A 72,089-nucleotide genomic window follows, 5' to 3' on the forward strand; every position below is an offset into this window, starting at 1 on the left:
ACCCCGAGAAGCTTAATCTCAGTGACAGACACCTGAACCAGTGTATTGGTATTAGGGAGAGCAGGTAAAGCAATAAACTTCGCCATTTTACTAAACCTATCCACCACAACTAAGATAACCGTTTTGCCAGAGGACGAAGGGAGATCGGTGATGAAATCCTTGGATAAATGAGTCCATGGTCAGTCAGGAATGGTGAATGGTAAAAGAGCCCCAAACAGATGAGTATGCGTGGTCTTAAAATGCGCACAAACTTCAAAAAACTGACTGTCACATCTAAACACAGACTAAGTGTGAACAGGTGCTGAACCTAGAGTCACCAACTTATATACTCTCAAACAAAAAGGCAGCACACTGTAGCGCCATAGCATGCAAATATGAAAATTGAATTGCATTACTGCATTAGAAATATGAAAAATATGAAAAATGAAATATGAACAATTGAGAATGTTTAGCGCATAAATTGGCCAATTCATGTGTACCTGGAAGCCACGATCCGGCATTCCTCATTTCCAGGGCATAAACAATGCCTTTCCTCTCTGAGAATAAAGTCTACGTCTGAATGGGAGCCTAATGTGTGTCCTCTCTTAGACTAAAATATCTCTCTCTCTGTGGAGGGGTAGTGGCCCTGCTAGGATTAAAAACACCTGTGGCTAGAAGGCGGAGTGCTCAGTCAGAATGCTAATGAATACAAACTTCAAAAAACTAATGAATACAAACTTCAAAAAACTGACCGTCACATCCAAACATAGACTAAGAGTGAACTGGTGCTGAACCTAGAGTCACCAACTCATATACTCTCAAACAAAAAAGCAGCACACTGTAGCGCCATAGCATGCAAATATGAAAATTGAATTGCATTACTGCATTAGAAATATGAAAAATAAGAAAAATGAAATATGAACAATTGAGAAAGTTTAGCGCATAAATTGGCCAATTCATGTGTACCTGGAAGCCACGATCCGGCATTTCTCATTTCCAGGGCCTAAACAATGCCTTTCCTCTCTGAGAATAAAGTCTTCGTCTGAATGGGACCCTAATGTGTGTCCTCTCTTAGACTAAAATATCTCTCTCTCTGTGGAGGGGTAGTGGCCCTGAATGAATACAAACTTCAAAAAACTAATGGATACAAACTTCAAAAAACTGACCGCCACATCCAAACAGACTACGTGTGAACAGGTGCTGAACCTCATATACTCTCAAACAAAAAAGCAGCACACTGTAGCGCCATAGCATGCAAATATGAAAATTAAATTGCATTACTGAATTAGAAATATGAAAAATATGAAAAATTTGAAAAATATGAAAAATGAAATATGAAACATTTAGAAAGTTTAGTGCATAAAGTGGCCAATTCATTTGTGCATGGAAGCCATGATAAGGCGCTTCCAGGGCCTAAACAACGCCTTTCCTCTCTGAGAATAAAGTCTTCATCTGAATGGCAGCCTAATGTGTGTCCTCTCTTAGACTAAAATATCTCTCTCTCTCTGTGGAGGGGTAGTGGCCCTGCTGGGATTAAAAACACCTGTGGCTAGAAGGCTATGTTTGGATGTGATGGTCAGTTTTTTGAAGTTTGTATTCATTAGCCTTCTGACTGAGCACTCCGCCTTCTAGCCACAGGTGTTTTTAATCCCAGCAGGGCCACTACCCCTCCACAGAGAGAGACCACAGAGAGAGAGATATTTTAGTCTAAGAGAGGATGCACATTAGGTTCCCATTCAGATGAAGAGGTAAGGCATTGTTTAGGCCCTGGAAACGAGAAATGCCTTATCGTGGCTTCCAGGTACATGAATTGGCCAATTTATGAACTAAACTTGCTCAATTTTTCATATTTCATTTTTCAAATTATTCATATTTTTCATATTTCTAATGCAATAATGCAATTAAATTTTCATATTTGCAGGCTATGGTGCTACAGTGTTCTGCCTTTTTGGCTAAAATGCACACAGATACTACAAGAGGACACAAAGTAAACTACATCCTTACGCAATCGGATCCACCAGAAGCTATGAGAAAGGAGGTCCAAGGTTGCCTTACTACGTGGGTGACCAGCCAAGTTATGATGTGCCTCTAAAATTTTGAGATGCAGATGCACAGGTACAATTTACCTGAAGGACCAGCAGGGGCATCCCCCTGAGCCTTCAATACCTCACTTTCAAGATCAAAACACACTGCGGAGACGACACCCCTTTTTGTAAAATAGGGACAGCATCATCAGAACTCCCACCCTCAGGGCAACTGGGATGGTAAGTGACCACAAAATTAAAACTGGTGAAAAACAAAAGACCATCTAATTTGCCTGGGATTCAGATGTTTATCAGATTCTAGGTACATCAAGTTTTTATGATCAGTTATAATGGTGATGAGGTGAACTGCCCCCCGCCATTCCTCAAATGTCAACTCAATGGCCAAAAGTTCCCTATTGCCTACATCATAGTTTCTTTCAGGCGAAGACAACTTTTTAGAGATGAAGGCACAGGATACCATTTATTAGATGACCCTTCAAACAATACAGACCCAACCCCCACCACAAAACTGACTCCTAAGGGCGGGTGTCATTCCACAGGGTGTCAGTGGCCCATCTACGGAATATGAACAAAATGTCTCTGCTGGTTGGTGTCCCTGCTAGATCTTACGTAGTTTAGATTCCACAAAGGAGACCCGGTAAGGTAATTAAAATGAGGCCAAGAACTCCGAAAAATTCATCCACTGACTGAACTGACAATGAGTCGGATGGGAGTGAGAAGGCCCAGGATTGAGGGTCTCCTTGAAGGAGGGAGACAACAATCTCCAACCTCTGTACCTCACTCAAAGATGACCAAGGGCGAAGCCCGAAATAGAGCTTACAGGCTTCCTGAAACATGTCAAATTTGTCCAGATTTGTCCAGACCCCGCAAAACCTATCAAGGAGTTCCACTTTAGGTTCCAGTCTAGCTGTCTGGTATGAAGAAATCTTAGACCGTAGGTCTGATAGCTCACAAGACAAACCCTTCAGCTATCTCATAAGGCTAGCGAAGGGATCCATGTCCAAATCAAAAAATGTGGTTTGGTTTGTGGTCAAATGTTCTATTATCTTTGAGTAATGGGATCTGGGTGGTGTGTTCTTATTTCACAATTAGGCTAACATGGCTACCTTCGATGATATAGCTTCTCATATTAATATAGACTCAAACTTTTATCCTGGAATGTGGCTGGTCTTAATTCGCCGGTAAAGGTATTCAACCATATTACCGGCTTACACACACATATTGTCTTTTTATAAGAAACTCACTGGCTTTGCAGAGGTCACCCTGCGCTCCATAATAGACATTATTTGGAGTGCTTGGAGGCTTCCTTTTTCACGGAAGACGCATGGGGTGGCCATTTTGTTTCATAAGGACCTCGTATACTCTATACAAGATGTAGTGAGAGATAAGGCAGGATGATATTTACTAGTCAGAGTCCTTATTGAACAGTGGAAATATTGCCTCATTAATGTTTATGCGCCCATCACTGCCAATCTTTCCTTTTTTGCTAGACCCTTGGAAATTGTTCATGGCTGGCATCCCACTAATATATTATTAGGTCGAGATTTAAATACCCTTCGTGACATCTTCCTTGATAAATCTACACCTCTGCCTGTATTAGCACAAGGAAAGACTAGAAGCAATGGGATGAAACTGAATGGGAGGAGACACAGATTAGATATTAGAAAAAACTTTTGGACAATTAGGGTGATCAATGAGTGCAACAGGCTGCCACGAGAGGTGATGTTTTCTCCTTCCATGGAAGTTTTCAAGCAGAGGCTGGACAGACCTCTGGGATGATTTAGTGAATCCTGCTTTGAGCCGGGGGGTTGGACCAGATGACAAAGGAGATCCCTTCCAACTCTACCATTCTATGATTATTATTATTTATATAGCACCATTGATTCCATGGTGCTGTACATGAGAAGGGGTTACATACAAATTACACTAAACAGACTAACAATAAAAGAGTGATACAGAGGAGAGAGGATTCTGCCCTTGCAGGCTTACATTCTACATGATAGTGGGGAAGGAGACAGTAGGTTGGGGGATTGGGGCAGCTTTGGTGTTGGTGAGGTGGTACCTCGAGTAGAGGTAAGGAGGCAGTGGGTTTATTGCAGGCTGTAGGCTATCATGAAGAGGTGGGTTTTCAGGTTTTGCCTGAAGGATCCGAATGTGATTGATAGTCGGACGTGTTGGGACACAGAATTCCAGAGGATGGGGGATTTTCAAGAGAAGTCATGAAGGCGATTAGGTGAGGAGTGAATAAGTGTGGAGGAGAGAAGGTCTTGGGACGGCCAGAGATTACGTGAGGGAAGATATTGGGAGATTAGTTCAGATATATATGGAGGAGGCTGGTTATGTGTTGTGAATTGACCTTTTGGCTCCCTCTTGTGGTCACTAGTGATATGACACTTTGATATTCCTTCCCTTGCTTGGTATCCACCTGGCCTCGTTAGTCCAGGGTTGTCGCTATTTGAACTTCCTGGATTTTCAGTCTGGTGCCTGGCATCGTTGTAATCAGATCCTTCTGTTTGCTCCTATCTGCTGGTCCTGGTTCTATGCAAAATTAAGCTAAGTCCTGCTTTCGGTTATTTTCTGTGCTCTTATTTTTGTCCAGCTTGTACTAAATGTGATTCCTTATATTGCTGGAAGCTCTAGGGTGCGGATGTTCTCCCCCCGTGCCGTTAGACGGTTCGGGGGTTCTTGAATATTCCGCGTGGAGTTTTTGTGAGGGTTTTCGCTGACATTATAAGTCATCTTCCTATATTCTGCTATTAGTTAGCGGGCCTCTCTTTGCTAAAACCTAGTTCATTTCTTGCATTTGTCTTTTCTTCTTACCTCACCGTTATTATTTGTTGGGGGCTTGTATCCAACTTTTTGGGGTATTTCCTCTGGAGGCAAGAAAGGTCTTTCTTTTCCCTGCTAGGGTTAGTTAGTTCTCCGGCTGGCGCGAGACGTCTAGAATCAACGTAGGTACGTTCCCCGGCTGCTGTTATTTGTGTGCTAGGTTCAGGTATTTGGTCAGCCCAGTTACCACTGCCCTATGAGCTGGGTTTTATGTTTGCAGACTTCGCTATTGTCTCTGAGACCCCCTGCCATTGGGGTCATAACAGTTATGGATGGCTTTGTAGGTCAGTATTAGTAATTTGAACTGGATACGCTGAGGGAATGGGAGCCAGTAAAGAGATTTGCAGAGGGGAAAAGCGGCGGAATAGCAAAGAGAGAGATGAATTAGTTGGGCAGCAGAGTTAAGGATGGACTGGAGAGGTGCGAGTGTTAGCAGGGAGGCCACAGAAAATGATGTTGCAGTAGTCGAGGCGGGAGATGAGGGCATGCACAAGCATTTTAGTAGATTGAGGGTTGAGGAAAGGACAGATTCTGGAGATATTTTTGAGCTGGAGGTGACGGGGGTGGAAAAAGCTTGGATGTGCGGTTTGAAGGACATGGCAGAGTCAAGGGTTACGCTGTGTCAGCAGACTTCCAGTACGGGGGAAAGCGTGAGGCATTAATTGTGATAGATAGATCAGGTAAGGAAGATCTGTGACATGGAGGAAAGATGAGGAGTTCAGATTTGTCCACACTGAGTTTGAGGAAGCGTGAGGAGAAGAAGGAGGATATGGCTGATAGACACTCAGGGATTCTGGACAGCAGAGAGGTGATGTCTGGGCCAGAGAGTAGATCTGAGTGTCATCAGCATACAGGTGGTACTGGGATCCATGGGAATTTGAGTTGTCCCAGGCCAAGTGTATATAGATCTCATTCTTCAACTGGTGCGATTTCTACCTTACTAGATAGTCTTGATCTAGTTGATGCTTGAAGATGCTGCCACTCTACAGAGAGAGGATACACTTTTTATTCTAGAGTACATGACGTTCATACTCTTATTGAATATTGTAATCTCTGCCCATCTTCTTTCCTTCTTAAAAACAGTTGATATCCTCCCATCGATTTTTTCCGACCACTCTCCGGTTTTACTTACTTTGGAACTCCCCACTAGTAGAACTGTATCTTTTCATTGGCATTTTCCCTCATATCTTAACACTTCGGATGACTTCAAACGCTATATGACTGGTTGGTGGGAGACTTTCATGGAGGATAACATGGAACACCTAGACGATATCAACCTATTCTGGGCCACTGGTAAGACAGTGCTCAGAGGACATATTATCTCCTTTGTATCCCAGAAAAAAAAGGAATTGCTGTCCTCCCCTCCCTGCAGCCTTTCTTAGACCGGCTTACTCAATCATCTAGAGATTTTAAATTACATAATACTCCCTCCTTCAGAAAGGCTTACCTTACGGCTAAACAAACCTTAAACACCCTATTGCATGAACAGGCACACAATCAGTTAGCTCGTCAACGCAATAAATATTTTCAGTGGGGTAATAAAACAGGCCTTTTTTGGCATCCCTAATGAAGCCATTCAAAGTGGCTACTAGAGTCTCTAATATTGCATTACACGATGGTTTTATCACCCATGACCCGACTTAAATCTGTGCGTTTTTTAGAGATTTTTATGCAGACCTTTATGGCCCATCCCTAGACTTCCAGGAGGATGGATACAAATTTTTGCATAAGGTTGATCCACCAAAACTTTCCACTTCCCAAAGGGAAATTTTAATTCAGCCGATCTCTCCTGGGGAGGTGGGATCAGTCATCAAAGTTGCTTAAAGCACCTAGCCCGGATGGGTTTTCGGTTGAATTCTATAAAGTTACAACCTTTACTCACTCCCCACCTTACTTCTCTTTTTAGTCATATTATTGACTTGGGTTCTATGCCTGACTGATTCAACGAAGCTTGCTTATCTTTGTTGCTAAAGCCAGGCAAGGACCCACTTCTCTCGGCCTTGTACTGTCCCATCTCCCTCCTAAACGTTGATTTTAAATTGCTTACCAAAATCATGGCTAATAGACTTCAGTCTATACTTCCTGATATTCTCACCTCATCTCAAATGGGTTTTGTCCATGGTTGGTCTATCACTTACACAGTAATATTAGGATGGCATTGGCTACCTTTACATATAGTTACCAGGCTAAAGCCAAGCAGCATATACTTGTCAGCCTTGATGCTGATAAAGCATTTGATTGAGTGTCTTGGTCTCATAGTAACATAGTAACATAGTTAGTAAGGTCGAAAAAAAGACATTTGTCCATCCAGTTCAGCCTATATTCCATCATAATAAATCCCCAGATCTACGTCCTTCTACAGAACCTAATAATTGTATGATACAATATTGTTCTGCTCCAGGAAGACATCCAGGCCTCTCTTGAACCCCTCGACTGAGTTCGCCATCACCACCTCCTCTGGCAAGCAATTCCAGATTCTCACTGCTCTAACAGTAAAGAATCCTCTTCTATGTTGGTGGAAAAACCTTCTCTCCTCCAGACGCAAGTCTCACCTCATTCAAACCCTTAAGTATAGATTGTTTGGCTTCACCTTTTTCAACTTTGTAAGGACAATTTATGCCAATCCCCAATCTTCGATTTGGCTTAATGGTATTTAATAAACCTCTTTTTCCATGTTCGAGGGTACGAGGCAGGGATGTCTCCTGTCACCTCTGATATTTAATATTGCCCTAGACCCTTTGCTGAGATACCTGGAGCTGATCCCTTCCCTTTGGGGGCATTGGATCAGTCATCATATGCTTAAAACATTGGCATTTGCTGATGATATTTTACTCATGATAGCCAACCCTAATGAATCCATTCCTTCTATAATGGATGCAGTTTGAAGCAGCTTCGGGATTTCGCATAAATTACGACAAATCTCATGCTTTAGCTATCTTCAAAACTGCTCAGAAACGATGGCTATTCCTTTTCCCCCCTACAGTGGAGGAGGGACTCCCTGCGTTATCTTGGGGTCTACCTATCCTCAAACCCCCATGGTATTTATAAATTGAATGTTCGACCCCTCATTTCTATGGTTGCACAGGATATACAATCCTGAAAATCCCTTCAACTGTCCTTTGCGGGCAAGGCCAATCTAATTAAAATGATCTCTTTCCCTAAAATACTTTTTCCCTTACATATGCTGCCGGTTCTATTATCTAAAGCTGATGACAGGTTTTTAACAAAAGTCTTCCATCAATTTATTTGGGGCTCAACTTGGGGCTCTAGAATTAGTATTTTTAAGTTGCAACAAACTAAATCCTAGGGTGGCCTTAGGCCGGTTTCACACTTGCGTTCGGAGCAGCTGCGGACTTCCTCCGTGAAGCCACGCCCTCCGCCGCTAGCTCCGCCTACTTCTGCATGCGGCCGGCATGCGGCCTGTGTACCTATATTTAACATTAGGTACGCAGGTCGTGCGGCTGTATGCGGAGGCTGCCGCATGCGTCGTTTTGACGCTGCAGCGGCCAGCGTAGGACGCAGCCTGTAGCATTTTTTTTTTATCCGCAGCGTCAAAACGACGCATGCGGCAGCCTCCGCATACAGCCGCACGACCTGCGTACCTAATGTTAAATATAGGTACACAGGCCGCATGCAGAAGTAGGCGGAGCTAGCGGCGGAGGGCGGGGCTTCACAGAGGAAGTCCGCAGCCCTCCGCAACTGCTCCAAATGCAAGTGTGAAACCGGCCTTAATCTCCCTAATATATGTCTATACAATATAGCGGCTTGTCTTCCGCCACTCCCTGGACTGGATCTATGCCTTCACCCACTTCACGAATACTAAAATAGATGAGGCGATGTGTAGACCTTTTATAGTCTCCCTGCTCTGCTCCACCTACAATCTACAAGCCGAGGTCCCAGTGGAGGTTAGGGATAACCCCCTACTGTGGTCAGTAATCCTGAGATGGCGCCATGCTAGACGGATTAGTGGGCTTGACCACCATATTTTGGTGTTTCTTCCCTTCCGAGGCAATCCCTCCCTTCTGCAGGGCAGGCCACCTCCCATCTATCGTGTGCTTGAGAATAATGGATGTAGACTGGTTTGTGACAATAAATGTTCTCTTACTTTGGAAGACACTGTCTTTAAAGTACCCAATCCTGGCGGGAGATAACTGTACTATTACTCAAGCTAGACATTATGCAGGCTCGGTACTGCGGGATATACCGGACGACGTTAAAGTTCTAAACTTAATCTCCATTAAAGCCCATACGGGGAATTACTCTGAGTTTAATATACAAGTTATTGAAACTTTCCATACAGTGGTCAGACTCTTCACTGGGCCCAGGGAGATGGGTATCTCAACTAACTGTCAGGTAAAAGACCTCTTGAAAGCCACATTACGTATTAACTCTGTTACCATATGATAGTTACACAACCATGAATCATGATATTCCATAGAGCATATACAGTATCTCCCCAGAGGTTAAATCTAAAATGTCCCCCTCAGGTGATTTTCCCTGCCCTAAATGCTTACATTCTCCAGCTGATATTTTTCATTGTTTCTGGGACTCTCCAAAAATACAGGAGGTTTGGGATACACTCTTGCACCATCTCACTAATACTTTTGGTGTATCTATATCTTTCTCCGGAGTGGGCAATATTCAACATTTTCCCACAAGATCAGTTGGGGAGGCTTTCTGTTGAGCAGCGCCACATTTTATTCATCTGGGCGGCAGCTACCCGCAAAAGTATTCTTTATTTATGGGCAAAAAATAATACTCCTTTGAGCTTAATTACTACGAAGGTAGCCTATCTCTTCAAGATGGACTGGATAGAATCCATACTGAATAAAGAAAAATACACTGAACGGTTTTTCCTTACATGGTCTTTTTTTTTATTAATACCCAGAAATTATCTATACACCAGGTAATTCATGGTTCCTTCCAATTTACAAACTGGTACATGAGAGAGCAAATGGATGGCAGAACTACTGTTCGGCTTGATTGATATTATGCTATGAAGGTGTGTATGTGTGCCTGGGAGAGGGGAGAAGTTGGTTATAGTTATAATACACTGTCTAATGTTCAAAGTACTATAAAACTATTTGTCAAATATTTTCAAATGCTGCTGAATAATCTATGTACCCTTTGTTTATTGTTCAATAAAGACAGTTTTATAAAAAAAGAAAAATGTGGGGCCTGTGAAAATGTAATGCTATGATGCTGGGGAGAAACTGGATTATATCTTCATTACTCAGACGCCTATGCTTGGCAAACCAAGAAGAAAGAAGAATTTACTTTTTATCTGTATGTTGGCTTTTGGAATTGTGTAGATTTCTGGTTGGTCAAGAAAACAGGCTTTTGTTTATGTAAGCCTGGAACATTGACTTGTAAGCTGATATTTCATATAACATATTGTGCTCTTATCCTTGATGAACAGTGAGGTTTACTGATATGCTAATTATACATTGTCTAACCCAGATAGTTTGTTGATTTTTAAAACAGAGGTGGAAAATCTATGCAAATAGATTATACTCAAGGCGACTTGGTCACCATTTTTCCCTTATCTGTGAGGGTGGATTGCAGGACACAGGGTAAATCTAAAAATGTTACATGCCTCTGTATAAAGAGACTGAGAGACAGAGACAGCCAGAGATTCTGCCAAGACATTTACATCTAAGGGACCAGAGACTTGACTTCAGTTAATATCATGCTACAATCACTAGGGACACAAATCTATAATTCTACAGGAAACAACCTAGGGGTTTTCAGCTCCAGTTGGAAGAATACAGAGCTGCTCCATTGACCATCTCTGGAACATGGATACGTTAAGAGAAAGCCAGAATTGGAACCCGCTGTTGGCCTGGCTCCACGGAGATGTGTGGATAAGCCAGTTTGTGTCAACTGGCCTTGTACCTTGTATGGACTCAATGGACTGTCATCTTCCTACGCTTGTTGTTACCTCCTCTCTGCGTGTCCCACAGGTGGAGTAGTGTTGTGAATTCTGTCTGGGCTCCCTCTGGTGGCCTTTAGCGATACTGCGGGTCTGTAGCAGGGCTCAGTTGCCTCATTTCCTGCTATGACTGGTCCCTATTTAATTCCACCTGGACCTTCACTTGTTGCCTGCTGTCGGTGTATTCAGTCCTGTTTCTGAGAGCTCCAGAATATTCCTTGTGACCAGTCTCCTGCTGGAGAAGTTAAGTTTGTTTGTTCTTTTGGCTCATTATTTCCTTGAAAACGTTTCTCTGTATATGATTTCAGTCCAGCTTGCTTATATGTGATTTTTCGCTTGCTGGTTAGTTCTGGGGTGCAGAGTGCGCCCCTCACATCGTGAGTCGGTGTGGGGGTTCTTGTATTCTCTGCGTGGTTTATTTTTGATAGTTTTTGTACTGACCGCACAGACTCCTATCTATTTTCAGTCTATCTAGTGTTAGCGGGCCTCATTTGCTGAACCTGTTTCATTTCTACGTTTGTCTTTTCCCCTTAACTCACCGTTATTATTTGTGGGGGGCTACTATAACTTTGGGGTTATTTCTCTGAGGCAAGTGAGGTCTTTGCTTTCTCTCTAGGGGTAGTCAGTTTCTCAGGCTGTGAACGAGGCATCTAGGATTTTAGGAACGCTCCACAGCTGCCTTTAGTGTTTGTGGATAGGATCAGGATTGCGGTCAGTATAGCTTCCACATCCCCAGAACTTGTCCTATATTCTGGTCATATGTGTCAGGTCAGTTTTGAGATCCTACCACCGGATCATAACAGTACAGCAGGCCACAAAGTGTTAATGCAGCAGAAGAGGGAGAAGAGAAATCTTGGTCATTTTTTTTTTTCCTCTGCACTGTGTTTAGCTTCTCTCCTCCCCTTAATCTTTGGGTGGTTCTGAACTCAGCTGCAGATATGGACATTCAGAGTCTGTCTTCTAGTGTGGACCATCTCACTGCAAGGGTACAGGGCATTCAGGATTATGTAGTCCGCAGTCCTATGTCAGAGCCTAAAATACCAATTCCTGAGCTGTTCTCCGGAGATAGATCTAGGTTTTTGAACTTTAAGAATAATTGTAAGTTATTCCTTTCTGTAAGACCTCGCTCCTCTGGTGACTCTGTTCAGCAAGTTAAAATTGTTATTTCTTTGTTGCGTGGTGACCCCCAAGATTGGGCATTCTCTTTGGCGCCAGGAGATCCTTCATTACTAAATGTGGATACGTTTTTTCTGGCGCTTGGAGTGCTTTATGAGGAACCAAATTTGGTAGACCAAGCTGAGAAGGTTTTGCTGGCTCTCTCTCAGGGTCAGGATGAAGCAGAGATTTACTGTCAGAAGTTTAGGAAGTGGTCTGTGCTCACTCAATGGAATGAGTGCGCCCTGGCGGCGATTTTCAGAAAGGGTCTTTCTGAAGCCCTTAAAGATGTTATGGTGGGTTTCCCCACGCCTGCGGGTCTGAATGAGTCAATGTCTTTGGCCATTCAGATTGATCGGCGTTTGCGGGAGCGCAAACCTGTGCGCCATCTGGCGGTATTTTCTGAGCAAAAGCCTGAGCCTATGCAATGCGACAGGATTCTGACCAGAGTTGAACGGCAAAACCACAGACGTCAGAATGGGTTGTGCTTTTACTGTGGTGATTCTGCTCATGTTATCTCAGAGTGTTCTAAGCGCACAAAAAGATTCGCCAAGTCTGTCACCATTGGTACTGTACAACCTAAATTCATTTTGTCTGTTTGTTATGATCCCAGTGGTAGAGGATCTCTGATATTCCGGCAAGATAACCAAAAAACAAATACTGCTCTAGGGAGGTGGAAACTGGGCTAACCGCATACCTGATCCTAACACACAACTAGAAGCAGCCGGTGAACGTGCCTACGTTGGTTCTAGACGTCTCGAGCCAGCCGGAGAACTGACTACCCCTAGAGGGAAAATAAGACCTCACTTGCCTCCAGAGAAATTGAACCCCAAAGATATAGAAAGCCCCCAACAAATAATAACGGTGAGGCAAGAGGAAAACACAAACGTAGAGATGAACTAGATTCAGCAAAGTGAGGCCCACTAGTCTAGATAGGCAGAAAATAGATAGTAAACTATGCGGTCAGCAGAAAACCCTGCAAAAACATCCACGCTGAATATTCAAGAACCCCCACACCGACTGACGGTGCGGAGGGAGAATATCAGCCCCCTAGAGCTTCCAGCGAGCCAGAAAATCACATATTAAGCAAGCTGGACAAAAACACTGAAAAATGCAAATGATCCAAAGTATTCAAAACGGACTTAGCTTTTCTTGCATGAGACAGACTGAAAGGAATCCGGAGGAGACCATATAGGACTGGATACAACGATGCCAGGCAAGAGACTGAGTCCAAAGGAGACCTAAATAGGGAACACCCGCTGCTTAATGACACAGCTGGAGCTCAGGCCTGCAACAAGACATGCCTAACACAATACCGTTAGTGACCACTAGAGGGAGCCCAGAAACACAGTTCACAACAGTACCCCCCCTTGAGGAGGGGTCACCGAACCCTCACCAAGACCCCCAGGGCGATCAGGATGAGCAGCGTGAAAGGCACAAACCAAATCAGCCGCATGAACATCAGAGGCGACAACCCAGGAATTATCCTCCTGACCATAGCCTTTCCACTTAACTAAATACTGAAGTCTCCGTCTAGAGATACGAGAATCCAAAATCTTCTCCACCACGTACTCCAACTCGCCCTCAACCAAAACCGGGGCAGGAGGCTCAACAGCAGGAACCATAGGCACCACGTACCGCCGCAACAAGGACCTATGGAACACATTATGAATAGCAAATGACGCTGGAAGGTCCAAGCGAAAAGACACCGGGTTAAGGATTTCCAAAATCTTATAAGGACCGATAAAGCGAGGCTTGAACTTAGGAGAGGAGACCTTTAAAGGAACATGCCGAGAAGACAACCAAACCAAATCCCCAACACGAAGTCAGGGACCCAAACCGCGGCGGCGGTTGGCAAAACGCTGGGCCTTCTCTTGTGACAATTTCAAATTGTCCACCACATGGTTCCAAATCCGCTGCAACCTATTCACCACAGAATCAACCCCAGGACAGTCAGAAGGTTCAACCTGGCCCGAGGAGAAACGAGGATGAAAACCAGAGTTGCAGAAAAAGGGTGAAACCAAAGTGGCAGAACTAGCCCGATTATTAAGGGCAAACTCGGCCAGTGGCAAAAAGGTAACCCAGTCGTCCTGATCAGCAGAAACAAAACATCTTAAATAAGTCTCCAACGTCTGATTAGTTCGCTCGGTCTGGCCATTAGTCTGAGGATGAAAAGCCGACGAAAAAGACAAATCAATACCCATCTTAGCACAAAAGGATCACCAGAATCTGGACACAAACTGGGATCCTCTGTCAGACACAATATTCTCAGGGATGCCGTGCAAACGAACCACATTCTGAAAGAACAAAGGAACCAAATCAGAGGAGGAAGGCAACTTAGGCAAGGGCACCAAATGGACCATTTTAGAAAAACGATCGCACACCACCCAGATGACAGACATCTTCCGAGATACCGGAAGATCCGAAATGAAATCCATGGAAATGTGCGTCCAAGGCCTCTTCGGGATAGGCAAGGGCAAAAGCAACCCGCTGGCACGAGAACAGCAAGGCTTAGCCCGAGCACAAATCCCGCAGGACTGCACAAAAGAACGCACATCCCGCGACAAGGAAGGCCACCAAAAGGACCTAGCCACCAAATCTCTGGTACCGAAAATCCCAGGATGCCCCGCCAACACCGAAGAATGAACCTCAGAAATAACTCTGCTGGTCCATCTGTCAGGGACAAACAGTCTCTCTGGTGGGCAACGATCAGGCCTATCAGCCTGAAATTTCTGCAGCACTCGTCGCAAATCTGGGGAAATGGCAGACAAAATCACTCCCTCTCTGAGAATACCAGCCGGCTCCGAGACTCCCGGAGAGTCAGGCACAAAACTCCTAGAAAGTGCATCAGCCTTCACGTTCTTCGAACCAGGCAGGTACGAGACCACAAAGTAAAAACGGGAGAAAAACAACGACCAACGAGCCTGTCTAGGATTCAGGCGCTTGGCAGACTCGAGATAAATCAGATTTTTATGATCAGTCAAGACCACCACACGATGTCTAGCTCCCTCGAGCCAATGTCGCCACTCCTCAAATGCCCACTTCATAGCCAACAACTCCCGATTACCAACATCATAGTTCCGCTCAGCAGGCGAAAATTTTCTTGAAAAGAAGGCGCATGGCTTCATCACGGAGCCATCAGAACTTTTTTGCGACAAAACGGCCCCTGCACCAATCTCAGAAGCATCAACTTCAACCTGGAAGGGAAGAGAGACATCCGGCTGGCACAAGACTGGCGCTGAAGTAAACCGACGCTTCAGCTCCCGAAAGGCCTCCACGGCTGCAGGAGACCAATTAGCAACATCAGAACCCTTCTTGGTCATATCCGTCAAAGGTTTAACCACGCTAGAAAAATTAGCGATAAAACGACGGTAAAAATTAGCAAAGCCCAAGAACTTCTGCAGGCTCTTAACAGACGTGGGCTGAGTCCAGTCATGAATGGCACGGACCTTGACTGGGTCCAACTCCACAGTAGAAGGGGAAAAAATAAAACCCCAAAAAGAAACCTTCTGTACCCCAAAGATACATTTTGAGCCCTTCACCAATAGAGCATTCTCACGCAGAACCTGAAACACCATCCTGACCTGGTTCACATGGGACTCCCAATCATCAGAAAAAACCAAAATATCATCCAGATAAATAATCATAAATTTATCCAGATATTTCCGGAAGATGTCATGCATGAAGGACTGAAACACAGAAGGAGCATTAGAGAGTCCAAAAGGCATCACCAGGTACTCAAAATGACCCTCGGGCGTATTAAATGCTGTTTTCCATTCATCTCCCTGCTTTATGGGCACAAGGTTATACGCACCACGAAGATCTATCTTGGTGAACCAACTGGCACCCTTAATCCGAGCAAACAAATCAGACAACAATGGCAAAGGATACTGAAATTTAACCGTGATCTTATTCAGAAGACGATAATCTATACAAGGTCTCAAAGACCCATCTTTCTTGCCCACAAAAAAGAATCTTGCACCAAGAGGAGAAGAGGATGGGCGAATGTGTCCCTTCTCCAAAGACTCCTTTATATAACTCCGCATCGCGGCATGCTCTGGCACAGATAAATTAAAGAGTCGTCCCTTAGGAAATTTACTACCAGGAATCAAATCTATAGCACAATCACAGTCCCTATGAGGAGGAAGGGCACTGGACCTGGGCTCATTAAATACATCCTGAAAGTCTGACAAAAACTCAGGGATCTCAGAAGGAGTAGAAGAAGCAATAGACACCAATGGAGAATCGCCATGAATCCCCTGACACCCCCAACTAGACACAGTCATAGCTTTCCAATCTAAAACTGGATTATGGGCCTGTAACCATGGCAGACCCAAAACGACAACATCATGCATTTTATGCAATACCAGAAAACGAATCACCTCCTGATGTACAGGAGTCATGCACATGGTCACTTGCGTCCAATACTGGAGGTTTATTCTCTGCCAATGGCGTAGCATCAATTCCTCTAAGAGGAATAGGAATTTCCAAAGGCTCCAGGACAAAACCACAAATCCATCAGACTTAAAGCAGCACCAGAATCCACAAAAGCCATAACTGAGTAAGAAGATAATGAACAAATTAAAGTCACAGACAAAATAAACTTAGGCTGAAAAGTACCAATGGCGACAGGATTAACAATTTTTTTTAAGCGTTTAGAGCATGCTGAGATAACATGTGTTGAATCACCACAGTAGAAACACAACCCATTTTGACGTCTATGATTTTGTCGCTCGGCTCTCGTCAGAATTCTGTCACATTGCATAGAATCAGGTGACCGTTCAGACAGCACCGCCAAAGGATTAACAGATTTGCGCTCCCGCAAACGTCGATCAATTTGAATGGCCAGAGCCATTGAATCATTCAGACCTGTAGGGATAGGAAACCCCACCATCACATCTTTAATGGCTTCAGAAAGACCATTTCTGAAATTTGCTGCCAGTGCACACTCATTCCATTGAGTAAGCACGGACCATTTCCGAAATTTTTGACAATACACCTCAGCTTCGTCCTGACCCTGAGAGATAGCCAGCAAAATCTTTTCAGCCTGATTTTCAAGATTAGGCTCCTCATAAAGCAAACCAAGTGCCAGAAAAAACGCATCAACATTCACCAATGCAGGATCTCCTGGCGCCAGAGAGAAGGCCCAATCTTGAGGGTCGCCGCGCAAGAAGGAAATAACAATCTTAACTTGCTGAGCGGAATCACCAGAGGAACGAGGTTTCAGAGACAGAAACAATTTGCAATTATTCCTAAAATTCAGGAACTTAGATCTATCTCCAAAAAATGGCTCAGGAATAGGTATTTTTGGTTCAGACATAGGGCTATGGATAACAAAATCCTGAATGCTTTGCACCCTAGCAGCAAGCTGATCCACACTGTAAGTCAGAGTCTGGACATTCATATCTGCAGCAGAGCTCCAGCCACTCAGAGTAAAAGGGGATGGAAGAAGCTAGGCAAACTGAAGCAACACAAAAAAAACAAAAAAACTCAGAACTTCTTTTTAATCCCGCTTCTGCGATGCAATAAACATTTTCTTTTGGCCTGGCATACTGTTATGATCCCAGTGGTAGAGGATCTCTGATATTCCGGCAAGATAACCAAAAAACATAAATACTGCTCTAGGGAGGTGGAAACTGGGCTAACCGCATACCTGATCCTAACACACAACTAGAAGCAGCCGGTGAACGTGCCTACGTTGGTTCTAGACGTCTCGAGCCAGCCGGAGAACTGACTACCCCTAGAGGGAAAATAAGACCTCACTTGCCTCCAGAGAAATTGAACCCCAAAGATATAGAAAGCCCCCAACAAATAATAACGGTGAGGCAAGAGGAAAACACAAACGTAGAGATGAACTAGATTCAGCAAAGTGAGGCCCACTAGTCTAGATAGGCAGAAAATAGATAGTAAACTATGCGGTCAGCAGAAAACCCTGCAAAAACATCCACGCTGAATATTCAAGAACCCCCACACCGACTGACGGTGCGGAGGGAGAATATCAGCCCCCTAGAGCTTCCAGCGAGCCAGAAAATCACATATTAAGCAAGCTGGACAAAAACACTGAAAAATGCAAAATGACCCAAAGTATTCAAAACGGACTTAGCTTTTCTTGCATGAGACAGACTGAAAGGAATCCGGAGGAGACCATATAGGACTGGATACAACGATGCCAGGCAAGAGACTGAGTCCAAAGGAGACCTAAATAGGGAACACCCGCTGCTTAATGACACAGCTGGAGCTCAGGCCTGCAACAAGACATGCCTAACACAATACCGTTAGTGACCACCAGAGGGAGCCCATAAACACAGTTCACAACACGGTTACTCTGATTTGCTCTCTGTCATCCTACTCAGTTATGGCTTTTGTGGATTCAGGTGCTGCCCTGAATTTGATGGATTTGTCATTTGCCAGGCGCTGTGGTTTTATCTTGGAGCCTTTACAATTCCCTATTCCACTAAAGGGAATTGATGCTACACAATTGGCCAAGAATAAACCTCAGTACTGGACTCAAGTGACCATGTGCATGGCTCCTGCATATCAGGAGGTGATTCGCTTTCTTGTGCTACATAATTTGCATGATGTTGTCGTGTTGGGCCTGCCATGGTTGCAGGCTCATAATCCAGTCCTGGATTGGAAAGCAATGTCTGTGTCAAGTTGTGGTTGCCAGCGAATTCATGGCGATGCTCCTTTGGTGTCAATTGCTTCTTCTACTCCTTCTGAAGTTCCTGAATTTTTGTCGGACTACCAGGATGTATTTGATGAGCCCAGATCTAATGCCCTACCTCCTCATAGGGATTGTGATTGTGCTATAAATCTGATTCCTGGTAGTAATTTCCCTAAGGGACGACTTTTTAATTTATCTGTACCAGAACATACCGCTATGCGGAGTTATATAAAGGAGTCCTTGGAGAAGGGGCATATTCGACCGTCCTCGTCCCCTTTGGGTGCGGGGTTCTTTTTTGTGGCCAAGAAGGATGGTTCTCTGAGACCCTGTATTGATTATCGCCTTCTAAATAACATCACGGTCAAATTTCAGTACCCCTTGCCACTGTTGCCTGATCTGTTTGCCCGGATTAGGGGGGCCAGTTGGTTCACCAAGATAGATCTTCGAGGAGCGTATAATCTTGTGCGCATAAAGCAGGGCGATGAATGGAAAACAGCATTTAATACGCCTGAAGGCCATTTTGAGTACTTGGTGATGCCTTTTGGGCTCTCTAATGCCCCTTCTGTGTTTCAGTCCTTCAGGCACGACATTTTCCGAGAGTATCTGGATAGATTTAGGATTGTGTACCTGGATGATATTTTGGTCTTTTCCGATGATTGGGAATCTCATGTGAAGCAGGTCAGGATGGTATTTCAGGTCCTGCGTGCCAATGCCTTGTTTGTGAAGGGCTCTAAATGTCTCTTTGGAGTCCAGAAGGTTTCCTTTTTGGGCTTTATTTTTTCTCCTTCTACTATTGAGATGGATCCAGTCAAGGTCCAGGCTATTCATGACTGAACTCAACTACATCTGTGAAGAGTCTTCAGAAGTTCTTGGGTTTTGCTAATTTTTACCGTCGCTTCATCACTAATTTTTCTAGTGTGGTTAAACCCTTGACGGATTTGACCAAGAAGGGTTCTGATGTGACTAATTGGTCTTCTGCGGCCGTTGAGGCCTTTCAGGAGCTGAAACATTTCTTCGGCTCTTGTCTTGCGCCAGCCCGATGTCTCTCTTCCTTTCCAGGTCGAGGTTGATGCTTCTGAGATTGGAGCAGGGGCTGTCTTGTCGCAGAAAAGCTCTGATGGCTCTGTGATGAGACCATGTGCTTTCTTTTCAAGAAAGTTTTCGCCTGCCGAGCGGAATTATGATGTTGGTAATCGAGAGTTGTTGGCAATGAAGTGGGCATTTGAGGAGTAGCGACATTGGCTTGAGGGAGCCAAGCATCGTGTGGTGGTCTTGACGGATCACAAGAATTTGACTTATCTCGAGTCTGCCAAACGGTTGAATCCGAGACAGGCTCGATGGTCGCTATTTCTCTCTCGTTTCAATTTCGTGGTTTCATATCTTCCGGGTTCGAAAAACGTGAAGGCTGATGCCCTTTCTAGGAGTTTTGTACCTGACTCCCCGGAAGTTTCTGAACCTACTGGTGTCCTCAAAGAGGGGGTGATTTTGTCTGCCATCTCTCCTGATCTGCGACGAGTGTTGCAGGAGTTTCAGGCCAATAGACCTGACCGTTGTCCACCGGAGAGACTGTTTGTCCCGGACAGATGGACCAGTAGAGTTATTTCCGAGGTTCATTCTTCGGTGCTGGCGGGTCATCCTGGGATTTTTGGTACCAGGGATTTGGTGGCTAGGTCCTTCTGGTGGCCTTCCTTGTCGCGGGATGTGCGTTCCTTTGTGCAGTCCTGTGGGATTTGTGCTCGGGCCAAGCCTTGCTGTTCTCGTGCCAGTGGATTGCTTTTGCCTTTGCCTGTCCCGAAGAGGCCTTGGACGCATATTTCCATGGATTTTATTTCAGATCTTCCTGTCTCTCAGAGAATGTGTCATCTGGGTGGTTTGTGATCGTTTTTCTAAAATGGTCCATTTGGTACCCTTGCCTAAGCTGCCTTCCTCCTAAGCTGGTACCACTGTTTTTTCAGAATGTGGTTCGTTTACATGGTATTCCGGAGAACATTGTGTCTGACAGAGGATCCCAGTTTGTGTCCAGATTTTGGCGGTCCTTTTGTGCCAAGATGGGCATTGAATTGTCTTTTTCGTCGGCCTTCCATCCTCAGACGAATGGCCAAACCGAACGAACTAATCAGACCTTGGAAACTTATTTGAGATGTTTTGTTTCGGCTGATCAGGATGATTGGGTGACTTTTTTGCCATTGGCTGAGTTCGCCCTCAATAAATCGGGCTAGTTCTGCTACTTTGGTTTCACCTTTCTTTTGCAATTCTGGTTTTCATCCTCGTTTCTCCTCGGGTCAGGTTGAGCCCTCTGACTGTCCTGGGGTGGATTCTGTGGTGGATAGGTTGCAGCAGATTTGGAACCATGTGGTGGACAATTTGACGTTGTCACAAGAGAAGGCTCAGCGCTTTACTAACCGCCGTCGCTGTGTGGGTCCCCGACTTCGTGTGGGGGATTTGGTATGGTTGTCTTCTCGTTATGTTCCGACGAAGGTTTCCTCTCCTAAGTTCAAGCCTCGTTTCATCGGTCCTTATAAGATTTTGTAAATTCTCAACCCTGTGTCATTTCGTTTGGACCTCCCAGCTTCGTTTGCCATTCACAATGTGTTCCATAGGTCATTGTTGTGGAGATATGTGGTGCCTGTGGTTCCTTCTGTTGATCCTCCTGCTCCTGTCTTGGTCGAGGGAGAATTGGAGTATGTGGTGGAGAAGATCTTGGATTCTCGTGTTTCGAGACGGAAGCTTCAGTACTTGGTTAAGTGGAAGGGCTATGGTCAGGAGGATAATTCCTGGGTTGTCGCCTCTGATGTCCATGCGGCCGATTTGGTTCGTGCCTTTCATTCAGCTCGTCCTGATCGGCCGGGGGGCTCTGGTGAGGGTTCGGTGACCCCTCCTCAAGGGGGGGGTACTGTTGTGAATTCCGTCTGGGCTCCCTCTGGTGGCCTTTAGCGATACTGCGGGTCTGTAGCAGGGCTCAGTTGCCTCATTTCCTGCTATGACTGGTCCCTATTTAATTCCACCTGGACCTTCACTTGTTGCCTGCTGTCGGTGTATTCAGTCCTGTTTCTGAGAGCTCCAGAATATTCCTTGTGACCAGTCTCCTGCTGGAGAAGTTAAGTTTGTTTGTTCTTTTGGCTCATTATTTCCTTGAAAACGTTTCTCTGTATATGATTTCAGTCCAGCTTGCTTATATGTGATTTTTCGCTTGCTGGTTAGTTCTGGGGTGCAGAGTGCGCCCCTCACATCGTGAGTCGGTGTGGGGGTTCTTGTATTCTCTGCGTGGTTTATTTTTGATAGTTTTTGTACTGACCGCACAGACTCCTATCTATTTTCAGTCTATCTAGTGTTAGCGGGCCTCATTTGCTGAACCTGTTTCATTTCTACGTTTGTCTTTTCCCCTTAACTCACCGTTATTATTTGTGGGGGGCTACTATAACTTTGGGGTTATTTCTCTGAGGCAAGTGAGGTCTTTGCTTTCTCTCTAGGGGTAGTCAGTTTCTCAGGCTGTGAACGAGGCATCTAGGATTTTAGGAACGCTCCACAGCTGCCTTTAGTGTTTGTGGATAGGATCAGGATTGCGGTCAGTATAGCTTCCACATCCCCAGAACTTGTCCTATATTCTGGTCATATGTGTCAGGTCAGTTTTGAGATCCTACCACCGGATCATAACAGAGTAGTGACCCTGGGAGCTCTGACGTAACATCTGCCATTATCCCGGTGGGTCAGCGGAAGGGTGAGTCTCTGTAATGTGCACCATCTTGGGTACTGTGCTGGGACTGTTCTATTTGTTATCTGCCTATTTTGTGGTTCAATAAACATTGCTACACTGTTTTACCCTCACCCTGTGTTATCTGAGTAGCGTTAAGCCGTTAAAGGGAAAGCGTGTCTCCACAGATGCTCTTTGGTAAGGTCAGGGGGCCTCAAACTGTCCCTGGAAGTGAGACCCTAAATATTGCTGTCCCTGGGGGTAGAGAAGCTCGAGTCTATAACCTTGCTAAGGTCCCGTTGATGCCAAAATCTGTCCCCTTCCCCAGGAGGCTTAGGACTGATATGTTAGTGTATATGTTACTGTAAAAGTCAGAAGGACGGAAGACTTCACCGGTAAAAGTCCAATTTTACTTTTCATTTTGAGCTTTTACCGACGGCCTCGGTGAATGTCCAGATTGACCGGTAAATCCTAGGTTTTACCGTCCTTCTGACTTTTACAGTAACATACACGCAAGACAAAAAAAGATAACGAAAACCAAATTACATACAAAAACACTCACAATGGTAGAGAGGAATAAAGGGAAGGATAGGAAGGTACAATCCAAATGGGAAAAGAGATAATAGAGAAAGCATACATCCAAAAACAAAGCAAACCACAACAATCTCCAGCAGCATCTACGAACTTCAACTTCAGCACACCAACTCCAGCAAGCCAGGAAGTAAAACTTTCACATGTAGGGATGAGAAGGTCTGGTATTACATAGAGAAAATGAGTTGGTCAGGAGCAGCTGTGAGATGGCGCTGCATACAAAGTCGATATCCTCTTCAGCGCCAAAGGAAATTAAGTCCTATGATTCACAGTACGAAAAGTTTGCCTAATCACATATCTCCTAGGAGTACGTGACACACTTGTGATCGTTTGCTGAAAGCACAGTTCTACTTTAAGTTTTTAATCAACTATTTATGTTCTTTCGCTTCAATGAAATATGACTTTATGGTGACTATGACAGTTATATTGTTATCATGCTCTTTGTTCTTGATTAAGTCAGACTTTTTTTATTAACCATTTGCACCATTAAGATTTCCATAAATATACAGAAACAAAACAAAAGAAGCCCTCGTCCCTCACAACCCATCAAGAAAAAAATAAATAAAATAATAATAAAAAAGAAAGAGTCCAGAAAAGTTCTTGTCACATATGCATTGTTCTGCTTCACTGTGTATGAGCAATCAGGGGGCAGAGCGAATCCATATGCAATTCAAAAAGTTGGGTGTCTTCTGTTTTCATGTAAAAGGAAAAGTCATAATAGTCCCTGCGCTTTGCATAATAGGTACGAGTGAAGGTGCTTTATATGGAAGGATATCTGATTTTTTGATGTATAAAGTACAAGAAACCAAAGTTAATAAAAGTATTCTCAATCGTTAAAAGTGTCTTTTTTTCCTCTCGAAATTGCACGTTTTTAGATAAGTGGCTATTTGGTAGAGCTTTTAAAAGCTTTGGAAGATTTCTCCATTGAACTTTTTGTTAGCATCTTTTTTTTCCTACACTTGTACTATCTCCCTGTGTGAGTACTTTCATGTCTAAGAAGTTGCGATTTGTGCATAAAACATTTCAAACATACTGGACACAAAAATGGTTTCACCCCTGTGTGAATTCTTTGATGTTTGACAAGATCTGAATTCTGGCTAAAACATTTTCCACATTCCGAGCATGAAAAGGGCTTCACCCCTGTGTGAATTCTCTGATGTGTAACAAGACCCCACTTCTGTTTAAAACATTTTCCACATTCTGAACACAAAAATGGCTTCTCTCCTGTGTGAATATTTTGATGTGTAATAAGAGATGACTTAGCGGTAAAAAGTTTCCCACATTCTGAACATGAAAACGGTTTCTCCCCTGTGTGAATTCTCTGATGTCTAAAAAAATCTGATTTCTCATTAAAACTTTTCCCACATTCGTCACAACAAAATGGCTTTTCTCCTTTGTGAGTTTTCCTATGTTTAATAAGACTTGAATTCCGGTTAAAACATTTTTTACATTCTGAACATGAAAATGGTTTCACTCCAGTGTGAATAGTTTGATGTTTAACAAGAGATGATTTAGTGGTAAAACGTTTCCCACATTCTGAACACAAATACGGTTTTGCTCCTGTGTGACTTCTCTTATGAATCACAAGGCCCCATTTCTGCTTGAAACATTTTCCACATTCTGTACATGAGTATGGCTTTGCGCCCGTGTGAATTCTCTGATGTCGAATAAGATCTGATTTATCTCTGCAACACTTCCCACATTCTTGACAAGAATGTGGCTTCTCCCGTATGTGAATGCTCTTATGTTGAGTAAGTTTTGATTTCCAGTTAAAACATTTTCCACATTCAGAGCACGAAAATGTCTTCTTCCCTATGTGACCTCTTCTATGATGGTTATCTTTCTTAATATTCTGTGATGAATCAGAAGATAGGTCCTGTTCAAAAGGATCAAGTGATACATCTTTTCTATGAAGGGAAATATTTGGAATTAAGACATGTTCTTCAATGGTCTCTTGTGTGATACGACGATCATCTACTTTACAATCTAAAGCTATCCAATGTCCCTCAGAGCTCCTGTTCCAGGCATCTGACAAGAATAAAGATTGATTTATTATCTTTGAATATTAACACCTAACATTTACAATGATATTCTATAACCTTTATAAAAGTGTCCATACAGATTACATTGCATGTCGTAAAATTCTCTTTTTAAATAACACAGTGATGCAAAGTAGATTATTGTTATTATAGCACCATTTATTCAATGTAGATCACAATCTAAAGCCATGTTCACACATTCAGTACTTGTTCAGTATTTTACATCGGTACTTATGAGTAGAGATGAGCGAATATTCCAATATTTGGTTCGAATTATGATCGCCGTATTTGCAATATTTGCCGAACGCCACTGGAGTAAATGGAAGTACAGATGAGCGAATATGTTCGGAAACAATCGTCAAACATAAAATTTGGCATGAATATGGTACAAATATGGCAAATTCGGATTCGGAAATCATTTCCAAACATATTCGCACATCTCAACTTGTGAGCCAATACCAGGACTGGAACAATTAGAGAAAAAGCAAATGCAATAATGAATCGGGCCCTAAATTACTTGGACTGGAGGACGAGCGATCCCAGCCTTCTTTACTAGAAGAGCACAATACCGTCAAACGGTAAGAAAAGAATATCTTTAAATGCTTTTTTGTGTGTGTGTCCGCCGGTCTTTTTGACCCCTTGAGGACCGGGCAATTTATCATTTTTGCATCTTCGGGGTTTCCTCCCGTTATTCCAAGAACAATAACTTTCATTTTTCCTTTGACATAGCTTGTTATCTTGTGGGACAAATTTTACTCATGATTGACACCATCCATTTTATCATGTGATGTACCAGAAAACAGGAAAAAAAATTCCAAGTGTGGCAAAATAGCACAATTCTGCAATTGTTTATTTACACCGTTCATTTTACAGTAAAAATGACCTAGCAATATGATTCTCCAGGTCAGGACAATTACAATGATACCAAACAAGTATAGTTTTTGTTTTACTTAAGTAGTCGAAACAAATTCAGAAATTTGTAAAAAAAAAATTTTGCTTATGACACCATTTTATGATGGTTGTAACATTTTCAATTTTTTGGACAGAGACCTATGTTAGGGCTTGTTTTTGTGCACCCTGAGCCCATGTTTTCATTGATATAAATTTGGGGTAGATATGTTGTTCTTATCACTTATTACATTTTTTTTGTGTTGCTGTGACAGCTGAAAACCTGCAATTGTGACATTTTGATAGTTTACTTTTCTTTTTACACTGTTTACATATTGGATTAATTTATTTTAATATTTTGATAGATTGGACTTTTACAAACACAGCGATACCAAATGTGTTTTTTTTTTTACTTATAAAAGAAAAATTTCACTTCCAACTGTATTTGTTAGTCCCCATAGGAGACCTTAATCCGATCTCTTCCACTGTATACAAAACTCATGTTTCTGGCTTTCACAGGAGTACCATTTTGCCAGGCCCAAGCGTCTTCAGCAACCACTGGCTGTCCATCCTGATGAGTGCATAGAACAAAGAGAGCCCCCCCTTTTGTTGAAATGTAAATGCCCCTGTAACAGATTGACAGCCGCATTTGACAGGCTACCAATCGTAGGTGGAGCTCCAATCTACCTGTTAGAGCAGTGTTTCCCAACTCCAGTCCTCAAGGCCCACCAACAAGTCATGTTTTCAGAATTTCCTTAGTATTGCCCAGATGATAATTGCATCACCTGCACAAGCAATAATTCCATCACCTGTACAATACAATGGAAATCCTGAAAACATGACCTGTCGGTGCGCCTTGAGGACTGGAGTTGGGGAACACTGTGATAGAGAGTATTGAGTCACCCAAGGTTTTCTTTATTAGTAAAACATTAGTTAAGACACAGGGCATACTGTACATATATTTCCATGACAAGAATCAGTGACTTCTCTGGATTTAGTGGTTACTACTCACCTGGGCGGGTATCTGTAGGAATCTCCTCTTTACACCACTCATCACCCCTCACATATGTCTCTGTAGTATTAATATGGGTCAGATCTTCGCCCTACAACAAATATTGTAAATGTCACCGACAGATGGAGAAGTCACATCTATGATCAGCTCTAATCCTGCCATCTCCACCGTTCTCATTACACAAGTATAAAACATATAATACTGGTGGATAAAACAAGACTGAGCACAAGACCTTCACAACCATCTACACATCATAGGGGAGATCTCATGACACCTTCTCTCCATCTACCTGATGATCCTGAGGAACATTGGGATCTTCTTGTTTACAGTCCTGTGGAAGAAGAGGACGGGGACATCTCTCTGGTGTTGTCCTCTTACTGGATAGATCTGGAGGAAACACATACAGGGACTGAATTAATTCTTTACATACAGATAATTATAAACTGTGTGTATTTAGTCCTGTCTATTACCTGGAGATGTGAGGGGCTGGGGAACCTCCATCATGACGTCCTTGTACAGATCTTTGTGTTCTTCTAAATACTCCCACTCCTCCATGGAGAAATAGACAGCGACATCCTGACATCTTCTAAGAACCTGACACATACAATGATACAGTCATCCCCCCTGTTCCCTTCATAGCGTTACTGTATAATGTCCCAGCATTCCCAGCAGTGTCACCTCTCCAGTCAGCAGCTCAATTATCTTATAGGCGAGTTCTAGGATCTTCTGGTCATTGATGTCATCATATATCAGGGGGTGAGGTGGGGCCTCTATGATTTGGCTCAGGGGTCTCCCACATCCCTCGGACACCATGTCCTGACTGCGCTCACTAGAGGTCTTCTTCACTACTGTATAATCCTGGTTATGGAGAGACACATTAATACTAATAATTAATAATAGGACTGGCGTATAGCAAATGTGGTGCCAATATTCAAAAAAGGGGCAAAAACTGAACTCGGTAATTATAGGCCAGTAAGCTTAACCTCTACTGTGGGTAAAATCCTGGAGGGCATTCTAAGGGATGCTATGCTGGAGTATCTGAAGAGGAATAACCTCATGACCCAGTATCAGCACGGGTTTACTAGGGACCGTTCATGTCAGACTAATTTGATCAGCTTCTATGAAGAGGTAAGTTCCGGACTGGACCAAGGGAACCCAGTGGACGTAGTATATATGGACTTTTCCAAAGCTTTTGATACGGTGCCACACAAAAGGTTGTTACATAAAATGAGAATAATGGGGATAGGGGAAAATATGTGTAAGTGGGTTGAGAGCTGGCTCAGGGATAGGAAACAAAGGGTTGTTATTAATGGAGCACACTCGGACTGGGTCACGGTTAGCAGTGGGGTACCACAGGGGTCAGTATTGGGCCCTCTTCTTTTTAACATATTTATTAATGACCTTGTAGGGGGCATTCAGAGTAGAATTTCAATATTTGCAGATGACACTAAACTCTGCAGGGTAATCAATACAGGGGAGGACAATTTTATATTACAGGATGATTTATGTAAACTAGAAGCTTGGGCTGATAAATGGCAAATGAGCTTTAATGGGGATAAATGTAAGGTCATGCACTTGGGTAGAAGTAATAAGATGTATAACTATGTGCTTAATTCTAAAACTCTGGGCAAAACCGTCAATGAAAAAGACCTGGGTGTATGGGTGGATGACAAACTCATATTCAGTGGCCAGTGTCAGGCAGCTGCTACAAAGGCAAATAAAATAATGGGATGTATTAAAAGAGGCATAGATGCTCATGAGGAGAACATAATTTTACCTCTATACAAGTCACTAGTTCGACCACACTTAGAATACTGTGCACAGTTCTGGTCTCCGGTGTATAAGAAAGACATAGCTGAACTGGAGCGGGTGCAGAGAAGAGCGACCAAGGTTATTAGAGGACTGGGGGGTCTGCAATACCAAGATAGGTTATTACACTTGGGGCTATTTAGTTTGGAAAAACGAAGACTAAGGGGTGATCTTATTTTAATGTATAAATATATGAGGGGACAGTACAAAGACCTTTCTGATGATCTTTTTAATCATAGACCTGAGACAGGGACAAGGGGGCATCCTCTACGTCTGGAGGAAAGAAGGTTTAAGCATAATAACAGACGCGGATTCTTTACTGTAAGAGCAGTGAGACTATGGAACTCTCTGCCGTATGATGTTGTAATGAGTGATTCATTAATTAAATTTAAGAGGGGACTGGATACCTTTCTGGAAAAGTATAATGTTACAGGGTATATACACTAGATTCCTTGATAAGGCGTTGATCCAGGGAACTAGTCTGATTGCCGTATGTGGAGTCGGGAAGGAATTTTTTTCCCCATGGTGGAGTTACTCTTTGCCACATGGGTTTTTTTTGCCTTCCCCTGGATCAACATGTTAGGGCATGTTAGGTTAGGCTATGGGTTGAACTAGATAGTCTTCCTTCAACCTTAATAACTATGTAACTATGTAATAAATCTCACTACAGACCTTTCCAGAGTCCTCACCTCTCCAGTTCTTTCCATCTGTAATTCCCATAGATAAAAATGATGTAATGTGACATAATCAGAACCTCTCACCTCTCCAGTAAGCCGGAAGAGGATCTCTAGGGTGATGTGTAATATCCTCTCCACCATCTTGTCTCTGTCCGTATCCATCTTCAGTGGGTCAGAAAAATGATGTTGATCAATTATCTGATATTGAAGGAACCTAATTGGAAAAAAGATAATCCAGTGTAAAAACATAGAAAAAAACATAAAACATACAATAATTTCGTAGAGCACTTCATACATTGAGAGGTGAGAAAGCGAGTTATAAATAAATTCAGATAATTGTAGAGACATTTAACTATGTAAATTACTATGTGCAGCACAAGAGTCTTCACACAGTTAATAACATATCGTAACGTTACCTTTGTATACATCTCATCACTCTGCGGTAAGTTCTAGGAACAAAATACTTTTTTCCGTCTTGATAGCTATAAGCTACGGGTGCATGATTCAGGCCAAACTTTCCTTATTCTTTAGAATGCGGATTTTACGTTTAACCCCTGACAAAGCTAGAGAGTGAAAACACTTGTACATTATTCTAAAACTTGTATCAACTGTGATTCTGATAGTCTATTGAGCAAGTTATAATCCCCAAATTCTGTTAATATGTGCGTTTTTGGCCACTGTAAGAGTCATGTCGGTCTGGTAGTCGGGGGCAGGTATATCTCGCCCAGGTATTTGTCCTATGTGAATTAAGCCGCTCAGTATCTTCAGGATACCGAGGGGTTAATAAGTGCAGGAATAAAGGCTGACCAGCTGGAGGTTTCAGGTGTCAGCCTGGGGCACACAGAATGCCTGTCTGTGTGAGACAACCGTGAGTGAGAGCTGGGCTCGTGATCTATGTAATGTTAGCTGGGAGGGAGAAGCCCCCCCAGTTGTTAGATAGGAACGTATTTGTATAGTTAGCGCCGGACAGGCAAGGATTTATTTTTATGTTTTGTTTTCTGTATTTGCTTTCACTTTAATAAACCTGACCTGAGGTCAGTCTACTTGGAAACCTGCTGTCGCCTCAGAGTTTAATGCACAAACCATGTGACCTTTGACCCCAGCAAAGGCGATCCCGGAGTGTTTTGTTACACCACTAATGACCTTTGTTCTGCAGTTTGCATTTTACAGTGCTGTAAAACAAATCCTGCACAGTTGTATCCAGGGTGGATAAAAATCAATGTTTTTAAAAAAAAAAATCGGATTTTTTTGATTTAAATTGGATTTTTTTCAATAAACTGCTTTTTGAGGAAAATATTTTACCATCCAAAGGTTCTTCCATCATGAGATAAAGCTGAGTTGTTTAACTCAGTAGAATAAAGGCTGTATGTGTAACATTCACAATGCCATGCTCTTCCAGAGGTTTCTGTAGGATTAGTGGGCAGTTTCTCTCCTATATTATCACAGACGCTCGCTTTACTTACGCAGTTCTCAAAACTGAATTTGACTCCGCAGAGGTCCTAGCCTCTTCTTCACGGCAAAAATGTTACAACATGAACAGAGTTGAGAAAAAGACCTTAATCCTATTGTTCTACAAACCTATGAATACAGAATCAACCCCTTCAGTGCCAAGTCCAAGAAGTTAGACAATATGTTTCTGATTGTTTGGAGTGGAATAGATCTGCACAACACAAGAAGAATGTGAATCTAAGTGTGAGGAGGAGGAAGGGTAAGCAGACAAGAAAAAGAAAGTGAAACTTTGAGCACAATACTGCAGCATAGCCACAGACAGACAAGTCTGGATCTGTTTGTGTGTACGATGTGAGGCTTATTACATTCTTTCCTTATAATGGCAGCAGGCCGTAAAAGAGACCCAGTTTGGGAATGTTTTAATGAAGCTCCTTCGCCTATCGGTAAGGCAGGCATACGTGCAAAATGCAAACGATGCAACAAAGAGATGCAAGACCTGGTGGCGCGAATGAGGCAACATCATGAGAAGTGCGGTGATGAAGATGACCAAAGAAACACTTCTGAACAGGCAGGATCTTCAGGTTCGTAAACATTTTTATTGAATCCTATTTCTAAAGACTGAACTGTCATGTGTGAGAAAAATTATATTTCTTATTATTACTGCATGTTACTGTCATTTGGTACAGTTATGAAGAAAAACAAATATTCCTTTTGGGGCAGGGGCAGTGATGTGTTGTGTACAATAAGCAGAAATTGTATAAACAATAAAATAACAGCATTGACTTTTTTTGTTTAGGGGAATTTATGGATTCTGGAAACTATCCACCTCCAAGATCACCATCATCCTGTTCTACAGTTTCAGAGTTATCCATCCAGGATAGTGCTTCATTAGCAGCAGCATCATCATCAGACACCCACAGCCACATATCACCATCACCCAAAAGGAAGAAAAAACCTTTACCTCCTGGAACCACCATAGATAGGTTTGTGATAAGAACTAGCAGATTAGAAAAAGAGTTGATTGATGAAAAAATTGCCCAGTTTATTTATGCAACAAACTCTTCTTTCCGTCTGACTGAGAACCCACATTTCATTAATATGGTTCAGTCACTGAGACCAGGATACAGTCCACCCAGCAGAGCTGATGTTGCAGGGAAACTGCTGGATCAAGTGTATGACAGAGAAATGGAGCAATGTGCAACAGCTCTGGAGGGTAAAATTGTTAACCTAAGTATTGATGGGTGGAGTAATGTCCACAATGATCCTATTGTATGTGCTTGTATAACAACAGAAGAAGGTAAAGTCTTCCTTGCACAAACAACTGATACGTCAGGAAATGCACACACAGCAGAATACTTACAAGAAATGGCAGTAAAAGCTATAACGACATGTGAACAAAAATTCAAATGTCTAGTGCGCAGTTTGGTCACTGACAATGCTGCAAACGTATCCAAGAAGAGAAGAGATTTAGAAGAGCAGGGAGGGAATACAAAGCTGCTAATAACATATGGTTGCAGTGCTCATTTGCTGCACCTCTTAGCCAAAGACTTAAGTGTTCCAGAAATAAAGGCTAATGTTGTTGAAATTGCTAAATACTTCCGTAATAATCATTTTGCTGCAGCAGCTCCGAAAAGGATGGGTGGAACCAAGCTAACGCTCCCACAAGATGTTAGATGGAACTCTGTGGTGGACTGTTTTGAGCAGTATATCAAAAACTGGCCTATTCTGATGACACTTTGTGAAGAAAATCGAGATAAAATAGATGGCACTGTCACAGCCAAAATCCTCAACATTGGGCTTAAGAGAAATGTTGAACATATGCTGAGCTTCCTGAAACCCATCTCTCAAGCTTTAAACAAAATACAGAAAAATAGCTGTTTTATTGCGGATACTGTTGAAATTTGGAAGGAACTGAGTGAACACTTAAAAACAGAACTACACATGGACAGAATTAAATTACAAGCTGTAAACAAACGAATGGGACAAGCACTGACTCCAGCTCATTTTTTGGCAAATATTGTCAATATCCAATATCAGGGTCAAAACCTAAGTGCTGAGGAAGAGGAGTTAGCTATGACATGGGTATCCAGCAATCATCCATCTTTAATGCCAAGTATAATAAACTTCAGAGCTAAGGGGGAACCATTCAAGAAATATATGTTTGCTGAAGATATTTTTAGGAAGGTCACACCAGTAAACTGGTGGAAGTCACTTAAGCACTTGGATTTAGAGACTGTTCAAGTAATGATTTCACTTTTAACAGCAGTAGCTTCTTCTGCAGGCGTTGAAAGAATATTCTCTTCCTTTGGACTCATTCATTCTAAATTGAGAAATCGGTTGGGACCCAATAAAGCAGGAAAGCTTGTTTTTCTTTTCCAGATTATGAATAGGAACAAAGAAGATGATGATGAAGATGACGACAAGTGAGCTACAGAGGACAGCAGGGACAGTAGTATTTAAGTTTTTCATGTGTCGGCTGGGCTGACAGTCTAAGTTTCTTAAAATATATATATATATTTTGTTTAGCCAAATTAGTTAACAAACATGGATGTTTGTTTAAGCAAATAACTTCTGCTGTAATGTTGTTATTGTTTCAGTTGAATAAATCTATTTAAATTGTTATTAAGGTCAGGATTATTTTTCTCCTTCCTAAGTACAACAGAACAGTGGTGTCCAAATATGAATGATTAACCCATTAAACTGGGGAGAAAAAAGTAATATAAAAAGTGATTCTAAAAATCTTCATCTACTTGCATGTTAAAGTAGCAAGAACTAGTTTAGGTAGAAACTTTGATTTAAATCACTGATTTAAATCAAGCCTTACTGACTAGTGATTTAAATCGTGATTTAAATCGTGATTTAAATCAGTTAGATTTAAATCAAATCCACCCTGGTTGTATCCTGCACAGTTGTATCCTGCAAGCCTGGTGTGAATGATCAAGTGTCTTATTTCTGGTGGGACAAAAAAAAAAAATAGAATTACCGAGCGAATTTGCGTTAGGAGGATTAAAAGATGTTTGGTATTAAAGCGGTTATCCAGTCTAAATCGATAAGTCTGAAGTCACTCTGTGTGACTTATGGATCCCCCAGTGTATGCACTGTGCGCCGCGGTGATTTGCCGATTTCCAAGTTGAGATCTGGTGTCACTGTCCCTGCTTTTGCACGGTTAAGTAATAGGCAGCCGCAGCTCTCACTTCCTGTTAATTACTTAACCATATGAAGGCAGGGACATAGACGCCAGAGCTGAGTGGGCTTCAGGCTCACGCATAACAACAACCGAACAAGAGCCCCGGGAATGCAAGTGCCGACACTGCGGGAACGGTGCCGGCACTGGAGGTGAGTAAAACCTTTTCTATTTTATTAGCATGACAAGGAGTTGTCCAAGTAGTGGTCAACTTCTTTAAAGGAAACTGGCAAACGCTCCCAGTCATCCACTTTCGTACATATTAAATTCTTGCCAAATTAATGTGTGGTGGTGCAAGTGCTGATGTACCAACTTGTAGCATTGGCTGCCTTTCAAGAAATTATGCTGATGTGGAAAATTATTGTTTTTTTCTGCGCTGCTGGTGACGTTCTACAGAAAGGACCCAGGACACACACCACGAAAGATTTTGTGGTTTTAATATCTACACGTTTCTAAGTTATACAACTTCTTCCTCAGGAAGAAGCATCCTGGTTGTAGCCTGAGTAAGAAGGTGGATAACTTCGAAACACGTAGATATTAAAACAGCAACATTTTTCATCCTGTGTCCTTTCCGTGGAATGTCACCATCAGCACATAAAAACCACTCATTTTCCACAACAGCATTTCTCCTGGTCTTGAGACCCATGGGCTTGCAGCAGATGGTATTGATGCCTCTAGATAGTTATGTATCCACAACCTCATCAGATAACCAAGTACTCTTCACTAATACATTGTCACCACCGGATAAAACCCTATTGTGCATTTCTTTTGCTCCCTAGCTCCTTGGTACATTTTAAAAAACGATGACATGCGCTCAGCCTAGCTGGAAGATACCCAGTCACCATTATTTCCCTCAGAAAGGGGTGCCCACTGTGTTAACGTTTAAATGCTCAAAAATGTTTCAATGCAGTCCTAGAAGACTTCAGAGTGTTACACACATCATTTTTGGACAGTTAGAGGTTTACAGTATTGAGCAGGGCTGTGGAGTCGGTAAGTCAAACCTCCCACTCCGACTGCTCAATTTCCCTGATTTCGACTCCCTCATACATGGCCAATGATCAAGCCATTTCCTCTTCACTCTAGCAGTTCTGAGATGAGTGCAGGGCTGCAGGAATTCCTTCCCAGTGTCATTTTCCTCTGATCTGAAGAGGAGGAGTTTCACTACTGAGCAGGTGCATGAAGTGCAGCACAGATTCTTCTCAACTAAAAGCCGAGATCCTTATACCAAAAACAGAACAGACATGTATAGAACATTATATAACTTCCCCAAATTATTATGTAAACATTTACAGCACATCCTGCACTGAACTACTGAACCCAATTTATTATGTACTTTAGGAGTCGGAATCGGTCTATTTTATACCCACCCACCAAAATTGACACCACAACCCTGGTATTGAGATTTAACAAAAATTTTAATTTTGGGGGCAAAATCATCACAGCTGGCAAATTCAACTTTCAAAAGAGTTGCTCATCAATATAAATGGCAAAATGTAATAAACAGAGAAACTAATATATATTCCGATGTACATAAAATAATACTATGAACTAATATTATGAACTGTCAAACCAAATGGGAAAAAAACAACAAAAAGTCATTTTCAACCCAAAATCGCATCAACAAAAACTACGGCTCAACGCAAAAGATTTAAATCAGGGAAGTTGCAGAGTCCACTGCATTGAAACCATGGAAGTGCGGGGGCTCTGGGATTTCACATAATGATCTCGGAGCCACCGCACCACTGAACACTCCCCTTCTGCCAGCCTGAGATGGGACTCAAAGCATCACCCCACAGTTTCGCACCTCTAAACAAATCCTGTGACACCCCTCCACCACTGCCACACCCCTCCACCACTGCCACACCCCTCCACGCAGGTAACCTAAATTTGGACTATAAGATGGACCCTCATTTGACGCATTACACATTTTTCCCCTAATTTCCTCCTGAAAATTTGGGGTGTGTCTTATGGTCTGAAAAATGCGTTATACCACAAGATGGGGACGTGGTAGAAAGAGAACTTAGCTAGAAACAAAATAATTTTTTGTACCACTAAAATATATTTAAAAAAGTTATGTTTGTTATCGTGGTAATGATCCAAACACAGCGGATTCTGCAGCACTCGGCCATTTACTACAGTCTGACGGACAACAAACAGAGCTAAGGCCGAGCAAAAGACATAAGGACAGAACTGAAGAGGACGTGCCTCGGGGATACAGATCTATGAACAGGAAATTGCCTGAGGTTCCCCATGAATCCAGCAGGTTATTTCCTATCCTATCGATAAGAACTCATCTATTTACAGGGGGAAGTAGAGAGTAAAGGGAGAAAATAACACGGGATCAGACATGGAAAAAATAGATGAAAAAAACAAGGAAAAACGTATGCGAATATCGACTGATCCTGACAGAGAATAATGGAGCCTCCAGCACCGACCTCCACCCGCAGAACCGCACTCCACATAGAGAATAATGGAGCCTCCAGCACCGACCTCCACCCGCAGAGCCGCACTCCACATAGAGAATAATGGAGCCTCCAGCACCGACCTCCACCCGCAGAGCCGCACTCCACATAGAGAATAATGGAGCCTCCAGCACCAACCTCCACCCGCAGAGCCGCACTCCACATAGAGAATAATGGAGCCTCCAGCACCTACCTCCACCCGCAGAGCCGCACTCCACATAGAGAATAATGGAGCCTCCAGCACCTACCTCCACCCGCAGAGCCGCACTCCACATAGAGAATAATGGAGCCTCCAGCACCGACCTCCACCCGCAGAGCCGCACTCCACATAGAGAATAATGGAGCCTCCAGCACCAACCTCCACCCGCAGAGCCGCACTCCACATAGAGAATAATGGGGCCTCCAGCACCGACCTCCACCCGCAGAGCCGCACTCCACATAGAGAATAATGGAGCCTCCAGCACCGACCTCCACCCGAGGGAGCCGCACTCCACATAGAGAATAATGGAGCCTCCAGCACCGACCTCCACCCGCAGAGCCACACTCCACATAGAGAATAATGGGGCCTCCAGCACCGACCTCCACCCACAGAGCCACACTCCACATAGAGAATAATGGAGCCTCCAGCACCGACCTCCACCCGCAGAGCCGCACTCCACATAGAGAATAATGGAGCCTCCAGCACCAACCTCCACCCGCAGAGCCGCACTCCACATAGAGAATAATGGGGCCTCCAGCACCGACCTCCACCCGCAGAGCCGCACTCCACATAGAGGATAATGGAGCCTCCAGCACCGACCTCCACCCGCAGAGCCGCACTCCACATAGAGAATAATGGAGCCTCCAGCACCGACCTCCACCCGCAGAGCCGCACTACACATAGAGAATAATGGAGACTCCAGCACCGACCTCCACCTGCAGAGCCGCACTCCACATAGAGAATAATGGAGCCTCCAGCACCGACCTCCACCCGCAGAGCTGCACTCCACATAGAGAATAATGGGGCCTCCAGCACCGACCTCCACCCGCAGAGCCGCACTCCACATAGAGAATAATGGAGCCTCCAGCACCGACCGCCACCCGCAGAGCCGCACTCCACATAGAGAATAATGGAGCCTCCAGCACCGACCTCCACCCGCAGAGCCACACTCCACATAGAGAATAATGGAGCCTCCAGCACCGACCTCCACCCGCAGAGCCGCACTCCACATAGAGAATAATGGAGCCTCCAGCACCGACCTCCACCCGCAGAGCCACACTCCACATAGAGAATAATGGGGCCTCCAGCACCGACCTCCACCCGCAGAGCCGCACTCCACATAGAGAATAATGGAGCCTCCAGCACCGACCTCCACCCGCAGAGCCGCACTCCACATAGAGAATAATGGAGCCTCCAGCACCGACCTCCACCCGCAGAGCCGCACTCCACATAGAGAATAATGGAGCCTCCAGCACCGACCTCCACCCGCAGAGCCGCACTCCACATAGAGAATAATGGGGCCTCCAGCACCGACCTCCACCTGCAGAGCCGCACTCCACATATATGGCTGCTCTGTGCGCACAGGACCTGTGATGAGGTCACAGGAGGGGAGGAGTCAGGGGTCACATGATCAGGGGCCTCAGTGTATGCAGGACTCTGCTGTGCTGGTTGTCATGGTGCTGGATGAGGGGAAGTTTCTGTGTGAGGTCAGGAGGGGGATACAGTGCGGATGTAGCAGAGCCGGGTGTGTGAGGCATATGGAGTCAAGCCGTGTATGAACGTGGTGTATAGAGCAGAGCCGTGTGTTTAGAAGGTGTACGAAGCAGAACAGTGAGCGTACGAGGTGTACAAAGTGGAGCTGTGTGTTTGAGGCGTATGAAGTGGAGCCGCGTATGTGAAGTGGAGCCGTGTGTGTACGGAGTGGAGCTTTGTGTGTATGAAGTGTACAGAGCAGAGCCACGTGTGTGGAGCGGAGCCGTGTGTATGAGGTGTAAATTTGCGACGTCTCTTTATTAATCTACAGGCACAGTCACAGAATGTAGGGGGAGGGCAGATCTCTCGCTCGAAGCGGTGAAAGCTTTTGTTATTGCAGCGCCCCAGAGTCCTGGTCGTTGCAGTACTGATGCTCCGCCACTAAGGGGAGTGATGGTACGTCTGATGGCACTGAAGGAGTTCACCTGACCAGGTATCACAGTCACACACTACATTTCACACTCCGGCCACCAGGGGGAGCAAAGGGTTCTATGTATTAGGCCACTCCTCACAATCTGGTAAAACTGGGGGCTGGATAGGAAGTTAGTCAGAACTTGAAGCTGACTGGGTTGGATCCAGGCAACATCCTGTGGCAGAGGGTGTTGCGGGAGAAGACTCAGGGGGGTCTCTGTCAGGGGTGGGATCCTGACAGTGGCCTAGCGAACAGAACAGAACGTTACGGAGCCGCGCCTGCACCCGTTGCGGTGGCATCCTAAGAAAGGAAACGAAGCGAGGTTTACTGTGGAGAAGTGAGAAACGAGATCGCAGCAAAAAGGAGATAAAGCCAGTAGGAGTCGTGAATTAAGATCGTGGCAACATCCTACTGAGGCGCGTAGCCGGTTGCCGGAACGCCGAGGAAGTATTTGGCTCCAAGCATTACTTCAAACAGCGGCAGGGCAGTTAATTATAGATTGGCTGCCTCACCTAAATCACCTAAGCAGACATAGGGGGCAATTGTGGGAGAGGGGCGACGCTAGGGTCCCGGAAGAACTCCAGGCCTACCCGTCATACGGGTGCGTCCTAGCCATATCATCTGGGGGATGGAGAAAGAACATCAGAATAGATTACGAGTTGTGAGAGAAGAACATCAGAAACAGACACAACAGTTGTGAGGACTATCCCGTGGTGCTCAGCAGGGAGGTACTACAACACACAGGCGCTAGAAGGTAGGCACTGATTTCCACCTGCAAAGGAAACTCTGGATTTGCCTTCGGACCGGCCGGTCTCAGCCAGCCCTGTTAGCAGTACTATGGATTGTGGATCCTGAAGCCTTCAGTAAAGCGGTAAAGAGACTGCAACCCTGAGTCCTCGTTATTCACCGCGACTTGCACCACGCACCACCATCACACCTTTCATTGGACGCCCCTTAGCAGGGTCACGGACCGGGTCTAGCCACCGTGACGACTCCAAGACAGAGACAGAGAGGCCCGGTACCGAGTACCCCGCGGCCCTGCGTCTGGGGGTGCTCCATTAGTGTCCAGTGGGAGTACTTGTGGTCGGTCATGAGGGTCTTGGGTTTCGGTCCCGTACTCCTGTCCTGGGTGAAGCTTTTGTACTGCAATCCATCTGCCAGAATTACAATAAATGGTTGTAGGTCAGAGGCTTTTGCGCTGTGTAGGGGAACTAGGCAGGGCTGCCCCCTGTCCTGCTCACATTGGTGATAGACCCCCGGCTATTAAACTCCGGACTAGTGGGGGAATTGGACGCAGATGACCTGTTGGGATTTTTAGGGGATACAGAGGAGTCATTGATAAACGCTATATCTATAATTAACCAGTTTTGAGATTTTTCGGTACTTGGTATTAATTGGGAGAAATCTATGTTAATGTCAGTGGATGAACTTTCTCAAGCATCCAAAGTGAGTAAAACAAGACAAAGCGGGGAAAGGGGTAAAATATTTGGGCATTCGAGTTTCAACAAATGTTAGATCGTTTATACCTCGGAATTTGGATCCGCTATACATGAAATTCCAAGCAAAAGTCAACACCAATTAACATTATCAGTAGTGGGTCGCACAAATCTGGCTAAAATGATCCTCATGTCCCAGCTGTTATATTTCATCCATAACGCCCCGGGGTGGATTCCTCTGAAACACTTTTAGAAATTTCAAGCTATGCTCAGAGAATTAATTTGGAAAAAAAGGCAGAGCTTGGATTAAATATGACACTTTGCAGAGGTGGGAGGATTGGCCGCCCCTAACCCGTGGCTGTATTTTCTAGCCTCACAATTACAGCATCTTTAACTGCTTCAGGGCTCTATAGCTTCCATTGTCTTGGGGTATATGGGGGAAACCCAATTATCTCATTTATGGAAGCAGGTTATTTGGGGTAAAATAAGATTAAACTTCCTAATCTATTCCTTATGATTAATACCTGGGAAAAAACTAAGTAACTCCTTAATATTGATGGGTTTGCTCTAGTTACTCCTACATGGCAAAACCCAAAGTTGCTGGAAACATTTAGGTTAGAGGGCTTTAGCCCCGGCGACGAGCAGGGATCCTGTTTTTAGATCAACTTCAGTTGGATGGAGTCTTTAAAAGTTTTCAGCAGTTAAGAGGTTAATTCCAGCTGCCACACAAGTACTTTTTTCAGTACCTTCAATTGAGACATGCATGGCATAAACAGGAGTCCCTTACCCCGCTTAGAATCCATAAACAGTTATTGTTTTCTATGGTCGGGAGCCAGGATTGTGTCGCTGGTGCAATTTCTAGATTTTATCCACTACTCCTTGCCCAGGTTATAGATAAGCATCCGTTGAAGCTTAAAGGGGTTGTCCACGACTTTCAATTAACCCCCCAATGTATCCCCCCCAGGGCCCCTAATGAATTGTGTAAATACCTTCCGTTGCCGTTTTCGCCTGTGAGCGGCGCTATGCTGGCGGCTGAGTCCGAGTCACGTGACCCCCAGGCTGCAGCCGCCGCTAATTTCCGCTGACGTCACGTCAATTTCCAGACTCTGGAAATTGACGTGACGTCAGCAGCAGGCGTGACCCAGCCTCCACAGACAGCAGTCACTCATCAAGAGTGACTGGGCTGTGGGCAGCGCGGGGGGCGGGGCTAGGCTGGGATGTGCGGGCGCCGGAGGTCTGCGTACCGGCGCCGGTATATGCGGGCGCCGGGGGTCTACGTGCCGGCGCCGGGATGTGTGGGTGGTGCTTGGGTCTGCGAGTATGTGCGGAGGGTCTGCTGTGGGGGGGGGGTGGTCATCGGGCTCTGCCTACTACAGTGACAGTGAGTGACACATTAGCCAATGATGGGACAGTAGTAGTCCCATCATCCGGCTAATGTGTTGAATGTAAAAAACAACCACACACATATACAGTACATACAACATACAGTACATACAGACATACAACATGCAACATCATGCAGCATGCGACATGCACAATGTGACATGCACCATGCGACAGCATGCAGCATGCAGTACATACATACAACATACATATAGACATACAGTACATATAACAGAGTACATACTCACCATCACTTGTCACTTTGATCCCCGAAGCCAGTGTCATCTGTAAAAAAGATTAAAATAATAAACAAACTATACTCCCTGATCCGCAGAAATCCAATTAAAACGAGTGTCCCTCGACGATTTCCTGTGGAGAGCAGCAGCATCAGCTGATGAGACCGCTCTCCAGGGGCTCCAGGAATACAATGATGGAAGGTATCCTTGCACAATGTATTCCTACGCCCCTGTGAGAAAATAGTCCCTAGTCTCTCTTTTGGCATTGCTGTGTGAGAAATTTCCCAAGCAGCAATTGCCATAAAGTGAGACCAGTGAACTAAGGTAACCGCTCAGTGATGCACTGCAGGAGCCATTGTCTCCTGTCAGTGTGTCACTGAAGGTCCTATAGAGCAGTGACATCACCCGATGTCACTGTTCTATAGGGGAGATCGTTGTGGGACACTCGTTATTAATTCATGACCCAGCCTATTTTGACCTTAATGACCTGGCCGTTTTTTGCAATTCTGACCAGTGTCCCTTTAGGAGGTAATAACTCAGGAACGCTTCAACGGATCCTAGCGATTCGGAGACTGTTTTTTCGTGACATATTGGGCTTCACATTAGTGGTAAATTTAAGGCGATAATTTTTGCATTTATTTGTGAAAAAAATGGAAATTTGGCGAAAATTTTGAAAATTTTGCAATTTTCAAATTTTGAATTTTTATTCTGTTAAACGAGAGAGTTATGTGACACAAGATAGTTAATAAATAACATTTTCCTCATGTCTACTTTACATCAGCACAATTTTGGAAACAAAAATTTTTTTTGCTAGGAAGTTATAAGGGTTAAAATTTGACCAGCGATTTCTCATTTTTACAATGAAATTTACAAAACCTATTTTTTAGGGACCACCTCACATTTGAAGTCAGTTTGAGGGGTCTATATGGCTGAAAATACCCAAAAGTGACACCATTCTAAAAACTGCACCCCTCAAGGTGCTCAAAACCACATTCAAGAAGTTTATTAACCCTTCAGGTGTTTCACAGCAGCAGAAGCAACATGGAAGGAAAAAATGAACATATAACTTTTTAGCCATAAAAATGAACTTTTATCAACAATTTTTTTATTTTCCCAAGGGTGAAAGGAGAAAGTGGACACCAAAAGTTATTGTACAATTTGTCCTGAGTACGCCGATACCCCATATGTGGGGGGGGGGACCACTTTTTGAGTGCACGACAGGGCTCGGAAGGGAAGAAGCGCCATTTGACTTTTTCAATGAAAAATTAGCTCCAATCATTAGCGGACACCATATCGCGTTTGGAGAGCCCCTATGTGCCTAAACAGTGGAGCTCCCCCACAAGTGACCCCATTTTGGAAACTAGACTCCCCCAAGGAGGTTATCTAGATGCATAGTGAGCACTTTGAACCCCCAGGTGCTTCACAAATTGATCCATAAATATGAAAAAGTACTTTTTTTTCACAAAAAAAATTCTTTTAGCCTCAATCTTTTCATTTTCACATGGGCAACAGGATAAAATGGATCCTAAAATGTGTTGGGCAATTTCTCCTGAGTACACCGATACCTCACATGTGGAGGTAAACCACTGTTTGGGCACACAGCAGGGCTCGGAAGGGAAGGAGCGCCATTTGACTTTTTGAATGAAAAATTATCTCCAATCGTTAGCGGACACCATGTGGCATTTGGAGAGCCCCTGTGTGCCTAAACATTGGAGCTCCCCCACAAGTGACCCCATTTTGGAAACTAGACCTCCCATGGAACTAATCTAGATGTGTGGTGATCCCTTTAAACCCGCAAGTGCTTCACAGGAGTTTATAACGCAGAGCTGTGAAAATAAAAAATCATTTTTCTTTCCTCAAAAATTAATTTTTAGCAAGCAATTTTTTATTTTCACAAGAGTGACAGGAGAAATTGGACCCCAAAAGTTATTGTCTAGTTTGTCCTGAGTACACCGATACCCCATATGTGGGGGGGAACCACTGTTTGGGCACAAGTCGGGGCTCGGAAGGGAAGTAGTGATGTTTTGAAAGGCAGACTTTGATGGAATGGTCTGCAGGTGTCACGTTGCATTTGCAGAGCCCCTGATGTGCCTAAACAGTAGAACCCCCCCACAAATGACCACATTTTGGAAACTAGACCCCCAAGGATCTTATCTAGATGTGTGGTGAGCACTTTTTACCCCCAAATGCTTCACAGAAGTTTATAACGCAGAGCCGTGAAAATAAAAAAATCTTTTTTTTCTTCAAAAATGATTTTTAGCCCGCAATTTTTTATTTTCACAAGGGTAACAGGAGAAATTGGTCCCCAAAAGCTGTTGACCAATTTGTCCTGAGTACGCTGATACCCTATATGTGGGAGGGAACCACCGTTTGGGCGCATGGCAGAGCTCGGAAGGGAATGAACACCATTTGGAATGCAGACCTAGATGGATTGGTCTGCAGGCATCACATTGCGTTTGCATAGCCCCTAATGTACCTAAACAGTAGAAACCCCCCACAAGTGACCCCATATTGGAAACTAGACCCCCAAGGAACTTATCTAGATGTGTTGAGAGAACTTTGAACCCCTAAGTGTTTCACTACAGTTTATAACGCAGAGCCGTGAAAACAAAAAATCATTTTTTTCCCACAAAAAGGGTTTTTTAGCCCCCCAAATTTTTATTTTGCCAAGGGTAACAAAGAAATTGGACCAAAAAAGTTGTCCAATTTGTCCTGAGTACGCTGATATCCCAAATGTTGGGGTAAACCCCTGTTTGGGCGCACGGGAGAGCTCGGAAGGGAAGGAGCACTGTTTTACTTTTTCAACGGAATGGAGATCGGACGCCATGTCGCGTTTGGAGAGCCCCTGATGTGCCTAAACAGTGGAAACCCCCAATTCTATTTCCAACCCTAACCCCAACACACCCCTACCCCTAATCCCAACCCTACCCCTAATCCTAACCCTACCCCTAATCCCAACCCTAATCCTAACCCTAATCCTAACCCTAATCCCAACCCTAATGGGAAAACTGGGGCAGGGGGGGACATCAGCGGGGCAGGGGGGAGATCTGCGGGGAAAGGGAGGACATCAGCGGGGAAGGGGAGGACATCAGCGGGGCAGGGGAAGGACATCAGCGGGGAAGGGGGAGATCAGCGGGGCAGGGGAGGACATCAGCGGGGCAGGGGCGGCGATCCGCAGGGCAGGGGGGAGATCCACGGGGCAGGGAGATCAACGGGGCAGGGGAGGACATCAGCGGGGCAGGGGAGGACATCAGCGGGGCAGGGGGCGATCCACAAGGCAGGGGGAGATCTGCGGGGCAGGGGGGACATCAGCGGGGCAGGGGGGACATCAGCGGGGCAGGGGGCAATCCACAGGGCAGGGGGGAGATCTGCAGGGCAGGGGGGACATCAGCAGGGCAGGGGGCGATCCACAAGGCAGGGGGGAGATCTGAGGGGCAGGGGGGACATCAGCGAGGCAGGGGGTGATCCACAGGGCAGGGGGGAGATCAGGGGGGCGATCAGAGGAGAGATCAGGGGGATCACTGGGGCGGGGGCTATCAGATGCGATGCAGAAGGTGGAAATGGAGCCGGCAGCAGCAGGGGGGTGATCTCCGGGGCAGGGGGCGATCACCGGGGGCAGGGGGGAGGGAGCGAAGGTCGGGGGGCATGGATCGCAAGGGGGGGAAGAGAAGCAGAGGGGAGCACCTGGCGGTGGCGGCCACTGCAGCGGTGGCGGTGACTGCAGCGGCGGCGATGACTGCAGCGGCGGCGATCGCTGTATGTGGCAGGGCAGTATGCAGGCACCTCGCTGTTCAGCTTCCACGGAAGGCATGAAGCTGGACAGCGAGGCAGCCATGGTTTTCTCCGCCTCCCCCACATCTCAATGTGGACGCTAGCTCCAATCAGATCTGGGGGGTGGTGACAAAGTGGTCACCAGGGCGATCGTAGCCAAGTGGGGGCTGAGCCACCCCCCCTGGGCTAAAGTACAAGTTCACCTGTACCTGCGGGTCGGGTGAAATTTCAGTTAACCCTTTCACCCGACCTGCAGGAACGCGATTCCGCCATGACGCATACGCTGCGTCACAGGTCGGATTGGCACCGACTTTCATGACGCAGCGTATGAGTCATAGGTCGGGAAGGGGTTAATTGGACTACGGCGGACAGGAAGTATACGGTTTATTATTTTACGTTTTTTGCAGGCGCTGAAGTATGGTAAGTATGGTTAAATTAAGAATAATAAAATACTTTTTTCTGGCTGTGTCTTTTTTTGACTCTTTCACTATTATAGGATTAATATTGTAGATTGTAAGCTCTCACGAGCAGGGTCATCTTGTGTTGCTTTAATTATTGTATTGTTAACGTTGTTACTTATGACTGTTGTGTTTGAAGCTGTTAAACTGTAAAGCGCTGCGGAATATGTTGGCGCTATATAAATAAAGATTATTATTATAATGGATAGGCGTCATATTGACGCCTCTCCATTATTAACCTGGCTTAATGTCACCTTACAATAGCAAGGTGACATTAACCCCTTATTACCCCATATCCCACCGCTACTCAGGAGTGAGAAGAGAGGGGCTAAGTGCCGGAATTGGAGCATCTCACAGATGCGCCATTTTTGGGGCGGCTGCGGACTGGTATTTGTAGCCGGGGGAGGGGGGGCAATATCCATGGCCCCTCTCTAGGCTATGAATATCAGCCAGCAGCTATCTGCATAGCCTTTCTGGCTATAAAATATAGGGGGACCCCACGTCTTTTTTTGGGGGTCCCCCTATTTTAATAGCCAGTAAAGGCTACGCAGACAGCTGCGGACTGATATTCATAGCCTCGGAGGGGCCATGGGTATTACCCTCTTCCCAGGCTACAAATATTGGCCACGGACTGTCGGCTTTCCCCCTCTGGCACAGAAAACTGCGCGGGAGCCCACGCCATTTTTTTTGTCGTTTTTTATTAACTGAAACATATTGTTCATTAACCCCTTTCTGCCAGCTGACGGAATAGTACATCAGCTGGCAGTATCCCCCGCTTTGAGGTGGGATTCGGCGGTGAGCCCACTTCAAAGCCGCAACATGTCAGCTGTTTTCAATACAACAAAAAAAATTTACATGATCGCTAAATGGCGTAGCGAGAGAAAAAATTCAAAAGCCAAAATTATGGTTTTTTTGGTCGCCGCGACATTGCATCAAAATGCAGTAACGGGCGATCAAAAGAACGTATCTGCACAAAAGTGGTATCATTAAAAATGTCAGCTCAGCACGCAAAAAATTAGCCCTCACCCGACCCGATGTCTCAGAAAATATAGACGCTACAGGTATCAGAAAATGGCGCAATTTGTTTTGTTGTTTTTATAGCAAAGTTTGGAATTTTTTTCACCACTTAGATAAAAAGTAACCTAGACGTGTTTGGTGTCTATGAACTCTTAATGACCTGGAGAATCATAATGGTAGGTCAGTTTTATGCTGTGTGCACACGTTGCAGATTTGGGTGCAGAATTTTCTGCACAAAATCTGCATCTCCTTGCAGAAAACGCAGCTGCATTTTTTTCACGTTTTTTGTGCGGTTTTGATTCAGATTTTTGATGCTTTTTTATGCAGTTTTTGGTGCAGTTTTGATGTGTTTCTGGTGCAGTTTTGATGCAGTATTTGGTGCGGTTTTGATGCAGTTTTTGGTGAAGTTTTGATGCAGTTTTTGGTGCGGTTTTGATGCAGTTTTTGGTGCGGTTTTGATGCAATTGTTGGTTCGGTTTTGATGCCGTTTTTGGTGCGGATTTGATGCCGTTTTTGGTGCGGTTTTCATGCTGTTTTTGCTGATGTTTTGATGCAGTTTTTGGTGAAGTTTTGATGCAGTTTTTAGGGTGCAGTTTTGATTCGTTTTTACTGCGGTTTTGATGCAGTTTTTGGAGCAGTTTTGATGCAGTTTTTAATGCGGTTTTCATGCAGTTTTTGGTGCGGTTTTGATGCTATTTTTGGTGCGGTTTTCACGCGTTTTTGATGCAGTTTTTGCTGCATTTTTGCTGCAGTTTTTGGTGCAGTTTTGATGCATTTTTTGCCCGGTTTTGATGCATTTTAAAAAAAATTTTGGCGTGGTTTTTCCGCGGTTTTGAAAGCTTAATAAAGATGTATTATTGAACAAAAAAAAAAGATTTGTGATGTCATTATTGTCCAATCTCCTCTTTTACATTTGTCCAACCAACAGTCAATTACACACAGATAGACAGATAGATGATAGATGAAATGGATAGACAGATCTACATATAGATAGATCTATAGATGCATACATCTATCTATTCATATATCTATCTATAGATATATCTGGATAGATATATCTACTGATAGATGTATGGATAGTGTAGGGTGCGTGTCCACTGTCCGGATTACATCCGAATTAGCTGCAGATTGGATGCTGCGTACTTGTAGTCCCATCGGATGATGCCTTTACACACACCCCAAAAGACCCCCCGCACAGTCCCGTACACACACCCGAACAGTCCCGCACAGCGCCGCACACATCCGAACAGCCCGCAGACCCCGCCCGCACTCACCCGAACAGTCCCGCACACATCTGAACAGTCCCGCACACATCCGAACAGTCCCGCAGACCCCGCCCACACACATACATGCACACAGTCTCTGCCCACACACTTCCCCCCTCCCGAACTGCAGCAGACCCACATCCGCAGAAAAACTGCAGATCTTTTTTACATCTGCGGTTTCGCTGCGGATGTGCCCGACTCAAATGAAAGTCTAAGGGTGCAGAAACGCTGCAGTTCGACACAAAAGTAGTGACATGCTGCGGAAAAAAAAACAACTGCGTTTCGGTGCAGCTTTTTCCGCAGCATGTGCACAACAAGTCTACGGCTCCCATAGACTTACATTGGTCGTGCACTACACTGGGGATTTGATGCAATTCTGTGCAGCAAAAAACCCTGCGGATCTGCAATCAAATCCGCAATGGGTGCACACAGCCTTAGCATTTAGTGAACCTAGCAAAAAAGCCAAGCAAAAAAACAAGTGTGGGATTGCACTTTTTTTTTGCAATTTCATCGCACTTTGAATTTTTTTCACATTTTCTGTTACACGACATGGTAAAACCAATGGTGTCGTTCAAAAGTAGAACTTGTCCCGCAAAAGATAAGCCCTCACATGGCCATATTGACGGAAACATTTTGGCTCTGGAAAGAAGGGAAGCGATAAACTAAAAAAGCTCCAGGAGTGAAGGGGTTTAGAAACATGGATATGGACATATCTATGGAAATTATGTATATATATATATATATATATATATATATATATATATATATATATATATATATATATATAAATTGGAACAGCATCACATATTACCGCAGTTGTCGTGCAGCGCTTTACCAACCAAAGTTCAATTGGCCTCCAGTAATAAAGATAAAAAAAGGAAAACAGCACAAAAATTAAATAAAAAAAATGGGCTTTAATGCCTGAACGGCGTGGCAACGTTTCGGATATAGTATCCTTTCTCAAGCAGTGAACATACAAATGAAGTGAGTACATATAGAAAACACACATGCTTTTCAATAAAAAGATCGTTTAACAGTCTTTAGCTATTTAAAACATCAAAAACAGTAACGATCATTAAGCCAAAAAGTGCAATCAGTGCCATTATAGTAAATCTATTCAATATATGACTTATGTACATACATCATAAAGTGCACAGTGATAACTTTTAAAATTTACCAAATGGTCAATCAAAACAACTCAGGTGTCCCAAATCGGTGAAACAGAACATGTTGCACACTTACAAATATAGTCTCACATGTGTATAACTCTCCAGGGTTCTCCTGACACCAGTGCGCATGTCTGACATCAACACAAGACCCAATGAATTATGGTCCGCATTTGCGCACTACTATGCTGAAGGTATCAGCGCCATGTTGGAAAGGTGCATACCTAATTATATCCCAACATGTTATACTGTCCCCAGCGTCTTCTTAAAATAAATGCGCATGTCCGTGACATCTATGCAAGGACCGAAAGAATTGTGGTCCGTATCTGCGCCTTAATATGCTGAGGGCGGTGGCGCCATATTGGTAAAGGTGCAAAAACCACAGAGGATCAATATCTTAGAAAAGCAAAGTAGTTATATCGCCATTAGTGTGCGCAACTTGTAACAATTCTTTTTATTATAATTCCAAAAAAAAAAAAACACATTGTAGCTCAAGTCAGCACAACTATACTTAACTAATAAACATAAAAAAACATAATAGGCACAAATGGTTGGAGCATGAGCTCAATATAGTGTGAACAGTCCCTGACTCCCCACAATTAAGCAAGGAGTCATAAACCGGAGCAGGAAAATAGAGACACAAAGCGCAGACTAATGGGCGATATAACTTATATATATATATATATATATATATATATATATATATATATATATATATATATACACACACACACATACATACACTCACCGGCCACTTTATTAGGTACACCATGCTAGTAACGGGTTGGACCCCCTTTTGCCTTCAGAACTGCCTCAATTCTTCGTGGCATAGATTCAACAAGGTGCTGGAAGCATTCCTCAGAGATTTTGGTCCATATTGACATGATGGCATCACACAGTTGCCGCAGATTTGTCGGCTGCACATCCCAAAGATGCTCCATACAAGGCAGGATGGATCCATGCTTTCATGTTGTTTACGCCAAATTCTGACCCTACCATCCGAATGTCGCAGCAGAAATCGAGACTCATCAGACCAAGCAACGTTTTTCCAATCTTCTACTGTCCAATTTCGATGAGCTTGTACAAATTGTAGCCTCAGTTTCCTGTTCTTAGCTGAAAGGAGTGGTACCCGGTGTGGTCTTCTGCTGCTGTAGCCCATCTGCCTCAAAGTTCGACGCACTGTGCGTTCAGAGATGCTCTTAGGCCTACCTTGGTTGTAACGGGTGGCGATTTGAGTCACTGTTGCCTTTCTATCAGCTCGAACCAGTCTGCCCATTCTCCTCTGACCTCTGGCATCAACAAGGCATTTCCGCCCACAGAACTGCCGCTCACTGGATTTTTTTTCTTTTTCGGACCATTCTCTGTAAACCCTAGAGATGGTTGTGCGTGAAAATCCCAGTAGATCAGCAGTTTCTGAAATACTCAGACCAGCCCTTCTGGCACCAACAACCATGCCACGTTCAAAGGCACTCAAATCACCTTTCTTCCCCATACTGATGCTCGGTTTGAACTGCAGGAGATTGTCTTGACCATGTCTACATGCCTAAATGCACTGAGTTGCCGCCATGTGATTGGCTGATTAGAAATTAAGTGTTAACAAGAAGTTGGACAGGTGTACCTAATAAAGTGGCCAGTGAGTGTATATATATATATATATATATATATATATATATATATATATATATATATATATATATATATATATATATATATATATATATATTACACATATCTATCTATCTATCCCTCCATCTATCTGTGTGTGTAATGGAGTGTGGGTTGGACAAATGTAAAAGAGGAGGTTGGACAGAAATGACATCACAAATCTTTTTGAAGAGAGAGGAGGGAGGGGTTTGGGTGTGTTTTGGAGTGGGTGTGCTAGGTTCGGGCTTAGAAGCAGTGCAATGCATCATGGAACTTGTAGTAGAACTTGTAGTATTAGAGCACAATAACTCAGGAGAAAGGAAGTTGTCGATTAACCCCATGAGAGCTGGATCCAGCACTGAAGATGTGCTGCTACAGCATGATAAAAGGTAATATTACTAAAATAAACACAGTAGATGTTTTCAGTGGCACATAATAGCAAGATTTATGAAAAATAAATTTTTATTGTAGTGGACAACATCTTTAAAGAGAAAGGATAGCAGGATGTTGGGGTAATTGACAATGATCAGTGGGATGACATATTATCCTCGATTCCCCAGCTGTCCACTAGTGAGGCACAAAGGCTGTCACAGATGTACCTGCTGCATCGGGTACACAGGACTCCCAAAATCCTGCATAAAATTGGGGTAAGAGAGGAGGACTGTTGTCTGAGATGCGGTTCGGGCCCTGTCGATTTGCTACACATGTTTTGGTCATGTGGTTCCATCTGGAATTTCTGGTCATAGACCACATAAACACGGTGTTTAGGGTTGTGATTCCTACTCATCCTCTGGTTTGTGTCTTGTGGATGCGGTTGCTGAAGATGCAAACATAAGGTTGGCACTTAAAAAACGTTCTATCAAGCCAGGAAAATTATAGCAGCACACTAGTTGGACAGAGAGACACCTACATTTAGTGAATTTAGAGAAAAAAATTAATCTACTGCTACGTCTGAAGGAGTATATAAAAAGAGGAGAGCCCTGCATAAATACTGTTAAATATGGGAGGACTGGAAAATTCACCAAGGCATGAATATTATGTCCTTACATGGGGGTGCTGGGTAATATTATTACTTGTGTCCAGAGAGATATGTCTGATTAAGGTCCTTGGAGTGAAGCATATAAAATCTGTTCCCATAATGTCCTTCCCGTTTCAGGTGAAAACTAAAGAACTTGGAGACTCAGGACTTATCTTTCATAATGTTTATTTGCACATGAGTCTACAGATTCCCGTATTCAGCTTAAATATGCTGATTAAGATACTTGCGAATAGCTTTGTGGTCAAGAACAAGGAGGGGGAGGGGGTTTGGATGGGTGTTGTCTTTTAGTTTAATCAGATTTTATTGGTTATACATAACAAAAACACAATTTTTACTTGGGCCACGCAGGGCCTTATTTCATACAATAACCAGAAAATTATAATACCGCTCTTGTATATCCAAGTTGATCAAAGATGAATTTAAGATATTTATACACTATACTCTTTTCTCTGTATTATGTTAAAGCTATATCAAGTAGAAAAAAAAAAAGACAAACAAATGAGAAACATACCACAACACTGGTGAATATCGCTACCTAAGAAGGATATACATTTTTTTATTAGATATAAAAGAAGGAAGATGGAGGAGAAGAAGAAGATCATACAAGTGATAAGACAAACAATGGGAGGACAGGGTGGAGAGGAGTACAGGTCCTTCTCAAAAAATTAGCATATAGTGTTAAATTTCATTATTTACCATAATGTAATGATTACAATTAAACTTTCATATATTATAGATTCATTATCCACCAACTGAAATTTGTCAGGTCTTTTATTGTTTTAATACTGATGATTTTGGCCTACAACTCCTGATAACCCAAAAAACCTGTCTCAATAAATTAGCATATTTCACCCGTCCAATCAAATAAAAGTGTTTTTTAATAAGAAACAAAAAAACCATCAAATAATAATGTTCAGTTATGCACTCAATACTTGGTCGGGAATCCTTTGGCAGAAATGACTGCTTCAATGCGGCGTGGCATGGAGGCAATCAGCCAGTGACACTGCTGAGATGTTATGGAGGCCCAGGATGCTTCAATAGCGGCCTTAAGCTCATCCAGAGTGTTGGGTCTTGCGTCTCTCAACTTTCTCTTCACAATATCCCACAGATTCTCTATGGGGTTCAGGTCAGGAGAGTTGGCAGGCCAATTGAGCACAGTAATACCATGGTCAGTAAACCATTTACCAGTGGTTTTGGCACTGTGAGCAGGTGCCAGGTCGTGCTGAAAAATGAAATCTTCATCTCCATAAAGCATTTCAGCCGATGGAAGCATGAAGTGCTCCAAAATCTCCTGACCAACACCAGCAGCTGACATGGCACCCCACACCATCACTGACTGTGGGTACTTGACACTGGACTTCAGGCATTTTGGCATTTCCTTCTCCCCAGTCTTCCTCCAGACTCTGGCACCTTGATTTCCGAATGACATGCAAAATTTGCTTTCATCAGAAAAAAGTACTTGGGACCACTTAGCAACAGTCCAGTGCTGCTTCTCTGTAGCCCAGGTCAGGCGCTTCTGCCGCTGTTTCTGGTTCAAAAGTGGCTTTACCTGGGGAATGCGGCACCTGTAGCCCATTTCCTGCACACGCCTGTGCACGGTGGCTCTGGATGTTTCCACACCAGACTCAGTCCACTGCTTCCTCAGGTTCCCCAAAGTCTGGAATCGGTCCTTCTCCACAATCTTCCTCAGGGTCCGGTCACCTCTTCTCGTTGTACAGCGTTTTCTGCCACATTGTTTCCTTCCAACAGACTTACCATTGAGGTGCCTTGATACAGCACTCTGGGAACAGCCTATTTGTTGAGAAATTTCTTTCTGGGTCTTACCCTCTTGCTTGAGGGTGTCAATGATGGCCTTCTTGACATCTGTCAGGTCCCTAGTCTTACCCATGATGGGGGTTTTGAGTAATGAACCAGGCAGGGAGTTTTTAAAAGCCTCAGGTATCTTTTGCATGTGTTTAGAGTTAATTAGTTGATTCAGAAGATTAGGGTAATAGGTCGTTTAGAGAACCTTTTCTTGATATGCTAATTTATTGAGACAGGTTTTTTGGGTTATCAGGAGTTGTAGGCCAAAATCATCAGTATTAAAACAATAAAAGACCTGACAAATTTCAGTTGGTGGATAATGAATCTATAATATATGAAAGTTTAATTGTAATCATTACATTATGGTAAATAATGAAATTTAACACTATATGCTAATTTTTTGAGAAGGACCTGTAAGGGGGGTTGGTGGAAAAAGTTTAGTCCATATTTTCTCTATTCGGAAGGATGAAGAGTGGGGAACAAACAAGTGTCTAGGAGGTGTGACCAAATCAATTATTTCCCAGTATTGTGAAGTCTTTTCTCTTCAGGAAAATAAGGAAAATAATTCGGTTGAGTTCCTAAAGAGAATCCAGGGTTGCCACAACCGAACAAACTTTATGTTGTCACCCGTGGCTTCTGCTGATCTTGCATAAACCTTTTTTGCATCTCAAATGATCCCATATCCATAGGTCTGCTTTGACTTAGATCCCCTGGTTTGCTAATATTTTAATATTAGTTTCCATCCACAGAAGGCATTGTAGGGGGATAGAAGAATACTCCTGTTCTATTATGGAGTGTTGTCTTTTGTTATATGTTGAAAAATTCAATAAAAATGTATATGATTTAAAAAAAGATTTTAGGCTACGTACCGACGCTAGCAGTGAATGCGCCACACAACGGGGGCAGCGGATGCATTTTTCCATCGCATCCGCCGCCCCATTGTGAGGTGCGGGGAGGTGGGGGCGGAGTTCCGGCCGCGCATGCGCAGTTGGAAATGGCGGTCCGTCAGCAGCAAAAAACGTTACATGTAACGTTTTTTGCAGCCGACGGTCCGCCACAACACGGCGCAACCGTCGCACGATGGTTGTGACGTGTGGCAAAGCCGCCCCATTGTGAGGTGCGGGGAGGTGGGGGCGGAGTTCCAGCCGCGCATGCGCGGTCGGAAATGGCGGTCCGTCGGCAGCAAAAAACGTTACATGTAACGTTTTTGCAGCCGACGGTCAGCCACAACACGGCGCAACCGTCGCACGATGGTTGCGACGTGTGGCAAAGCGTCGCAATGCGACGCTAATGCAAATCAATGGTGAAAAAACGCATCCTGCAAGCACTTTTGCAGGATGCATTTTTTCAACCAAACGACGCATAGCGACGTGCAGTGCACGATGCTAGTGTGAAAGAGGCCTTACAAAGGCGACAAACGATACAGCATATGCAGTGCATGAAATAAACAGGAAACTTACTATGGTGATCACAGAGATGATTTGGCTTAGCAAAGGAGAGCATCTTGATTGGGAACGTCCAGTGAACAGGATTGTACATACACTGATACAGTGGGGCAAAAAAGTATTTAGTCAGTCAGCAATAGTGCAAGTTCCACCACTTAAAAAGATGAGAGGCGTCTGTAATTTACATCATAGGTAGACCTCAACTATGGGAGACAAACTGAGAAAAAGAAATCCAGAAAATCACATTTTCTGTTTTTTTATCATTTTATTTGCATATTATGGTGGAAAATAAGTATTTGGTCAGAAACAAAATTTCATCTCAATACTTTGTAATATATCCTTTGTTGGCAATGACAGAGGTCAAACGTTTTCTGTAAGTCTTCACAAGGTTGCCACACACTGTTGTTGGTATGTTGGCCCATTCCTCCATGCAGATCTCCTCTAGAGCAGTGATGTTTTTGGCTTTTCGCTTGGCAACACGAACTTTCAACTCCCTCCAAAGGTTTTCTATAGGGTTGAGATCTGGAGACTGGCTAGGCCACTCCAGGACCTTGAAATGCTTCTTACGAAGCCACTCCTTCGTTGCCCTGGCGGTGTGCTTTGGATCATTGTCATGTTGAAAGACCCAGCCACATTTCATCTTCAATGCCCTTGCTGATGGAAGGAGGTTTGCACTCAAAATCTCACGATACATGGCCCCATTCATTCTTTCATGTACCCGGATCAGTCGTCCTGGCCCCTTTGCAGAGAAACAGCCCCAAAGCATGATGTTTCCACCACCATGCTTTACAGTAGGTATGGTGTTGGATGGATGCAACTCAGTATTCTTTTTCCTCCAAACGCGACAAGTTGTGTTTCTACCAAACAGTTCCAGTTTGGTTTCATCAGACCATAGGACATTCTCCCAAAACTCCTCTGGATCATCCAAATGCTCTCTAGCAAACTTCAGACGGGCCCGGACATGTACTGGCTTAAGTAGTGGGACTTGTCTGGCACTGCAGGATCTGAGTCCATGGTGGCGTAGTGTGTTACTTATGGTAGGCCTTGTTACATTGGTCCCAGCTCTCTGCAGTTCATTCACTAGGTCCCCCCGCGTGGTTCTGGGATTTTTGCTCACCGTTCTTGTGATCATTCTGACCCCGCGGGGTGGGATTTTGCGTGGAGCCCCAGATCGAGGGAGATTATCAGTGGTTTTGAATGTCTTCCATTTTCTAATTATTGCTCCCACTGTTGATTTCTTCACTCCAAGCTGGTTGGCTATTGCAGATTCAGTCTTCCCAGCCTGGTGCAGGGCTACAATTTTGTTTCTGGTGTCCTTTGACAGCTCTTTGGTCTTCACCATAGTGGAGTTTGGAGTCAGACTGTTTGAGGGTGTGCACAGGTGTCTTTTTATACTGATAACAAGTTTAAACAGGTGCCATTACTACAGGTAATGAGGGGAGGAAAGAGGAGACTCTTAAAGAAGAAGTTACAGGTCTGTGAGAGCCAGAAATCTTGATTGTTTGTTTCTGACCAAATACTTATTTTCCACCATAATATGCAAATAAAATGATAAAAAAACAGAAAATGTGATTTTCTGGATTTTTTTTCTCAGTTTGTCTCCCATAGTTGAGGTCTACCTATGATGTAAATTACAGACGCCTCATCTTTTTAAGTGGTGGAACTTGCACTATTGCTGACTGACTAAATACTTTTTTGCCCCACTGTATATATCTTTCTGCACGAACCCAGATCATAATTAGCCTTGACCTTGTATCAGCACCTAAGTTACACCCAGACACCCCTCCTTGATGACCTCACGTGGGTCAGGTTGTGGGATGTTCTCAGCCCTTCAGGATTTTATAAAAATTGCCAACATTAAAGGGAACCTGTCACCCCCAAAATCAAAGGCGAGTTAAGCCCACCAGCATCAGGGGCTTATCTACAGCATTCTGTAATGCTGTAGATAAGCCCCCGATGTATCCTGAAAGATGAGAAAAATATAGTTCTTACCGATAACGGTATTTCTCTGAGCCCATGACGGCACCACGGAGAGAGGGGATCCGCCCACCATGGACAGGAAACCTACGGATAAAAAGGCGGTACCACTCTCCTGCATCAGTTGTTTTACATAGAGAATGATGGGAGACTACTAAAACATTTGTTAGCTTTAACTGTTTAGTATAACGAGATACCGCGTGATTTTAAAACTATGAATAAACTATGAATAAACTATGAACAAACTATGGCACTATTTAATGTGAGCACCCATAAGTGAAGGGAGGGAATGTACGGGTGCCGTCATGGGCTCAGAGAAATACCGTTATCGGTAAGAACTATATTTTTCTCTGATCGCCCATGATGGCACCACGGAGAGAATTGCATAGATAGTACATTCAGGGAGGGACCACCGCTTCCAGAACCCTTTTACCGAAGGTAAGGTCCGAAGAGGAGTTTAGGTCCAATCTATAGTGCCTATAGAATGTAGATGGTGAGGACCAGGTAGCAGCTCTACATATCTGGTCTATGGGAACTCTGGCCTTCTCCGCCCAGGAAGATGCCACTGCCCTTGTCGAGTGAGCCTTAACCTCCCTGGGAACGGACATCCCACTTGCCGAGTATGAAAGACTGATGGCATCCGTAATCCATCTTGCTATGGTGGCTTTCGATGCTTTTTTCCCTTTTCGGGGACCCTGGAAACACACTACAAGAGAGGCATCCTCCCTACTCTCCTTAGTGACTTCTAGGTAGCGTAAGAGACATCTTCGTACATCTAGTGTATGTAATGTTTGTTCCTTCTTGTTTACAGGGTTGGGACAGAAGGAAGGGAGAGAAATCTCTTGAGACCTGTGAAACTTTGATGCCACTTTCGGGAGATATGCTGGGTCTGTTTTTAGAATGACCCTATCCTCTATAAATTGTGTGTAAGGAGGGTTAGCCGAAAGAGCCTGTAAGTCGCTGACCCTACGGGCAGAAGTGAGGGCGACTAACAGAGCGGTTTTGAGAGATAGGTTTTTTATTGAAGCTTCGTGTAATGGTTCGAATGGTGGACTGGTCAGGGCTTTAAGGACTAAGTTTAAGTCCCATTGAGGAACGATTTTTACCGGAAGAGGCCTTGATCTTCCTGCTGCTCTTATGAATCTAGCGACCCACCTATTTGAAGCTAAATCAAAATTGAATAGAGCTCCCAATGCTGCCACGTGAACTTTCAGGGTACTAGTAGCCAGCCCCATCTCCAACCCATTTTGTAGGAACTCTAATATGGAATTAAGGGGAATTTCTTTCCCTACTTTTGCCCCTGATGAAGATAGAAACTTTTTTCATATCTTGCCATATTGTTTCGTTGTGACTGGCTTCCTACTTTGTAACAAGGTTGAGATTAACCCTGGGGAGAACCCCCTGTCTTTTAGCAGCTTCCTTTCAAGAGCCAGGCTGTCAAATGCAAGTTCCTGACCCGTGGATGACAGACTGGGCCCTGCGACAATAGAACCTGAAGGTCTGGTAATACCCAGGGGTCGGATATTGACATCTTCCTCATCCATGAGAACCAAGGTCTCTTCGGCCAGAACGGGGCAATTAAGATAACCAGCGCCCCGTCCTCCCGAATCTTCCTCAGCACTGCTGGAATCAGAATGAGAGGAGGAAAGGCATAGAGCAGATGATGACCCCAAGACATCAGGAAAGCGTCCACAACTACTGGGTTCCCCAGAGACGATAGGGAGCAAAAGGAGGCTACTTTTTTGTTTAGATGGCTCGCAAAGAGATCTATTTTGGGAACCCCCCATTTCTCTGTGATCTGGGTAAATATTGTCTGATTCAGTTCCCATTCTCCCTGTTTTAGGCTGGACCGACTGAGGAAGTCTGCTTTGTAGTTGTCTACCCCTTTTATGTGTAGGCTTGTTAGGGATAGGAGGTTGCTCTCGGCTATTTGCAGGATTGAGTTGGTCACTTCCATTAGATTTTTGGAACGGGTGCCCCCCTGGTGATTTAGGTAAGATACTACCACCCGGTTGTCCGACATCACTCTTACGTGATGAGAGTGAAGGACTTCCAAGAATTCCTGGAGGGCAAATTTGACCGCAAGAAGTTCCTTCATATTGGAGGATTTGTCTGCTAGGGACGGAGACCAGGTGCCCTGGTCTACCAGATCGCCCAGATGAGCTCCCCACCCTGAGGGGCTTGCGTCCGTAGTTAGGACTTTTGATATCTAAATTACCCACGGGACCCCCTGGGAAAGATTTTTCTGCGACTTTCACCATGTCAGAGAGTGGCTGGTACGAGGAGATAGAATTAACCGCCCGTCTAAATGCCCTCCTAGATGGGTTTGTTCTGACAATATCTGCCATTGGAGGTCTCTCGAATGTAATTGGGCCCACTGGACTGCGGGGATGCAAGAGGACATGGAGCCTAGGAGGGACATACCCTGACGGAGTGTTATGGAGGGGAGAGATTGAACCCTTGATACCAAATTTTTTAGTTTTTGTATTTTGCTCTCCGGGAGCCGACATTCCATTTTTATGGAGTCTAGGGTGAGACCTAGGTACTCCTGAACTTGAGAAGGTATTAGTCTGGATTTTTCTATGTTTATTAGCCAGCCCAGTTCTTTTAGGGAATGAATCACAATTGCCAGTTGATTCTCGCAATGCTGCGGGGAGGAGCCTATTACCAAAAAATCGTCCAGATATGGTACAATCAAGGTATTTTCTTCCCTGAGGTGAGCCATTACCTCCGCAATCAGTTTTGTGAAAATCCTCGGGGCTATGGCTAGACCAAAAGGCAGAGCTGAGAACTGGAAGTGACTTAGGACTCCTCTGATGTGAACCGCCATCCTGAGGAATCTTTGGTGATCTTTGTGTATTGGGACGTGATAATATGCGTCCTTTAGGTCTAGGACCACCATGAAGCATTGAGGAAACAGCATTTTGATAGATGATTTTATCGTTTCCATTTTGAATGCCTGAACCTCTAAGTAGTTGTTTAGACTTTTCAGATTTATGATGGTTCTGAAAGACCCGTCTGGTTTTCTTCTCAGAAACAGAGGGGAATAGTATCCTTGCCCTCTTTCTTGAGGGGGAACCTCCAGGAGAACTCTCTTTTCTACTAACCCGATGACTTCTTTTTCTAGTGCCAGCTGCTCTTCTGCCGAAGATCTTGTAGATGTCATCGTAAAAGAGGGACGAGGGTATCTTTTGAATGTTAACCTCAGTCCTGATTCTATGATGTTCAGTATCCATTGACTGGAGGTAATCTTTTCCCAGGCTGGGAGAAAGAGAGACAGCCTCCCTCCCACCTGGGGCGAACCTTCATTGCGGAGGTTTCTTGTTATCATTGGGGTTTTTATTAAAGATAAACCCCTTGTTTTTGTTCCTCTTATCCTCCCATTTCCCTTGGCCTCTCCCCGGGTTTTTGCGGAAAAACCTCTTGTTCCGAAAGGGCTTCCGATAAGAGGGGAGGCCCAGAGGAGGAAAGGACTTTTTCTTGTCCCCAGCTTTTTCTAAAATATCGTCTAAAGTGGAACCAAACAAGAATTCTCCTTCACAGGGGATGGTACACAGTCTTGTTTTAGTTTGGAGGTCGCCTGGCCAGTTCTTAAGCCAGAGGGCGCGCCTGGCCGCATTAGCCAGTGCTGCTGACCTAGCGGCTAATCTGATTGAGTCGGCCGAGGCGTCAGCCAGGAAAGCCGCAGCTCCCCTCATTACTGGTAAAGTATTCAGTATTGAGTCTCGGGAAGTCTTCCCTTTTAATTGACCCTCTAGTTGATTTAGCCAAATCATTAGGGAGCGAGATGTACACGCCGCTGCTACTGCAGGTTTTAAGCCCCCCCCTGCTGCCTCCCAAGAGCCTTTGAGGAAGGCGTCCGCCTTCTTGTCCATAGGGTCTTTTAGTATCCCCATGTCTTCAAACGGGAGTGCAAATTTTTTTGATGCTTTAGCTATTGCCACATCTAATTTGGGGGCTTTTTCCCAAAAGGAGCAGGATTCATCCTCAAAAGGGTATTTCCTTTTGGGAGTTAAGAGAGACTTTTTCATGGGCTTTTTCCATTCTTTTTTAATTAACGCTGCGATTGTATCATTAAGTGGAAAAGCTCTCCTCTTTTTTTGTTCTAGGCCCCCGAACATGATGTCTTGTACCTATTTTTTGGGGTGGGAGTCTACTAACCCCATAGTACTTCTCACCGCCTTTATGAGGCCATCGGTGTCCTCTATTGGGAAACAATTGTGCCCCCCCGAGGAAGAAGTGGATGATGCAGATGAGGAGGAGGAGGAGGAGGAGGAGGATACTGAGCTCGCATTGTCGCTGTCAGATTTTGAGACCGGAGACTGAGACCTATCCCTGGTCTTTCTCCGTTTTTTCCCCTTCTTTAGGGATCTAAGGGTGTCTTCTACTTGCTCCTTAATCAGGTTTTTTAAGTCGGTTGCAAACCCTGGCAGACTTTCGGATACTGTCTGCTGTATGCAAGTGTTACACAGCGTCTTCTCCCAGGCAGGTGGAAGATCTTCTCTACAGATGGCACAAATTTTATGCTTTGTTTTGCCTACGCTCTTCCTCCCCTAAAAGAGACAAATAATAACCTTACTGTCTCTGACTTTCACGAAGATCCACTTACCACCTCCAGGACCCATAAATACCGGTTGGGGATTCTCCGCCTCTGGCTTTTTCCCCGACGCCGTACTGGACCCCTTACTGTGTTGGGACCTCTGGCGTTCCTTGCTGGTGTCCTGGCGCTGCTGTCGCCTTTTTTGCTGCTGCTGTGGCGATGCTATAGGTGGAGGTGATTCTGGCAAGGGAGATGCCGGGTCACTCATATTGCTGCTGGTCTGCGGTTACTGCTTTGACAGCACTCTGGTGTAATCGCAAGTAGCTTTTTTTGAGGCTCCTGCTGATATATTGCAGAGCCGCTAGGAGGAAGTAACTTTCCTCATTTAAAGCCTTCGCGCCGCTTTTTTTTTTTTTTTTTTTTTTATATCCGCGCCTGCGCAGTAGCGCCCAGCTGATGGCGAGGAGCGCCGAACGCCGGCGCCTGCGCAGTCGGGCTTAAGCGGCGCCTGTGCAGAAGCGTGTATCCGTACGAGCACCTCGCCGGCGCCTCGCGAGACCAGCTTAATCCCGGGCATGCGCCGAACTTCCAAGATGGCGCCGGGAGTGCATATATGGCGCTGCTGACCGGCGCCCCCGGTCCTATGCAGTCCCTACTGCGCGGCTCTGCACGCCCGATGGCGGTGCAGTGTGCAGACTGACGCATGTTTTTTGGGGAGGGCCGCGCCGCACCTCCCGCAACCGCAAAGGGACCCCCCTGGATGTTGCCTGCTGCATCTTACCTGGGGAGGTGACCGCGAACTCCTTGTCACCTCCCCCGCACACCCTAGAGGCCCACTAGCCCCCCGCGGTGGCGCTTCGGGTCACCACCTCAGCCGAGGCAGAGGGACCCCAGCTGCCTGAACCGGACTGGATGGGCCCGGAATTCCCACGTCGATTCGGTAAGTCCGTAGGTCTCCCATCAAGGACAGGAAACCAACTGATGCAGGAGAGTGGTACCGCCTTTTTATCCGTAGGTTTCCTGTCCTTGGTGGGCGGATCCCCTCTCTCCGTGGTGCCGTCATGGGCGATCAGAGAAAAAGAGGTTAGATTATACTCACCCAGGGGCGTTCCTGCTGCGGTCCAGTCCGATGGGCATCGCGGTCCGGTCCAGGGCCTCCCATCTTCTTACAATGACGTCCTCTTCTTCTCTTCACGCTGCGGCTCCGACACAGGCGTACTTTGTCTGCCCTGTTGAGGGCAGAGCAAAGTACTGCAGTGCGAAGACGCCAGGCCTCTCTGACCTTTCAAGTCATGATTAAGGGAGCTTAGTCTCCAAAAACGCGTTGAGATTCTTACCCATATGGTTTGTGCTGAAGTCTGTATCCTCTATGTTTAAAGTTTGCAAATAAAAAAAAACTCTTTTTTTTTACAGATTCGGTGAAGCTGGACATTCTCTTCTTTTTTGGACTTTATACGTTTGGACACAGCGGGTCCGTGCTCCCAAAGATTGGTTTATGCATCACGGGTGAGCTGGTTTATATTCCTTCATACCTCAGCCATAGCCAAGGAACTCAGAGTTCCTCCCTGGTGTTTAATGTATGCCACCGCCGTGGCATTAACGTAGGGACAGAAGAATGGCTCTTATCTCGAGAATACTGATTGGCAGAGAGGAGTCCTCTGCAGACCAACATCTCTGGACAGACAGATGGCGAAAGACCGCACCCTAGCCGAGAAGGCCAACGTCCATCGTGACCACCTGCAAGTCAATGGGAAGAAAGGACCAACCCTGGAAGTTGAGAGGGGATGACAGCCACCAATTGAGAGATTGTTTGGCTTGGGAAGAAAGCCAAATCGGTCGATCCAGAGAAAGAACAGACTTGTTCCACTGAGATAGGATGGCCTGCCGAAGTGGTCTTGAATGGAATTGCGCAAAAGAAATTGCTTCCGATGCTGCCACCATCCTTCCCAGGACGTCATGGTTGAGCGGAGAGAGATGGAATCCGAGGGCCCTGCAAAGAGTGAACCCCCTCCTTGGGAAGAAAAAACTTTGTCTGGCGGGTGTTGAATAACATGCCTAGAAAAATGAGGTGCCGAGTCAGAACAAGGCAAGACTTTGCCCTGTTGACTAGCCATCTGAAATGGCACAGAGTGTCGAGAACTATGGCCAGGCTTTCATGGACCGGAGATAAAGATGGAGCCTTGATGAGGATATCGTCGAGGTACGGGATGAGCATTAGGCCTTTGATCCGCAGAATGGCCATTAACGCTGCCCTGATTTTTGTGAAAACCCTGGGATCAGTTGCGAGCCCTAAGGACAGGGCGATGAACTGAAAATGGTCCTGCTGCACTCCAAAATGCAGGAATCTCTGATGCCCTGAGAAGATAGGGACATGGACATGGAGATAGGCATCTTGGAAGTCTATGGAACACAGGAACCCTTGCGACTCCATGGAAGCAATTACTGAACAAAGTGTAATAATTATAAGGGATAACTCAGGGGACTCTTTGCGTGGAACAAGACAACTACAGGACACAGTTTTATAAGTGGTAAAGTCTATATTGTCACACGGTGATTCAAACAGGTGCAGAGAGAAACTCAAGTCCACAACACTTGGTGCAAATAATAAACGCAGCTTAGCAGTCAATAGGAAACTTCAGAGGTAGATGCAAACAAACAGAAAGTCTATGAAGCACAGTTATTCTTGAGGATACTTGACACAAATAAATCCTTGACTTAGTCTAGACACAGATAGATATGCTTATAAGGCAGTTCAAATCATATCTTAGCTCAACCAGTAACCACCGATCAACCAACCGCTGCACGATCAGCTCTATCCTCACCTACTGTATTCTCACCCATCCCTTGTAGATTGTGAGCCTTCGCGGGCAGGGTCCTCTCTCCTACTGTACCAGTTATGACTTGTATTGTTCAAGATTATTGTACTTGTTTTTATTATGTATACCCCTCCTCACTTGTAAAGCGCCATGGAATAAATGGCGCTATAACAATAAATAATAATAATAATAATAACCAGGGAGGCCTGGTTAATAGTCTCAGGTTATTGCAGCAGCAGCATACATGTCCAGCAAATGCAAATAAGTAAACACGAGCCAGCAGATGAAGGAGGATTACTGGAAGCTTGTGTATGAAGCAGGAACTCAGAGGAGAGTAGCAGGATTACCACACAGGTTCACAGGAGCAGGTGGATAGCCAGGGAGTAATCAGAGGTCAGGAGCTGGGTGCAAGGCAGAATAATCTAGCACAGACTGAAGGCTGGGGTGGAGTTTTATAGCAGGAAGACAAGTGCACATGAGACCAAAGACGCCATGTTGGAAAAGGGCAGTAATGCACAAATGATAAAAAATGTTCAGAGTCCTGACATTACTCCCTCCTTAGAAGCGGCCTCAGGACGATCCTGGACCTGGTTTCTCAGGGAATTTCTGATGAAAACGAGAAATCTTCTGTTGGGCATTGATGTTTTCCACAGGTTCCCAAGAGTCTTCCTCAGGGGGATATCCCTGCCATCTTATCAGATATTGGAGCAGATTCCGGCGAATCCTGGAATCAATAATTTCCTCCACCACAAATTGTTCTTGCCCATCAATCACCACAGGCTGCGGAGGTGGCACAACACGTCTCTGGAAGGTATTAGGAGATACAGGCTTTAGTAAAGATATATGAAAAACTGGGTGTACCTTTATTGTCCTAGGTAGCTTCAGCCGGCAGGCCACAGAGCTCACAATACCGTTGATCTTGAAAGGGCCAATGAATTTCTGTCCAAGTTTTTGTGAAGGAACGTTTAACTTCGGATTCTTAGTTGCTAACCACACGGAATCTCCTACCTTGAACATGGGTGCAGGTTTACGGAATCTATCAGCCGATCTCTTATAACGTTCTTGAGCTGTGGTCAGGGATTCCTTCAGAACCTCCAGATTTTGTCTCATCGCAGTCAGCCTTTCCTCCACTGCTGGAACCGGAGAATTAATTCGAGACCTAGGTAAAATACACGGATGATAACCCAGATTGGCAAAGAAAGGTGTAAATTTAGTGGAGGCGCTCTGAGAATTATTATATGAAAATTCGGCTAACGGCAACAACTCCAACCAATCATCCTGGAGATGGCTGACATAGCATCTTAAATATTGTTCCAGCGTCTGGTTAGTACGCTCAGTCTGACCATTTGTCTGGGGATGGTAAGCAGAAGAGAGACAGACATTAATATTGAGTGCAGAGCAAAACCCCTTCCAGAATCTTGAAGTGAACTGTACTCCACGGTCAGAGATGATCTCATCCGGCACCCCATGCAAGCGATAGACATTCTGTATAACCAAGTTCACTGTATCTTTAGCTGAGGGGAGGACGGTGCACGGAACAAAATGAGCAGCTTTAGTCAGGCGATCAACTACCACCATGATTGTATTCATGCCCCCCGATGTAGGCAGCTCCACAATAAAGTCCATTGATATAGACCCCCAAGGCCGGGACAGAACAGGTAATGGTTGTAGAAGACCCGGAGGTGCCACATGAGGAGTCTTGTAACGGGCACATACCTTGCAAGAGAGAACATAGTCCTTGGTATCCTTCAGGCAAGTTGGCCACCAGAAGAATCGGCTCAGGAATTCTTGTGTCTTCTGTACCCCCCTGTGACCAGCCAACTTGGAGTCATGTACCAACTTGAGGATCTGCAGACGGACGACCTCCGGGACGTAGATACGTCGATCTCTGAACCACATGCCACCCTTAAAGACAAGATTAATATCCACAGGTGGGTTGGCCAGAAATACATCACCTTCATAGGCCTCCCTGCACTCCTTCCACAAGTCCTGATCGTGGATAACTCCGATGAAATTGGCATCATATAGAATGGTCTTGGACGGGGCTCCAGGTACGGAATCCGCAGCATGGATTCGGGATAAAGCATCAGCCTTCCCATTACGAGAACCTGGACGGTACGAGATATTTTTAAATCAATTTAACTTTAAGTTCCAATGAGCCTGACGAGGAGAAAGACATCTAGCGGATCTAAGGAACTCTAAATTGCGATGGTCAGTTAGCACTATGATCTGTTGTGCAGCTCCTTGCAGATGATGCCTCCATTCTTTGAAAGCCGCAATAATAGCCAGCAATTCCTTGTCTCCCACGTCGTAATTCTTCTCTGCTGAGGTTAGTCTACGGGAAAAGAAAGCACAAGGATGTAGCAGACACTTATCTCCAGTTCTTTGGGAGAGAATAGCCCCCAAAGCATTATCAGAAGCGTCCACCTCCACAAAGAAAGGAAGTGTTGGATCTGGGTGTATCAACAGCGGTGCTGATGTGAAACAGATCTTCAGCCGATCAAATGCTTCTTGAGCCTGTGATGACCACTTAAAGGGCTTTTCCTTCTTTGTCAAGGAAGTAATGAGACGGACAATATCAGAAAATTTTAGAATGAAGCGTCTGTAGAAATTTGCAAAACCAATAAAACGTTGGACCTACTTAACGTTCTTGGGTACTGGCCAGTCAAGGATAGCCTGAATCTTACCAGATTCCATGTTCAGCCCCTGGGGAGAGATGATATACCCTAAGAACTGTATCTCAGAACGATGGAACTCGCATTTCTCCGGCTTAATATACAGTTGGTTCTCTTTTAGACGTCTTAAAACATGCTTGACATGTTCTTCATGTTCCTGTAGAGAGTCAGAAAAGATTAGTATATCGTCCAAATAGATCACTACAAACTGGTCCAACAAATCTCTGAAAAGGTCATTAGCAAGGTGTTGAAATGTTGCAGGGGCGTTACAAAGCCCGAAGGGCATCACAAGAGCTTTAAAAAGGCCATACCGGCATCTGAATGCTGTCTTCCACTCATCCCCTGGACGATTACGCACCAAATTATAAGCCCCACGAAGATCCAGTTTAGAGAACACCTTAGCATGGCGGACTCTTTCCAGTAATTCGGGAATCAGAGGCAAAGGGTAACGGTTTCGTATGGTTACCTTATTGAGTTCTCGATAGTCAACACAGGGTCTCAGGGTCACGTCCTTCTTCTTTACAAAAAAAGATAGGTGCCCCTGCTGGTGAGGAAGAAGGACATATGAAGCCTTTGGCCAGATTTTCATCAATATACTCTTTTCAGGCTAGAAGCTCAGGTGCCGCCAAAGGGTATACGTTACCAAAAGGAATGGCTGCCCCGGGCAGCAGCTCAATGGGACAGTCATAATGCCTGTGTGGAGGAAGCTGATCTGCATTCTTCTTGTCACAGATGTCAGAGAACTCTTTATAAGCTGGAGGTAAAGAAAATACCTGTACATGTGGTTCCGTAGCCGTGGACTCAGGGACAGCTTCTGTTAAAGCTGAGTTGCTCCTTGTTGGGAAGATAATCTCCCAGTTGATAATTGGGTTTTGAGAACGCAACCAAGGAATGCCTAAAATCACAGGAAAATGAGGAGAAGAAATTAGCAAGAAAGAAAGTTGCTCCTGATGATTAGGCTCCAACAAAATTTCAAGGGGTACGGTCTCCTGATCCACAGGCCCAGAGATTAAAAGGTGACCCATCCACTGTTTCCATGGTAATTGGAGGCTCTTTGCTGAATTTTAATACCATGTTCCTTGGCAAATGAGATATCCATGAAATTGCCACCTGCACCAGAGTCAATCATAGCTGAACTGGAAATCCACTGTCCTGAACACAGGATCTTAATAGGGAGAGAACAGTGAGAGTTCTTTTCCTTCAGCTCCTTGGGGGGGTGAAGTCATAGAAAGTGAATGGAATACAGTGTTTAAACGCAGGCTACATTCAGAGATGTCAGATTCATCATCACAGTTGTCATACTCCCCTATTGCTGCTAGCACCTTGTTAGTCCGTCTAGGACACTTAGAACAATTGATCAAGAAGTGGTCAGACTGGCCGCAGTAGAAGCATAGACTTTCACGAAGGCGATGCTCCCGGCGCTCATTGATCTCGCGCCTCTGAACGGAATCAATTTGCATGGGCACCTCCTCCACCTCCCGAGAGGTTTTACCTGCAGGCTCTTTGGAAGGAAGGGAAAAGTTAGAAACACGGTTATATGCAGCAAACTTCTCGTGCCTAAGCTCAGAAAGGCAAATGTCTATGCGCACACCATGCTGTATAAATGTCTCTAGCTCTTGTGGTGACTCAGAGTGGGCTAGTTCATCTTTTACAATGCTAGACAGACCCCTTTTAAAAATAGGCAATTGTGCATAACTGTCCCAATTGGTATCTACCGCCAATCTCCTGAATTCAGTGGCATACTCAATAACAGAACGTCTAGCCTGGCGTAAAGACAAAGCAGATTCAGCAGTTGCACGGCGATTAGGGTCATCGAACATTAATGCCATAGCGGCCAAGAAATCATCCAAGTCATTTAACCGTGGGTCATGAGACTCAATCATCGGATTCGCCAAGGCGAGCACTGGTGAGGTAAGTAGCATTATTACACACAATACTTTGGATCTATCAGTAGGAAAACGGTCAGCATGCACATCAAAATATAGCACACATTGATTCACAAAGCTACAAAATTTGTCACGATCACCATTAAATCTGAATGGGGGCAACTTAGGTGGGCTAGCTGGTGGCGGTTGCCCAGAGGGTAAAGTCACTTGTGCAGCCATTTGCGTGCTTATATCCTGAAAAGGACTCTATGCCAGCAAGTTTGTTTTCCTGGGTTGCCATGCGGTTGCTCAAGTCCTGCAAAGTTTGTCCAAACACCTGTTGATTGTGTTCAAAGCTTCCAAACTTCTTTTGCAGACCATCCACATCTTTCTGCAGTGATATAATTATGGAAAACACCTGCTCTAATCTGCTTTCTGCAGTCAATGTTCCAGCAGTCCCTTTTTTTTTTTTTTTTTTTTTAGGCTAGAGTGTCCTGTAATAATTATAGGGGATAACTCAGGGGACTCTTTGCGTGGAACAAGACAACTACAGGACACAGTTTTATAAGTGATACAGTCTATATTGTCACACGGTGATTCAAACAGGTGCAGAGAGAAATTCAAGACCACAACACTTGGTGCAAATAATAAACGCAGCTTAGCAGTCAATAGGAAACTTCAGAGAAACAAGCAATCAAGCAGAAAGTCTATGAAGCACAGTTATTCTTGAGGATAATTGACACGAATAAATCCTTGACTTAGTCCAGACACAGATAGATATGCTTATAAGGCAGTTCAAATCATATCTTAGTTCAACCAGGGAGGCCTGGTTAATAGTCTCAGGTTATTGCTGCAGCAGCAGCTTACATGTCCAGCAAATGCAGATAAGTAAACATGAGCAGCAGATGAAGGAGGATTACTGGAAGCTTGTGTATGCAGCAGGAACTCAGAGCAGAGTAGCAGAATCACCACACAGGTTCACAGGAGCAGGTGGATAGCCAGGGAGTAATCAGAGGTCAGGAGCTGGATGCAAGGCAGAATAATCTAGCACAGACTGAAGGCTGGGGTGGAGTTTTATAGCAGGAAGACAAGTGCACATGAGACCAAAGACGCCATGTTGGAAAAGGGCAGTAATGCACAAAAGGTAAAAAATGTTCAGAGTCCTGACATAAAGGGACTCCATCCTGAAGTGTCGCAGACGGACCCTTTTGTTCAGTAACTTTAGGTCCAGGATGGGTCAAACCGCATCTTCATTTTTTGGCACACCAAATACATTTGAATAAAACCCTGTGAAACTTTCCTGGTCTGGGACGGGAACAATGACACTTCAACTGAGAAGGGAGGCAATGGACGCAAAGAACCCCGGAACCATAGAAGCATCTCTTGGAAGACAGGATTAGTAGAATTGATCTCGGGGCCGCAAAACAAATTCTATTTTGTACCTGATGTTACCACCTCCCTGACCCATGCATCCTCCACTGAGGATAGCCAGACATCTCTGAAAGAAACGGAGAGGACCGCCCAACCTGGGAGTTTCCATGGAATCTTGAGACGAGTCATGCAGAGGAAGATCTGCCAGGTCTAGGCCTGGCCATCTACCCTGTGCGTTTACGGGAACGAACGCCAACAGGGGGTGGGTTTAAAGGATGCCCTTTTCCTATCCTGGCAAGCCTGTGGCCTCTGATAGCGGGAAAAATCCTCTCTGTCGCAGAGAAATGGTGGAAGGGCCGAAAGGACCAAAACTGATGCTTAAGAGGAGGCCAGCGGGGTTTGGACTGAGGAAGGAGGGAGCTCATCACTCCGGTGGCCTCCTTAATAACTTGGTCCAACTTGGAGCCAAACAGACGGGAACCCTGGAAAGGCAAGCTGGTAAGGGATTATTTTTTTGAAGTTAAGTATGCCTGCCAGGCCTTAAGCCAAACAGTCTGTCGGATGGCCACAATATTGCTGGACTCCTGAGCCGCGCATGAAGTGGCATCTAGGGAGGCAGATACCAAGTATTTCCCTGCATGAGAAATCTGGTCCATGAGGTTGGCCAATACCTCCGATAGAGCTCCAGCAAGAATGCCCTGATGAAGCGGTTTAGCCCATGCAGCTATGGATTTTGACACCCAGGTAGTGACAAAGGCCGGGCACAATGTAGAAGCGGACACTTCAAAGGCACACTTTGCGAAAGATTCTATGATCCTGTCATTGGAGTCTTGAGGGATGCTCTATATGTAAGCAGGAGAACCGTGTTGGTGGACAGTCTGGAAACTGGAGGGTCTAGTTGGAGAATGGGTCCAGTTGCAGTGAGCTCAGGAGCAAAGGGAGATAGTATGCCGAGGCGCTTCCCTCTTCGTAAGCGTCTGGTCGGTTTCGCCCTTTCCCTGGCAAGTACCTTCTCAAATTCTCTATGTTATGTGGGTTCCGTAGAGATATTCTTAATGTTAATGGTCTGGTTCAAAGCCACAATGAGGCTCTGGATCATGTCCCTCATATTAGAGGCCTGGTCAGAATCCAGGTCTGAGTCATTCTCTGATAGTGCGTAAGAAACCGCCTTGCCTGACTCGGGAGATGAGGATCGGAAAGAAGCAGACCGCCAGGAGAGATCGCAAGGAGAGATGGAGCGGGAAGAAGACCTAGAATAACGCGCCTGCCTGGATCTCTTACGGCCTATGGTGGTAGGCACAGCCGGTGAGTCCTACGACCCACTAGTAACGGCGGAGGCCGGAAGGGGCAACCTGTCAAGAATGGACACCAAGGTCTGAGACACTTTGGTGAGGTCCACCACGGACTGTGATCGGGAGGAAGCCCACACTGAGATAGGGTCACCGTTCTCTCCTGGGGCAGTAGGGTGCTCCTGGGTGGTGGGCACAGGTGTGCTGCTGCAGTCCTGACAGAGGGGAGAGGACTGACCTGAAGGGAGCATGCATTTACATGAAGAGCATACAAAGTGTCTAAGAAGAGCAGAGGAAGCAGGAGGACGAGAATGCTCTCCTTTAGGATTAGGCATGATGAGCA

The 72,089-nt window shown here is 44.7% G+C and overlaps 1 protein-coding gene across 1 annotated transcript; it reads right to left on the reverse strand.

Moving 5' to 3' along the window:
* Positions 1 to 23,114: 23,114 nt before the first annotated feature.
* Positions 23,115 to 37,116, reverse strand: LOC143768017 (uncharacterized). The gene is made up of 7 exons (XM_077256658.1): positions 36,931 to 37,116; positions 29,396 to 29,525; positions 27,504 to 27,683; positions 27,296 to 27,419; positions 27,115 to 27,212; positions 26,826 to 26,916; positions 23,115 to 24,914 (listed from the first exon to the last, which is right to left on the reverse strand). The coding sequence occupies exons 1-7, from the start codon at positions 37,065 to 37,067 to the stop codon at positions 23,851 to 23,853; spliced, it is 1,824 nt and encodes a 607-aa protein (XP_077112773.1). The 5' UTR covers positions 37,068 to 37,116; the 3' UTR covers positions 23,115 to 23,850.
* Between the last annotated feature and the right edge of the window lie 34,973 nt (positions 37,117 to 72,089).

The sequence above is a fragment of the Ranitomeya variabilis genome, chromosome 4 (genome assembly GCF_051348905.1).
Source record: "Ranitomeya variabilis isolate aRanVar5 chromosome 4, aRanVar5.hap1, whole genome shotgun sequence".
Taxonomy (NCBI): domain Eukaryota; kingdom Metazoa; phylum Chordata; class Amphibia; order Anura; family Dendrobatidae; genus Ranitomeya; species Ranitomeya variabilis.

Excerpts from the sequence above, each read along its gene's own strand:
- LOC143768017 (XM_077256658.1), bottom strand. The coding sequence starts at position 37,067 with ATGTGGAGTGCGGCTCTGCGGGTGGAGGTCGGTGCTGGAGGCTCCATT. Across the intron at positions 29,526-36,930 it reads GTGTGGCTCTGCGGGTGGAG|GTTCCTTCAATATCAGATAA; the intron begins GTCGGTGCTGGA and ends TTTTCCAATTAG. Across the intron at positions 27,213-27,295 it reads CCAGCCCCTCACATCTCCAG|ATCTATCCAGTAAGAGGACA; the intron begins GTAATAGACAGG and ends TGTTTCCTCCAG.